General features: G+C 35.7%; 1 long non-coding RNA gene and 3 other non-coding genes across 4 annotated transcripts; all 4 read right to left on the bottom strand.

The window, feature by feature from the left end:
* Nucleotides 1–23,116: 23,116 nt before the first annotated feature.
* On the bottom strand, nt 23,117–29,675 carry LOC114293482 (uncharacterized). The gene is made up of 7 exons (XR_014337582.1): nt 27,877–29,675; nt 27,674–27,783; nt 25,445–25,768; nt 24,482–25,004; nt 24,123–24,351; nt 23,549–23,745; nt 23,117–23,410 (listed from the first exon to the last, which is right to left on the bottom strand). It is a non-coding gene; the product is annotated as an uncharacterized LOC114293482 (long non-coding RNA).
* A 429-nt stretch (nt 29,676–30,104) lies between these two features.
* Nucleotides 30,105–30,195, bottom strand: LOC114293496 (small nucleolar RNA snoR31). Its single transcript, XR_003640078.1, has one exon. It is a non-coding gene; the product is annotated as a small nucleolar RNA snoR31 (small nucleolar RNA).
* Nucleotides 30,196–30,737: 542 nt separating this feature from the next.
* LOC114293493 (small nucleolar RNA R30/Z108) lies at nt 30,738–30,842 on the bottom strand. Its single transcript, XR_003640076.2, has one exon. It is a non-coding gene; the product is annotated as a small nucleolar RNA R30/Z108 (small nucleolar RNA).
* Nucleotides 30,843–30,968: 126 nt separating this feature from the next.
* Nucleotides 30,969–31,072, bottom strand: LOC114293494 (small nucleolar RNA Z107/R87). The gene has a single exon (XR_003640077.2). It is a non-coding gene; the product is annotated as a small nucleolar RNA Z107/R87 (small nucleolar RNA).
* Between the last annotated feature and the right edge of the window lie 41,017 nt (nt 31,073–72,089).

Here is a 72,089-nt window from a genome sequence, read left to right on the forward strand (position 1 = left end):
TTTATACTCCTCTTTTCTTCCCCATTCTTGCATGCAATGGCAGCCTACCATGCTTTTGTTTTTGGCCATTTTACAGTTCTGGAAAAGTTCTTATTTTGGTCCATACTTCATGTTTCATTTAGGTCCTTTCATGGTTTGGGGTCTCCATAGGTCACTTCATGTTATATCTCTCTTTTCTTCCCCATTCTTGCATGCAATGGCAGCCTACCATGCTTTTGTTTTTGGCCATTTTACAGTTCTGGAAAAGTGCTTATTTTGGTCCATTCTACATGTTTTATTAAGGGTCTTTGGCTGTTTGGTGATTATTTTGTATACCTCATGTTATAGCCACTTTTGAGCCTTATTTTGCATCACATTTCTATCATGTTTGTATACTGATTTGAGGTCTGCCATATACTGTAAATATTCATATTTTTTGTCCCTCTTCAATGTTGTAGAAGGAAATTTTTCAGTTTGGGTTTTGCTTATATCACTTGCTTCATTACCCCTCTTTTGGCCCCTATTCTTGCATGCCATTTTTGCCATACCTATGCTTGCTGTTTGGCCATGTTTATAACTGTGAAAGTGCATCTTTTGGGACTGTCTAGCTTCTGTATTTGCATTGCATGTCCATATTGTGCATGTTTGGCATAGCTATAGGCCATTTCGGGTGCCTAAATTCGCATTTCGGGACAATTCCATGCATTTCATGTCATTTCGCCTCATTTCGGGACTGTTTTCCCCCATATTTTAGTGCTGAAATTCCATTAGAATGATTGCTATCCATTCCATGTCATTTCATCGCATTCTGTCACCGCCTCGGTTTGCGTGCCCGTGTGCACGCATTTCGAGGCACTCCATTTTTATCCGCAGGCATCCTATGTGAGTGTGGCAGAGGCTCACTCATGTTGGTATAAGCCCATTTGTCATTTCCATGTCATTTCATTGCATTCTGTCACCGCCTCAGTTTGCGTGCCCGTGTGCACGCATTTCGAGGCACTCCATTTTTATCCGCACGCATCCTACGTGAGTGTGGCTGAGGCTCACTCATGTTGGTATAAGCCCATTTTTCATTTCCATGTCATTTCATTGCATTCTGTCACCGCCTCGGTTTGCGTGCCCGTGTGCACGTATTTCGAGGCACTCCATTTTTATCCGCAGGCATCCTATGTGAGTGTGGCTGAGGCTCACTCATGTTGGTATAAGCCCATTTGTCATTTCCATGTCATTTTATTGCATTCTGTCACTGCCTCAGTTTGCGTGCCCGTGTGCACGCATTTCGGGGCACTCCATTTTTTTCCGCAGGCATCCTATGTGAGTGTGGCTAAGGCTCACTCATGTTGGTATAAGCCCATTTGTCATTTCCATGTCATTTCATTGCATTCCGTCATTGCCTCGGTTTGCGTGCCAGTGTGCACGCATTTCGAGGCACCTCATTTTCACAGCATTTTACAATTGCCTCGGTTTGCGTGCCAGTATGCACGCATTTCGAGACACCCCATTTTCATAGCATTTCGCCATTGCCTCGGTTTGCGTGCCTGTGTGCACGCATTTCTAGGCACCTCATTTTCATAGCATTTCACCATTGCCTCGGTTTGCGTGCCCGTGTGCACGCATTTCGAGACACCTCATTTTCATAAGCATTTTGCCATTGCCTCGGTTTGCGTGCCAGTGTGCACACATTTCGAGGCACCTCATTTTCACAGCATTTTACCATTGCCTCAGTTTGCGTGCCCGTGTGCACGCATTTCGAGGCACCTCATTTTCACAGCATTTTACCATTGCCTCGGTTTGCGTGCCAGTGTGTACGCATTTCGAGACACCTCATTTTCATAGCATTTTGCCATTGCCTCGGTTTGCGTGCCCGTGTGCACGCATTTCGAGGCACCTCATTTTCACAACATTTTACCATCGCCTCGGTTTGCGTGCCCGTGTGCACGCATTTCGAGGCACCTCATTTTCATAACATTGAGTATGTTAGGATTATATCTTAGTTGCATTTCATGCATATCATGTATATTGCATCGTGTCCGGAATAGGAGTTAGCCCGGGCACGGGAAACGAGGTACATTTCGTACTCCGAGTGACGGAATATGTCTCAATTCCCCAGTCGCCGACACTCCGGATTATCCATGATGGAGTTAGGTTTTAGCTGTAGTTTCATGTGCATTCATCCTATATTGAGTTGTGCATTTCGACTCCTCGGCCATCATGCCTCGGTATGCGTGATTGGTGGCACGAGGATCGAGACATGCATATATCTGTGCAAATACATTGCTATGCCCCTTTCCTGCTCTCTGTTGCAGCAAAACAAAGAATCAGCAACCTTTTGGGGCTTGGCACGCATTTCAAGAACAGGTGTAAACAGAGGCTAATTGGGGCATTCCGGTGGATTTCCGCGCAAGACAATCCGGACATGCATCATCCATCAGAAGCGAAGCAGTCCCTGGCTTGCACGCCAGTTTTATTTGCTTTCTTAGTTAATTAATTAATTAGGAATTTGTATATTATTCGGACTGTAATATTTGGACTGTAATATTCTTTTATTCGGGACTGTATATTTATTTGGACCCTTTGCGCGAGGGCACAACTGTAATAAGTGTGCGTGAGTGGGATGTATGTCTTCCAACCTCACGTCTTTCTCCCTTTTATTTATCCGCTTATGATGGTTAGATTAGGGCATATTTAAATTAGCATACAGTATGACAGCATGTTTGCATCATTCATCTGTATCGCATGCACCGGGCTCGGCGCATCATACTAACTGCATTGTACATTCAATTCCAAATTGAATACATGATAGTTGTAGCATTTCATATACCATCTTAAAATAGCCGAGCCTGCTATAGTTGCATTTTGCATGTGTTGCATTAGGTATTTCTGTATATAAAGGATCATGCATGATTTCTAATAAATTCCTATTTTGGCTTGGAGTACTCGGTAAGTTTTATGCTTTAGCATCCTTGCATGCGTGTAAGTGACTGCCATGATAGCATGCTTACCATGAGGCTATGTGCTTATCTGATATAACTGCCTGAATGCCTGTGGGTGAAGGTTGGGTTATCTGAATTGGAATAAATCATCAAATGTTTCAAGCCTACCTGCGGGTAGCAAAACCTCTTTCAAAAATAAACATGAAATGTTTCGTTCCAATTCAGGCGATCCGGTCTATATTTGTATGCTGTGCGCATCACATAGTAACCTAGGCTAATAACCGGAATAAGAACTCACAATATTTTCAAAAATAGATATCATGGTTAGTAGAGGTCGGTCTATGACCCGGCGAGCGGGGGTGCTCACGAAGTGACCTTCCCCAATCGTACCCAAGTTCCCGAGCCGAGGCAACTTTGGTGATGACGGACACGTGGCCTTTTGGCACCGAGTCAGGGTTTCCTAAATTTCCCAAAATAAAATATTTAGGTGGCGACTCTGTATCTGGCAAAGCAGTCCATGTTTGGCACTTCTTTCAAAAAATCAGTTTTCTCAAAACAATTTGCCGGATTTGGACTCTTTGGTTCAGATTAAGAACTGTGACTACAAAATCGAGTCCGAGCTGTAGCGAGGTCCCCCGTGGGCTGGTTACAGGAGTGTTTTTCTAAAGGAGAATGCCACCATAACCAACATCAGAAGTATCAGTCTAAATAATTTTAAATGAATTTTCAGTAGGAATGCCAAGACAAGGCAAGGTCTTGACATATTTTTTGACTTGTTGAACAATAGCAGTATGAATAGAAGACCAAGGAGGAGGATTATCTTTCAACTTATCAAAAAGGGGTTGACAAGTTTTCCTAAGGTCTTTATAAAAATCAGCAATGTAAGTTAAGGAACTTAAAAATCGTTGTAATTGGGTTTTGTCTAAGATTTCATCAGGGAACTTAGAAGCAAACTCAATAGATCGACTGCTAGGAAGAATAGTACTTTGGTGGATATCATAACCTAAGAATCTAACTTTAGTTTGGAATAGCTTAATCTTAGGAGCAGAAATGACTAAACCATTATATTTGATAATATGGAGAAAAGAATAAAGATGTTTCCAATGTTCATCGAGTGACTTAGAGAAAATGAGGATATCATCTATGTAGACAATAGAAAAATGACTAAAGGGATTAAAAATTTCATTCATAATGTTTTGAAATTCACTAGGAGCATTTTTTTAATCCAAAGGGCATGACATTTCATTCGCAATGGCCAAAAGGTGTAATAAAGGCAATTTTATAGCGATCATCAGGATGAATTTGTATTAGCCAAAATCCACTTTTAAGATCAAATTTACTAAAGATGACAGCTTGACTAAGTCTTTTAATGAGATCTTTTTTATTAGGGATTGGATAGCATATCCATTCTAAAACTTTGTTTAACGGTTTATAATGACTAATTGCGGAACACCACGTTTAAGTTCAGTAGTTTTATTAACATAAAAAATAGGGCAAGACCAAGGCGATTTACTATTACTTATGATGTTATTTTTTAATAATTCATTAATCTCTTTATTGTATATTTTCACTAATTCATCATTCATTTGAATAAGTCGAGACTTAGTAGGAATTTGTCTTTCATTAAAATTTTTAATATAAGGGAGTATAACTATATATTTTTTCCTATGCCAGAAAGCACTAAGTAAAGTGAAACAAACGGCACTTTCTAATTGGTTTTTAAATTTATCAATTTTGGATATAAGAATTGGATTAGTCAATTGAGTTTCAATTCTTTTATATTTTACTTCTTCTTTGAGAAATTTGAGTTGTTTAGTTAATCAATTAATAGATTGGGATATATAATATTCTTTTAATTGATTTAATTCTTTGATTTTAGGAGGAGACAAGAATTTAAAAGTCACTGTTTGACCAAGAGCTTGTATGATTATGCCATGGTTAGTAGTGGTAAATGGATATAGTAAAAAGATAAACGGAGTTCCTATGATGACTTTGTCAGTCATATTTCTGACTAGAACAAAAGATGTTTTAAAACAAACATTATTTTGACAAATATGTACTTTGGGTAATTTATATTTAATATGCATTTGACTTCCATTAGCAGAACTTAATTGTTCACTAGTTTTATGATAATATTTTGTGGAGATTAAACCTTCTTGAATACAGTTTAAATCAGCGTCGGTATCAATGAGGGCTATAACTTCTATTTTAAAGTCATTAATAACTAGTTTGACTTTCGAATGTCATTTTTGAATATGAATTCTATTAATAATATTTAAACGATGACTATCATTGTGATTACCACTATTATATTTAGTTGATCGATTATCAAAGATGACGTGGCTAGGATCAGGACTAGAACTAGATTCATCAGAGGAAATATCATTATTAATTTGGAAATCATTAAGGCTGTGTTTGGTTGTATTTTCTAAATATATTTCTACCGCTTTATTTGCGTTTGATGTTTGTTTACGGTTTTCAAAAGTTAATTCCACATTCAATTTTGAAAACTCTGCCCAAGGCGAAAAAAACTTGGGCTTACCGATCGTCCCATCGAACGTCCCACCAGTTGACCAGAACTGTAAATATTTTTTTATTTTTTATTTTTATTTTTTGCATTTGACACATGTTAATTTTTATATATTTAATAAAAAATATTTTTTGAATTTTTAAAAATTTTTATGAGCTTTGAATAGAATTTTGAGTTATGTGTTTGGTTATGAGTTGTAAGTTTTTGTATCAAATATCATATGTCACATCAAAAATTCCCCACTCAATTCAAAACTCTTTTCAAAACTCATTCACCGAACAAATTTTCCACACTCAAATCATAATTCCAAAACTCACAAACTCAAAATACAACTTCTATTCTCAAATCATATTTAGAAAACTCTGCCAACAACCACCTAAGATTTTTATTGATTTTTAATATTGTAATTTTTTCTTCTAATGATTTATCTTTAGCCTTTAACTCTTGAATGGTTAGTTTAATTTGGTTAATCTCATTTTGTAAATCTTGTAAAGTGATTTCTTTATGTTTATTTTTTTGGAATCTTTCTAAAGTAGTTGTGAAGCTAATAATTGGTTTATTATGATGAGGTTTTTTGTCTTTATTTATTAGTAAAGATTTTAACTTATTAGTATATTTTCTTTTTAATTTAGGATTTTCTAATTTACTAATTAATTCTATTAAAGAATCTTTTTTTTGTTGTGATTTACTAAGAACATTAATTTGTTTACAGCAAGTATCATTACATCCTAATTCAATCTCTTCGTCAGTATTTTCACTGGGAGAGTAATAAGTAGAAGTATCACTCAAGGGAGTGGTGTCATCGGATAATGGACTAGAATGAACAGGAGATTGATTTGGGATATTAGTTATTTTAAATATGTCGAATATTTGATTTTGATGTTCTTCAGTAATTTGTAGTTGATTAAATTTATTCTTAAGTTTTTTTTTTTTTTAAGTTTACATTTATTAGAATAATGACCCTTTTCTCCACAATTGTAACAAGTAACATCTTAGGTAGATTTTGACTTCTTTTAAAGTGATTAGTTTGTTTGTGATATTTCTTTTTTGTTGTAGCATAATACTTATCAGGTGATTTGGTAGGTGACTATTTCTTCCTATATTTAGCAGAGTATTTGTGTGAAGATCTCTTGTTATGATGTTTGCGTTGTGATGGTGCAATAGGAAGTAGACCATATTGTTCGCAGAAATTTCCTAATTCATATTTAGCTTTATGTTTATCTTTAGCAGCTTTTTGACTAAGTTTCAAATCTATACACATTTTTAATCCTTATTTTTGAATTGTGCTAATGATTTTACCATAAGTTAGATTATCATATTCTATAATACCAGTAGGTTGACTAAGAATATCTCTAATCTTATGGGCAAAAAGACTCGGTAATCCATTGATAAATTTCTCTTTCCAAAATGACTTAGTGCAATCCTCTCTAAGCATGACACGAGAGGTAAAGACATCTTTATACCAGCGAAAATCACTTAAAGTAGGGCAAGTGAGATTACTAAGTTGATCATGGATGCGAGAATGGATATTAGTAGGTGTTCCAATAAAATGTTTGACTATAGTAAATATTAAAGTATTAATACCATCAGGTTTACTTGATCCTATATCTTCATCAAAGATTGAGAAATCATTTTCATCTAATTGTTGAGCATGTTGAATACTTTCATGTGTATCAGGAGTTAGGTATTTATCCTACCAAGATTTGAGCACACCAGTAAATCCGGAGGTAAGTAGGGAGACTATTTCAGGTTGACTGTAATCATGATAATTACTAAGGTAACTATTTGCAACCATGGACATATGATTTGATTTTTGTAGAATTTGATTTTCACTAAGACCATCAATATTTCATTCATATAATTTTTTAGCAGAAACAGAAAATTGATTACTAATATTAGTTTCTTCAAATTGAAGATCTAGGGCTATAGGTTTAGTATACCAATTTTTGGTGAGACTAGTAGGATTAATTTTAGGATGTGTGATTCGATTAGATATTGTTTTGGAATTGTTGGGCTATTTGATTGATTTCATTGTTAGATGTATCGGAGTCACTACTGAATTGAGCAAGTGGTTGTTATGTTAAGACCGTAAGGCCTTTTCGTTAGAAGTAGTGGATATTTTAGTAAATAATTGTTCAATGACTTCAACAGTGGTAGTATCATGGGTAACTAGGCTTATCCGTTTCCTATTGCTAGGAAGATTAATGAGTGGTTTGTCTAAGGGTTTACTAGTGGAAGTATGACAAGTTGAGTAATCTTCAAAAGTAATTTCAATTTTGTCTAATTGTTTACTAATAGTTTTTAAACATTGATTAGTATAATTATTTTGTTCAATTACTTTTTTGATTTTAGATTCATCATCAGGAAGCTTAAAGGGAGAAGCATGTACTATAGCACCCTTATGTTCAATGAGGATAGTTTCTAAAGGAGGGTGACTGGAAGAAACAGAAGTATTAGAAGAAGTTTTCCATTTAGTTTTAGTAATAGCATTGATTTTTTTATAATAATTTTTTAAATAATCAAAGAAGTAGATTTCAGTGTTGATTTCATTCATAAATTTATACCATTTCTTGGTAATTTTTTATTGTTGGTGTTCATCATAATTGGTTCTATGAGTTTGTCGTTTTAACTTATTTGCTTTAGATTTGAATTCAACATTAAGTTTATTAAGATCTGGAATAAAAGGTTTAGTAAGGGTTAATAATTGTGGATTAATAGGAGGAACAACTTCAAAATCAATTTGAATAGGTGAATCCTGTGAGGTAGTATCTTCTTCAGGAAGATGTGTGTGGGTGGAATAAACTGGTTTACTAATTTGAGAAGTAGAAGAATTATTGATTTCTTTTAATTTAATATTGGTGGTGTTAGAAGTTTGGCAAATATGAATTTTTCTATCTTGTCTAGTAAATAAAGGTGTAGTGAAAATTTCATCATCTTCAGTATCAGTAGCGATACTAGAAGTACTATGGCGAGAAGATTAACTATGGGGTCGATTAAACCTTATATGAACAGAACCATCATTAGATTGTTGAATATCTTGAATATTTTGGCTAGTAGAAGAATGTTGATTTTGAGAATAATTTTCATTAACTGTAACTCAATCATCAGGAAGGGTGATATCTTTCCAACAAATCATTTTTGGGACTAAAATATTGGATTCATTAGTACTACCTTGAATGAGTAATGTTTTATCTTTTGGACTTTTGGTTAAAGCTTGAACATTCAGATTTGTTTTAATGCATTTGTAGTAAATTCTATAAACTAAAGCAATGTTATGGACATTATCCAACATATTAGTAAATGCACCAAATAGTTGAATGTTTAATGTCAAGGATTTTAATATATGAGGATCTCTAAGACTTAAAGTAAAATCTGGAAAATAATTAAAGTGGACAAGTCCTTTATGGAGACCTAATTCCATCATACCTATTAGACTATCATGATAATTAATAAATCGAGCATCTTGTAAACATAAGAGGACAGAAGTATTGCATCTTTGCATGGTTAATGGTTTGATTCCAGCTTGAATTAATCCTAAATGAATAAAATTATGACCATCTTTTAGATGTTGGCGAATTGACTCTTTGGATAATAATTGGCAAATTTCTCTAATTTTAGTTAAAGTATAAGCTTCTTCAATAATTCTAACATGTAAATTAACATTAAAAGTTGACTTTAAAAAACTTGTTCTATAGATTTCTTTAACTGGTACTTTTGGGATATTCCAACTTAAATTAAGTTTAATATCATGAAATTCATGCTCTTCTTCATTTATGACTAAATCTGTATCAGGTATAGGAGCTAAAGTTGTAGTAGATTGAGAGCTTACTGAAGAGTTACTTCTGAATAATCGACTCATTTTTATTTTGTAAATTAATTCAACTTTCTTAAATTCTTATATAACTTATCATATTTTCACATACTATGTGTTCGCACATACTCTATCCGGAAACCCCGATATCTATCACCTGCCTATCTTAAGGACTTACAGTAGATGTTGGACAAAAAATGAGTGGCTACTGGCAAAGCGGAAGACAAAGATAAGTTAGTAGGAAATAAAAAGCTAGAATTAATAAACATAGATGATAATGACAAGAAATTAAGCAGAAATAACGAAACAATAAGCGAATAACACCAACAAACTTGGCTCTGATACCAAAGAGAGGCGGAAGAAAAACAATACAAAAAATGTACTAAATTTTCGTTTTTTTTTTTTTTTGTATTTTTTGGTATATAGTGTATTTTTTTAAATATTTTTTTCACAAATATTTATACTTTTTAAGTGTATTTATGTTAGGTGTGTCTAAAAATTAAAAATATATATATTTAAAATACGAAAAATAAAAAAGTAGAATTTTCTGAAAACTGTTTTCTGAAAATTAGAACCAAACAAGCTATTTATTTATTTTTTTCACAAACATTACATCCAACTACAAAAAAGTCCAATCATCTTTCCAAACACAAAAATTTTAACATACTAAAATGGCCAAAAACTAAAATAATCTACTAAAATAACAAATTTCTTAGGGATACTTTGAGATGTTCTAAATAAATATACTTTTTGATTTTTTATAAAAATAAAAAGAGAGTAAAAAAACAGAGAGAAAATATTGATAGATATTAATTGATGTGACCCAAATAAGTGTATATATATAAAAAAAAAAGTGTACTTTTTTAGTGCATGTCAAACACCTACTAACTTAAACAATATTTTTTTATATATATAACACAAACTAATTTTACATAATATTTTATATATATATATATATATATATATAACTATTAATTTATAATAAATTTCACTTATTAAATCTCTCTCACACTCATTTTTATTTTGATATTTCATTATAAATTAAAAAATATACATGTATGTTAATAGAGCGGAACGATTTTAAAAACGAATTATAAATTTTAAAATTTAAATTGCAATTAACAGATAGAACGGTATAATTTGATACAAATCGATGCGATTATAACAGATCGGACAAAACCTAAAACCCTTCGCTCATTCATTGATACCATGTGACTAGCCTCAAATTGTAATTTCTTCTTATATAAGATGTAGATATCAATTAAAAAGATGAAACAATTATAACATCAGACCCTATCTTCATCTCCATCAAATCCACCACTCCCAAATACGCACAGAAAGCAATTAAAACACCATTCTCACAAGAGTACATTAAAGTTAACAAACCATGCCTCACTAAAATTGCTAAAATTGAATTTGAATTACAGAGGAGCAATTGATAAATCAGCAATTAAGATATGAAGGTTACATGAAGACAATGCAAAGAGTCAAAATAAAAGCTAACACTACTAATATAAAAGAGTGATGTTAAGAACTCTAAATAATCTATTAGGTTGCATTTGGTAGAGTTTTCTAAATATGATTTGAGAATAGAGTTGTATTTTGAGCTTATGAGTATTGGAATTATGATTTGAGTGTAGAAAATTTGTTTGGTTATGAGCTTTGAATAGAGTGTTGAATTGAGTTTTGAAAGTTTGATGTGACATGTGAAATAAGAAAATTTGTTTGATACGAGTTTTTAAAATAGTTTTCAAAACTTAATTCAACCTATAATTAATAATCAAACATACAACTCACAACTCGATTGAAATTTTTGACAACAGTCATAACCAAACAATTTTTTAAATTTAATTAAAAAAATGAATTTTTTTTTCAATTAATGGTTTTTAAATAAATTTTTTTTCAAATAATTTTTTTTTTGAAATAACTTTTATGTCAATTATTTTTTGTCAATTAATTTTTTTGGCCTGAATAAACATTTTGTTCTATACGTTTCTAATATTTTTCAAACATTTTGTTCAAACCAACACGTTTGGATATTACATATTTATAAAAATTAACAAAAACCAATTTATTAAATTTTTTTAAATACAAACCAAAACGTAAACGTTACCAAACATTTTACCAAACATTATCAACATTTTTTCATTTATTAAATTTTATCAATATAATAAAACATACTTTATCTTGTACTGTTTTCCTAGCTTCATTATTGCCTCTCACCTCTGCCTCACCCGTGAATCTCATATTATTGCGGCTATATTTGACTTTAAAATGACTAACTTGCCCCTCTATCATGGAATGTCAAATTGCTACATACGTATAAAATGAAAAGGGTAATATCGCAATTTCATTCATGCAGTACACCCCCTTCTCCTCTACTGGTTGTCAGTTGGTCACTGTTCCATAAAAAAGGAAAAAAAAAAAAAAAAAAAAGAGCCAAAACTCGTTGTCAGTTGGTCACTGTTCCATAAAAGAAAAAAAAAAAAAAAAAAAAAAAGAAGCCAAAACTGAGCCACAGATTGTCAGCGGTCAATAAAGAAAAATAAATAAAAACAGCTAAAAGTCAGTATTCGATGAAAGAAAAGAAAAATAAATAAAAAGAGCAATTATAGGTACAGATTTTTTATTTATTTATTTATTTATTTTGACCATTTCTGGAACTGAGGCTTTATATAAGTTAGCATCATCATTTGTTTAACTACACTATCTTCACCATCTTCTTTCCAACAACTTCAGCAACTTCTTCACCATACAATATCATAAATTCAATGTAGATATTCGTGTAAAAGAAGAGACAAAGAGCCTTCATAACAAGTTAGTTTGAACGAGGGCTTCATACTCTTAATAGCTTCACAATTTCAGAGTTAAGCTGCATTTCAGCAAACAGGTTGAGGCGAAAGACAACCGGCTGGTCAACCGACTTCACTCCGAGCTTCCACCACCCGAGGCTCAGTTTGGCTATCTGTTGCTTACCTTTTGCACCAGCAGCAGAGGCTTAATTTGGCTATCTGTTGCTTTTTTTTTCACACCATTTTTATACATTTTGCTATACATCTTTCATACATTTTTTATACCATTTTATTAACTTTTGCAATCATTTTGCTTACCTTCATAAATCATGCCGAGAAAAAAAAAAAGCCAGACCCGAATATGGTCAAACCTCTAACCCTTTACAACGTCAACAACAGTGTAACTATCCAACTATTGATTTTCTAACAGACAATCACGAACAAGCTTATTCAAATTTTGCCAACCGACTAATTGTTACGAGGAGAAGGGTAAATCTACATTCTCAATATGATCCACTGTTGCTTGGCAGACTGGATATGATGGGATGGTTACCTTTAACTAATTTACCACAAAAGGTATATCCCCGTCTTGTGTATTTATTTTACTATCACTTGAGACCTACTAAGGGAGAAGTGGAACTATGTAGTCTGACCTCTTATGTGAAAAGTAAACTAATCACACTGCAACCCCACACTTTGGCACAAATTGTTGAAATTCAGACACGGGATTTGTAATGTCATTTTCAGATTGAGTCTGAGTTAGCTAATATTGTTGGTGATATAACTGAGGCTTATACCACAATTTGTGAGAACCGATTTACCGGTACTAATTTACAAGCAAGACATTTAAAACCCCACCTTCGTATTCTTCAACGATGGATAGTTGAAAATGTCACTCCCAAAAAATGACATTTTGATGTTGTTCCATGTTTTAATGTTTATTTGTTATATTGTTTTGAAATTGGACAAACATTAGATTTATGCTACATATTACTGAAAGAAATGATAGTTGCAAATCTTGGTACTTTTAGTGGTCGGTCACTACCTTTTGGAGCTTTGTTAACCAAAATTTTCAAAGTGTATCATGTCAACCTTGAAGGTGAAGTAGATGTGAAAATCACTTCACCAATTTCAGAGTATACACTGACCCGAGCCAGTGGTGCTGAAAACCTACTAGGCTCTATTAATTTTGCAAATGAACCAATACCTGATCCGGAAGACCCCAATGACAATACCATGCGACCAAATCAACAACCCCAATATTGGACTGATTATTTGGCGTTGAAACAAGAACGGTACAATCAACGCCTACAATAGGAACAACAAATGGCTAATCATGTCAATATACGGGGTAATTGGCTCGATGAATTTGTCGCCGCTCAAAACTCACTAATTCAACAATTTGGTGAGTTTCGTGTAGATTCTGGGAGACGTGATGAAGTGACAAGTAACCGCATTGATCAGATTGACCATCGAGTCACTCGGGTGTACCATCACTACTTCCCGCCACCTCCTCCACCACCTGACAATGACGCTTAATTTGTTTCGATCTGCGATTAAATGGTTGACACATGCTATGGTTATTTTGTTTTCTTATTTTGTTGTAATATTTTGTATTAACGTTATGAATAGTGAATTTATGGTGTGCACTCTAAAATTAACCAGTGATAATGTTATAACAATTTGTGATTTGTATTATGAAGTGAAGATGCCATATGCAGTTTTTTTAAACGTGCATATTTTAAATCTCCCCTAACTGATGCACTATAGTTAACTCCATTAACAATTACAACTTTCTTCTAGAACATCATAAAAATTAATAGAACAATTAAAATTAATAAAAAAAAACCATTATTTGAATAAAATGAAAAAAAAAAATAAAAACTCAATTATTTCGTATAAAAATGTTTGTTTAAAAAAAATTAATAGAACAATTAAAATTAATAACAAAACCATTATTTGAATAAAATGAAAAAAAATAATAAAAACTCAATTATTTCGTATAAAAATTAATAGAACAATTAAAATTAATAACAATACCATTATTTGAATAAAATGAAAAAAAAAATAATAAAAACTCAATTATTTCGTATAAAAATATTTGTTTAAAAAAATTATTAGAACAATTATAGTTAATAACGAAACCATTATTTGAATAAAATGAAAAAAAAAATTAGTAAAAACTCAGTTATTTCGTATAAAAATTAATAGAACAACTAAAATTAATAACAATACCATTATTTGAATAAAATGAAAAAAAATAATAATAACTCAATTATTTCATAAACTAAACTAAAACACTCTGTATTAAACAGAATGAATATCATAAACTATAATTTCTGCATGCATCATTCAACCATCAACTAAAAAAAGTATTTGCCCCTTCATATTATACATTACATCAACAACATATTAAGTGTCTTCATCCACGTAATTATATTTTGTTGATTGGCCATGTGATGTTGTTTGGGAAAGGAATTTGATTTGTGTTCTCTTTCCTTTAATTGTCATTTAGCCCAATCCTTATCCTCATTGTCAGTTATCTTACAAAAAAAAAAAAGAAAAAAAAAAGTCATTAAATTCACAATTACAAATAAAGTGGAGGAAGTTATGTAACAAAGGTGTCTTAATGACTGAAAGTAGTAAAATAATTATACATTTTGAACCATTTATCACTATGAAATTCATTTGCCTTGTTCACATCACAAATCTAGCCATGGCCAACATGATTTTGTCACATAGCAGTAGCAATTGCATCCCTAAAGTTCAATTAGTACGTCAACCCATGTTGTGACATGTCAACATAGTCAGCTTGGTCTCCAACAAACCCATTTGCTTCCGCTTCTGCTGCCATTTCATTATTAGCTTCCATGAAGAATGGGTCCATATCTATATGCAAACGGATCCAATTGCACAGTACACAACATGCAATCACGAGAGGGCCTTGTCTTGTAGACTTGTAATTTGGCATGGACCGCAATATTGGGAATCGCTTCTTCAGAACACCAAATGTCCTTTCTATAACGAGGAATGTCGATGGTTGAACAATTCCTTGGGCCTAGAATAATGACAGCCATGAAACTCTTGCAAGTGATAGCGTTGGGAACGAAATGGGGCAAGAAATCTAGGCACGTTTGTGAAACCGCATCCACTAAATAATACTTGCCTACATGTAAATAATGTATGCATTGCTCTGTCAAATTGATATACACAAAAAATATTTTCAAAAAATATACAGTGTTATTTTGTGACACTCACCATGGGATGGGTATTGGAACTGTATATTAGCTCTTGTATTAGAGTCAACTAAAATAGCGTTGTTGTGAGTGTTACCTTCCCATAAAAAATTAATAGATGTAAACAACATGTCGAAGTCGCAAGCTGCGAGTACATTTTGCGATACCGTAGATTTACGACCGCGGAATGTATTTTGTCTTGAAGCAGAGACCCATACGTCCACCAATGTGCCATCGATAGCACCGACACAATCCTACTTGAAAGATATTTGTTTGACATTAAAAGCGAAACAAACTTGGATATTACTTTTATAACATAAAAAAAAAATATCGTTCCTTATTGATATTGAAAACTTACAGGACAAACATATAGTCATGCTTTGAACCAGGGGAAAAATTTCCTGTCATTTAAAATTTTTGCCGGTATCTCATCTTGGTTACGTGGTTTGATAACCGTTGATGCAAGCTTGCACAATGCTCGCATAACAATTTTGATGTGCCGACAAATAGTTTCCGTGGAGTATTGAAATCTATCGGCCAGTAGTCGATGGTGGTCATTTTGTGAGAAAGTGTACAAAAAAATTCCAAGCGATTTCTCGACACTAATATGCATATGTTCAGTTTCCATAAAGCCATTTTAAAGTAACGTGTCTTTCAATAAAACGAATGTTTGTGCATCCATTAGCATAATGTCTATCATTATTTCTGGATGCAGTGGTGGAGCCAGAAAATTGAGTTAGATGGGGCACTATTAATTATAATTTTTTATTTAAAAAAAAAAATCATGATGAACATTAAGATAATAATAATTTTATGAGCTAAATTTAAGCATAAAAAATTACATATTCATTATTAATAGGAACAAATTAAAATTCTATAATAGTGTAAAATAGCTCGGTGCGGGATGGTGATATAATCAAAATTCTTAATTTTAGAAAATAAAAACACATCGTTTATAGCACAAATTATTATAAAATCTATTTAATTGTTATTTGATAGAAAAATATTAAAGAGATGACATTGCTTATAAATGATGTGTTTTGAATGAAAATTATTAAACAGTTTTAGAATACCATATAACATTGCCTACATAATGTTCAAAGCATGAGAAATCACAAATCACACTAAGCAGTCTGTCAATTGCTTTAAAATAATGAGTTCATTATATCCAATCTATAAGATTTTTCGCTATATTATTGGTTTAAACTATTACATAAGTAATACCACATAGTGCTTTCAAAATATTAAATAACTACTTGTTCTAAACAATATAATAAATCCTTAACCAAAAAATATGTTAAAAAAAAAATACATTTTATATATGACAAAAAAAAAATCTCAAAACTGAGGGGGGGCATGTGACCCCCCTCGTCCTTCTTTCCCTCTGCCCCTGTCTGGATGGCCATTTAATAAACTGAAAATGTAATCATCACCTTTGAATGAACAAGTGCTCTGCGGTCATCTGCTACTTGACGCATTCATATGGTCATGCATAAAAGCAATCATCAAAAAATTCATAAAATCTTCAATAACCTCATCCTTCTCTGATGAGATCTCCATTACATTATTTTCTGTGTCGGATGACATATTGTTTCGGCTACATCACAGTAAAAACATAATTATAAAATAATGTTTGACAATATGCTAACTGTTATCATTATTGGTGAAACTGAATTAACAAGTGGCTACATTTAGTTGGCCTTAGTCATTTATCAATATCCATTAAAATATACACGCGAAGAAAAAACATATTAATATGTAGTCCTCTTGTCATAAGAAAACGGACATGAAAGAATGCAGAATAATAACACAACATATTGATGTAAAACAGAAACAGTGTAAGAATTCAATAAAAATAAATATATGAAGACGGATAAAAAATAGCATATCATGGGGATGAAAAAAAATGATTAAAAATAATTCAGGAATCATCAAATCATCTTGCACAACGACAAAGAGAATCACTAACTCAATCAAAACACAACTTCTCACTTCACTGCAAAACTAAGATCATAGCTAGGCGCATATAGGTAGGAGTACGCATAAAACACCTCCGTCATTCCTTGTCTTTAAATAGTGTCAGTGCCCTAACATACTGGACCAGCGGTATGTCCCCAAGCTCTAGTAATGCATCTTGACATGCATCAAGGGAATACTCATCACCACCTGCACTTACAGCCTCCGTGTCAGTTGATAGTGCACTTGAATGTTCCGTTTTTGTCTGTACGTAGGTAGTGAAAGCTGTGCAGACATCATCGAACCCACTTGATCGTGACCTTTTAGAACGACCACTGTTAGTCTGGCTGCTTGTAGGGCCCCTCTTGTGATTTTTGCCCTTCGCTGGATCCATGTACTCATCGCCGAATAAGTCAATAGGAATGGCTTCAGCAGCATTACTCCCACCAGCTTCAGGACTCCAAAATTTATTAAGCATTTCATCTTCTTCATTTGAATCAAGGGCTCCTTGTGTGGATGCACAGGATAAGGCCCCTATGGCACAACAATTTTTAACAATTTTCGTCATTTCTTGAAAATACTCAAATCCTTTTGTCCTAAACTTCTTTACATTTTTTGTAGCCTACAGCAATTGAAAATATTGAAAATAAGCATACTGTATATGTGATGAAATGTTACAAAAAAAAAAAAAAATTGAAAATGGTACAAGTTAATGAAAAACCTTATCCCAAAATTCATCGGGTGCAACAATAATTTCTACAATGGGATCCCATCCTAGACCATTCTATGCCTGCAGTCGCTTAAAAGTTTGGTAATTAGCTTTCAATCACTGATATTTTTGTCACACCTGTTTTGATGTATATCGAAATCCATATAGATTTTGCAACTGAGTTGCAAAATGATTTTAATGCTTAATTGTCCACACAGTACTAAGGCCTGTTGTTTGATTTTTTTTTAACCTCTTCTCTCAACATATTTATAAACTTCATTTCAATTCTGGGAGTCCACATTCGTGTATCTTGATTGTCATCTGAATTGTTTTCATCCATCTAAAAACACACAATTTATATTAAACAAATCTGAAGTGGATATAAAAAAAAAAAACAGTGCAAAAATCTAAATACAATTATGTTTATATTTAAACTAATCTGAAGTGGATATAAAAAAATAACAACGCAAAAATCCAAATACAATTATGTCTAAGTACGAATCAAAATTAATCAATTGAACTTGTTAAATAGTGTTAGACAAAGCATATTAATTGAAGGGCAAAACAGATACAACAACAAAAACCAAATAATATTGTCTATAAAAAGGTTGTAAAACAAGTGTACGCAATAAAAAATAACCAGAAATAAGCAGAAGAAGAAGAGTAGAAGAAGAGAAGCATGAAAGGGGTGAGTGGAGCTCGATTGAAAGGACGGTGGTCGACCGACCGGTCAATTAGCCGAATGACCTGGGGGACGACCGGCCAGTTGTCCTGGCAGTTGACCGACTCAGCTTAAACAGTTCGAACAATTCAGGACATATCAGAAACCATTTGAGAACCCATTTCTACATAATAGCAGATGGATTGAAGGATACACGTACCAGATCAGTAGAATAGTTGTCACCGGTGATGGAGTGGTTACAGTGAGTGAATGTCCGCTTCTTTGGTAGTCGTCTAATTCGAGAATAGGTTTGACAAATTTGACCTGTGATAAATAAATTTCAAATAAAATTTTGGATGTTTCAGAAAATCAGTGAGCGGTAAAAATAATTTTGGGAGAAATTTGTGATTTATTTCACCTCGACCTTGTCGTTGTTTGGTTGCCCGGAAAGTGAATCTTCCACAACGCACAAATTGTAACTCACTTGATTTGTGGGAGATGGTATGGGTAGGAAGGGGGTTCCCAGATATAGTTTATAAAATGGTCAGTTCATAGAAACGAACACGACCCGTGACGAATCATTAGCCGTGATCTTTCAAACAGAGGAAGACGAGTAGTTAAGTTCAACTTTAAATTTCTTGTTGCACGCGAACCTTTTTAGAAATGAAGAACATGAAGGCTTTTCAGAAATAAGAAGACTGAAGACACGTTGAAAGCTTTTGACAGTGGAGAAATGAAGAACAAAGGTGCCAAACGAGAAGTCCAAATGTATTTTGAATGATACCGCGGAATTATGATTTCAAAATCGTATCCAAACGTAAAACGCAAATGATATGGTGGAATTGTATTTTGAGAATACAACCAAACAAAGTCTTAGGTTGTGTTTGGTAAAGTTTTGTAAATATGATTTGAGAGTATGAGTTGTATTTTGAGTTTGTGAGTTGTGAAATTATGATTTGAGTGTAAAAAATTTGTTTGGTTATAGTTTTTGAATATAGTGTTGAATTGAGTTTTGAATTGTATGTGGAATTCAGTTTTGAAAGTTTGATGTGACATGTGAAATAAGAAAATTTGTTTGGTGATGAGTTTTCAAAGTAATTTTCAAAACTTAATTCAACCTATAATTGATAATCAAACACACAACTCATATATCGATATCCGTATTTTTAATCAACAGTCATAACCAAACTATTTTTAAATACTCAAATAAAAAAATAAATTTTTTAATTAATTTTTTTAAGTAATTTTTTTGAATAAATTTTTTTTTAAATAATTTCTAAGTCAATTATTTTGTGTCAATTAATTTTTCTAAAATTTATTTTTTAGGCTTGTACAAACATTTTGTGCAATACGTTTTTAATATTTTTCAAAAATTTTGTTGAAGTCAACAACTTTGGAGATTATATATTGGTAAAAATTAACAAAAATCAATGTGTTCAATATTTTTAAATACAAACTAAAACTAAAACGTTATCAAATATTATCAACATTTTTTCATTTATTAAATTATTAATTTAATAAAAAAATCGTATCTTTTTGTAAGTTCATTATTGTCACCTAACTCTCACCCACCCGTGAAGCTCATACAATTGGGGGGCAGAGTGATATTTGTGTACAAAATAACCAATTCACCCATCTTTCATAGAATGGCAGGTTGTTATGTAAGAATAAAATAAAAAGGGTAATAGTGTAATTTCACTCATCCAATATACCCACCCCCTCCTATGCTGGGTGTCAGTTCATCACTGTGCGATAAAGAGAAAAAAAAAAGAAGCCAAAAACCTGCACAGATAGTCGGTAATCAGTATACGGCAGAAATTAAAAATAAGTAAGAAAAAAAAATGATCAGTATACTAAAGAAATGAAAAGCAAATAAGGAAAAAAAAAACCTTCTGGACCTGAGCCTTTATATAAGTCAGTATCTTTGCATTCGTTTAACCATACCATCTTCACCATCTCATTCCAACAACTTCATCAACTCCTTCACCCTACAATATTGGCTACATTCAGTGTAGATATCCGTGTGAAGGAAGAGAGAAAAGGTTAGTTTGAACCACAGTTCATATTCTTGATAGCTTTAGAGCTGAGTTGCAGGAAGGTGAAGAATCCACCATACGGAACAACCGGCCAATCATCCGATTTCAGCCACCAGTTTGCCTTCTGCGCTCAGTTTCGCTATCTGTTAGTTGCCTTTTAGCAGATGCTCAGTTTGCCTATCTGTTCCTTTTTTTTTCACACCAACATCATACATTTTTCTATACATGTTTCATACATTTTTCATCCATTTTTCTTAACTTTTGCAGTCATCATGCCGAGAACAAAAAGGGTGAGACCCGAACGTGGCGAAACCTCTAACCCTATACAACGTCAACCACAGCAACAACATTATCGCTATCCAACTGTTGATTTTCTCACATATAATCACGAACAGGCTTATTCAAATTTTGCTAATCGACCAATTGTTACAGGGACAAAGGTAAATCTACCTTCTCAATATGATCCATTGTTGCTTAGCAGACTGGATACAATGGGATGGTTACCTTTAACTAATTTACAACATAAGGTATATCCCGTCTTATATATTTATTTTACCTTCACTTAAGATCTACTGAGAGAGAAGTGGAACAGTGTAGTCTGACCTCTTATGTGAAAGGGAAAGTAATCACACTCAACCCCCACACTTTCGCACAAATTATTGGAGTTGAAACAAGAGATTTGCAATGCCATTTTCAAACAGAGGCTTAGTTAGCTAACATTGTTGGTGATCTAACTGAGGTTTATACCACAATTTGTGAGAATCGATTTACCGACACTAATTTACAAGCAAGACATTTAAAATCCCACCTTCGTATTCTCCATCGATGGATAGTTGAAAATGTCACTCCCAAAAAAAAGATATTTTAATGTTGTTCCATGTTTTAATGTTTATTTGTTATATTGTTTTGAAATTGGACAAACATTAGATTTATGCTACAAGTTACTGAAAGAAATGATGGTTGCAAATCTTGGTACTCTTAGTGGTCGGTTACTACCTTTCGGAGCTTTGTTAACCAAAATTTTCAAAGCGCATCATGTTAACCTTGAAAGTGAAGTAGATATGAGAATCACTTCACCAATTTCTGAGTACACATTGACCCGAGTTGGTGGTGCTGAAAACTTACTGGGCTCTATTAATTTTGAGAATGAACCAATACCTGATGAGGAAGAACCAAATGACAATGCCATGCCACCAAATGAACAACCTCCATACTGGACTGATTATTTAGCGTTGGAACAAGAACGGTACAATCAACGCCTACAATGGGAACAACAAGTGGCTAATCAAGTCAATACATTGGGTACTCGGTTCGATGAATTTGTCGTCGCTCAGAACTCACTAATTCAACAATTTGGTGAGTTCCTATAGACTTAGGGAGACGTGATGAAGTGACAAGGAACCGCATTGATCAAATTGACTATCGAGTCACTCAGGTGTACCATCACTACTTCCCTCAACCTCCACCACCATCTGACAATGATGCTTAACTTGTTTTGATGAGCATTTAAATGGTTCACACATGATATGGTTACATTTTGTTTTCTTATTTTGTTGTGGTTATTTTGTTTTCTCATTTTGTTGTGATTATTTTATTTTGTTATTTTGTTGTAATCTTTTGTATTTAAGTAATGAATAGTATTTTTTTTTCTGCACTGTAAAATTAACCAGTGACAATATTATAACAATTTGTGAGTTATATTATGAAATTAAAAAAAAATCGTACAAAAATTAATAAAAAGAAATTAAAATTAATAACAAAGCCTTCATTTCAATAAAATGAAAAAATTAAAATTAAAATTAAAAATAAAAAAAAGTCTACGAATTAATAAAAAAATTTAAATTAATAACAAAACCATTTATTTTAATAAAATGAAAAAAACAAATTAAAAAAAAAAATCGGCTCAAATGAAATAAAAAAAAGTTAAAAATTAGTAATTATACATTTTCTTTAATGAAAAGGAAAAAAAATTAATAAAAACTTGTTTAGTATAATATCTGAAAATAACAAAACCATTATGTTAACATGAACAAAAAAAATTAATACCATTATGTTAACATGAACAAAAAAAATTAATAAAAAGAAATTAAAATTAATAACAAAACATTCAAATTGTTTTAAAATGAGAAAAATAAATTAATAAAAATATTTCATCTACAAATTAATACAAAAATTTAAATTAATAACAAAATTATTATTTTAATAAAATGAAAAAAACAAATTAAAAAAAAAAAATCGGCTAAAATGAAATAAAAAAAGTTAAAAATTAATAATTATATATTTTCTTTAATAAAAACGAAAAAAAAAATAATAAAAACTTGTTTGCTATAAAAATTACTAACAAAACCATTATGTTAATAACATGAACAAACAAAAAAAAAAACAATTAATAAAAAGACATTTAAATTAATAACAAAGCCAAAATTTCAATAAAATGAAAAAAATAAAGTAATAAAAAAATGTCGTCTACAAATTAATAAAAAAATTAAAATTAATAACAAATCTATCCATGGCCAACATTTTTTCTTAATAAAAAGTTAATGAACAGCATAAACTGAATGAATATCATAAACTATAATTTTTGCATGCATCATTCAACCATCAAATTCAATAAAGTGTTTGACCCTGCATATTATACATTGCATCAACATATTTAAGTGCCTTCATTAGCGTAATAACATTTTGTTGATTAACCATGTGATGATTTTTGTGTTCCTTTTCCTTTAATTGCCATGTAGTCCAATCGTTGTCCTCATTGTTAATTATCCTACAAAGAAAGAAAAAAAAATCATTAAATTCACAGTTACGTTAAGTGGGTGAAGTTATGTAATAAAGGTGCTATTATATTGAAACTAGTAAAATAATTATACATTTAAAACCATTAGTGACTACGATATTCACTTGCCTTATTCACATCACAAATCTATCCATGGCCAACATGATTTTGCCACATAGCAGAAGCAATTGCATCCCTAAAGTTAGATTGGTACGTCAACCCATGTTGTGACATGTCAACATAGTCAGCTTGGTCTCCAACAAACCCGTCTGCTTCCGCTTCTGCCGCCATTTCATTATCAGCTTCCATGAAGAATGGGTCCATATCTGCATGCAAACGGATTCAATTGTACAATACACAACATGCAATCACGAGAGGCCTTGTCTTGTAGATTTGTAATTTGACATGGGCCGTAATATTGAAAATCGCTTCAGAATACCAAATGTTCTTTCTAAGACATTGCGTAACGACAAATGTCAATGGTTAAACAATTCCTTGAGTCTTGAATAATAACGGTCATAAAACTCTTGCAAGTGATAGCGTTGGGAACGAAATAGGACAAGAAATCCAGGCATGTTCGTGAAACCAGCATCTACTAAATAATATTTGCCTACATGTAAATAATAAATGCACTATTCTATCAAACAGATGTACAAAAACATATTTTCAAAATATGTACCATATGTTATTTTGTGACACTCACCATTGGATGGGTGTGGGAACTATAGAGCAGCTCCTGTAATAGAGTCAACTAAAATAGCATTGTCATAAGCGCTACCTTCCCATCCAAAATTAATAAATGTGAACATGTCGAAGTCGCAAGCTGCGAGTACATTTTGCGATACCATAGATTTGTGACCGCGGAATGTATTTTGTCTTGAAGTAGAGACTCATGCATCCACCAATGTGCCATCAATAGTATCGACACAATCCTAATTGAAAGATATTTGTTTGACATTAAAAGCAAAACAAACTTGAATATTGCTTTTATAACAGGAGGAAAAAAAAAATATCGTCCTTTATTGTTATTAAAAACTTACAAGACAATCATTAAATTTATACCTTGAACCAGGAAAAAAATCTCCTATCATTTAAAATTTTTGCCGGTATCTCATCTTGGTTACGTGGTTTGATAACCATTGATGCAAGCTTCCACAATGCCCGCATAACAATTTTAATGTACCGACAAATTATTTCCGTAGAGTGTTGAAATCTATCTGCCAGTAGTCGATGGCAATAATTTTGTACGAAAGTGTATAAAAAAATTCCGAGCGATTCCTAGATACTGATATGCATATGTTCAGTATCGATAAAGCCATTTTAGAGTAAGGTGTCTTTCAATACAATGAACGTTTGTGCATCCATTCGCATAATGTTCATCATTGTTTGGCCATTTAATAAGCTGAAGATGTAATCATCACCTTTGAATGGACAAGTTCGCTGCGATTGCCGACTACTTGACGCGTTGATATGGTCATGCATAAAAGCAATCATCAAAAAATTCATAAAATCTTCAATAACCTCAACCTCCTCTGATGAGATCTCTATTGCATTGTTTTCTATGTCAAATGACATATTGTTTCATCTACATCACAGTAAAAGCTTAATTATAAAATAATATATTTAACGACATACTAACGCTTACCATTATTGATGAAACTAAATTAAAAAGTGGCTACATGAATAGTCAGCATTAGTCATTTACCAGTATCTACTAAAATATATACAAGAAGAAAATTTGTTTAACATGTAGTCATCTTGTTTATAACACAACATATTGATGTAAAACATCAAATCATCTTGCAAAACGACAATGAGAATTGCTAACTCAATCAAAACACAAATTCTCACTTCATTGCAAAACTAGGATCATAGCTAGGCGCATATGGGTAGGAGTACGCATAAAAAACTTTCGTCATTCCTTGTCTTTAAACAATGTCAGTGCCCTAATGTACTGCACCAGTGGTATGTCCCCATGCTCTAACAATGCATCTTAACATGTATCAAGGGAATACTCATCACTACCTGCACTTACAGTCTCTGTGTCATTTGATCATGCATGTGAATGTTATGTTTTTGCCTTACGTAGAATGTGAAAGCTGCGCACACATCATCAAACTCACTTGACCGTGACTTTTTGGAACGACCACTGTCAATCTGACTGCTTATAAGGCCCTTCTTGTGACTTTTGCCCTTCGTTGGATTCATGTACTCATCGCCGAATAAATCAACAGGAATGACTTCAGCAGCATTACTCTTAGCCGCTTCAGGACTCCAAAATTTATTAAACATTTCATCTTCTTCACCAGAGTCAAGGGTTCCTTGTGTGGATGCACAGGATAAGACCCCCTGTAGCACAACAATTTTCAACAATTTCTGTCATTTTTTTAAAATACTCAAATCATTTTGTCCTAAACTTCTTTACATTTTTTGTAGCCTACAGCAATTGAAAATATTAAAAATAAGCATACTGTATATGTGATGAAATGTTACCAAAAAAAAATTGAAAATAATACAGGTTAATGAAAAATCTTATCCCAAAATTCATCATGTGCAACTAGGGATGGACGCGGATCGATTGCGGCCACTATCCGTCCGCTAGATTGGCGAATTGGAAAAAATCAATCCGCAATCCACTATTCGTCCGCTAGATTGGCGGATTGGAGAAAATCAATCCGCATCCGTCCGCTAGATTGACGGATTGGAGAAAATCAATCCGCATCCGTCCGTCAATCTAGCGGATGTGAATTGAGCGAATTAACAGATTAGCTGATGGATACAAATCGATTTGACGGTTTAAAATTTTATAAACTTGACATAATTCAACTTTTACACTTCTTAAAAAAAAATTACAGTTAAAGACTTAAAAAAATATTACAATCACTGCATGTATCCCTCTGTATTGTTACACCTATATTTGTTTTTAAAAAACAAAAACCAACATATATCATTTTTTTTATTTATTATTTTTAGAGTTAGATTTAAAAATCAAAATATATAGATAAATAATACACTTATTTTTTTCAATAGAATATTTAAATTTTTTTTCAATTGAAAACACAAATAGAATATCTAAACAAATTAAAAATACAAAATTTTACAAATTACTAATGGTGCTCGTAGCTTGGCAGTTCGGTTGCAACTAAAGGAACCTCAAATCCGTCATCCGTCCAAAACTAGGCGGATTGAAAAAAATCAATCTGCAACCATCCGCTCGTCATCACGCATCCATCCAAAATGCAACAGATCAAATTGGTTCAATCGATTTAGGCGGATCAATATATCCGCTGCTCACCCCTAGGTGCAATAACAATTCCTACAATGATATCCCATCCCAGAACAGTCTGTGCCTGCAATCGCTTAAACGTCTGGTAATCAGCTTTCAATCGCTAGTATTTTGTTGCACCTGCTTTGCTGTATACCGAAATCTATACAAATTGTGCAATTGATTTGCAAAATGATTCCAAGCCTAATTGTCTACACAGTAGTACAGCCTGTTATTTGATTTTTTTTAACCTCTTCTCTCAACATGTTTACTAATTTCATTTCAATTCTAGGAGTCCACATTTTTGTATCCTGATTGTCATCTGAATTGTTTCCATCCATCTATAAACATACAATTTATATTTAAACACTCTGGAGTGGATATAAAAAAAATAACAGAGCAAAAACCAATTATAATTATTTATGTACAAAGCAAAATTAATATTTATTTGAACTTGGTAAATAATGTTATAAAAAGCAGATGGTTTGAAGGGCAACATAGAGAAAAATTAAAACCACATAACATTAAAGTTTACTTCAACTTGTTAAATAATGTTAGGAGAAACAGATGATTTGAAGGGCAACATAGAGACAAAATAAAAATCACATAACATTAATGTTTATTACAACTGTAGGAAAGGCAGATGATTTAAAAGCCAAAGACAATAAAAATCACATCACATTGTCTATAAAAAATTTGTGAAGTAAGTTTACACAGTAAAAAAATAACCACAAATAAACAAAAGAAGAAGACCACAAGAAGAAATAAGCAGAAGAAGAAGAAGAGCAGAATAAAAGGATAAACAGGGAGGTCGACCAGGTGGATAACCCGAGGAACGACAGGCCAAATAACCCAAGGGACGACCAGCTTAGCTTCAACCGTTTAAAGAGTTCAAACAGATCAGAAATTATCTCTATACTCTTTTGGACTTCTCAGAAACCATTTCAAAACTCATTTGTACATAACAAATGATTGAAAGATATACGTACCAAATTAGTAAGAGTTGAATAGTTATCACCGGTGATGGAGTGAGTACAGTGACTGAATGTGCAACTCTTTGATAATCGTCTGATTTGACAATAAGTTTGATAAATTTGACCTGAGAAAAAAAAATTGAGAATAAAATTAGGAATGATTCAAAAAATTAGTGACCTGTAAAAAAACATTTAAAATAAATTTGTGATTTATTGACCTCGGTGTCATCGTTGTTTGGTTGCCCGTAGAATAAATCTTCCACAACGCATAAATTGTAACTCACTTGATTTGTGAGAGATGGCATGAATAGGGAGGAGTTCACAAATATAATTTATAATATACTCTAAGTTCTCTAAGAACACTACCCGTGACGAATATTCAGTCCTGATCTTTGAAAGAGAGAAAGACGAATAGATCAGTTCACCTACATATTTTTTTTTGCACGTGAAACTTCTTACATATGACGAACATGAAAGTTTTTCAAAAAGAAAGAGGAAGAAGGCTAAAGATGTTGAAAATAGAAAAATGTAAAACAATGCTGCCAAATGAGTTTTCAAATTATATTTTGAATGATATATAATAGAATTCTATTTTGAAAGTCATCCAGACTTAAAGTGGGAGTGGTAAGATAGAAATATAATTTGAAAACGCATCTAAACAAAACTTTAAATTTTCTATCAAATCTCTCACATAGATATAAAATTCAAACACATGTGAATTTGTATGAATCTCACGTCCATGTAAGAAATTTAATAAAAATTTTCAAAATTTATTTTAAATGAATAACATTTTTCCTAATATAATACAAGTTAAAGTCAAACTACTATCTTTCACACAAACATGTATTAATTATCTCATAAGATAGTCAAATCAATTGCAAATGCAAACAATAATAGTGAACACAAGGATCATATATATATATATATATAGATAAATTACAAATACACCTTCTAAAATTTATTTAAAATATGAATTGTTTCTTATGAATTGAAAAATTACAAATAATTTCTGTCAAAATTTTTTACTTTATAGAATTAATTAAAAAAATAAAATTTCAAACTATTCATCTATACAATAATAAAATTATCTAAACTATTAATTGAAATAAAATTTTAACAATATTAAAAATTATTAATTAATTTGATAATTTACTAATAAAAGAACATATTTATTACAAAATTAAAAATCTTAAAAAATATAATATAATTTCTAAAATTACATAAAATAATTTATAATTTAAATAAATCTCAAAATGTATATTCATAATTTAACCTTTTTTATTTTTTTAAATATATCTTATTTAAATATATCTAAATAATAAAATATTTATAAAAAAAATTTAAAAAATTAATAAATATAAAAAAATATATATATTAAATTTTCATAATTTTTATTTTATTTTTAATATTTAATAAAAAAATTAATAAAATTTTTTTAAAAAAAATTCACAAATATTATATTTTTTAAATATATTTATATTAAATAAGTCTCAATATTAATAAAAAAATTATTTAAAATATTAAAAAATTCATTAAAAACAAAAAAAAAAATTCTGAAAAATATTTTTGAAAACTTTCTTGAAAAACAAAACCAAAACCAAAAAAGTTATATATTAGTGAAGCTCACGTCATCAGAAAAATGGTATTCTCACCCACAACGTCAAAAAGCTGTGTCCAATGGTGTCCTAAGATTTTTCCATTCTTCATCACTTGATTATAGCTTGCTAAGGATATGAAAAAATCGAACTAAGAAATACATATAATACTTCATAAACAAAAGCAACATTTACAAATCAAAGGCAAAGCTTCATGTCAATAATGCCAAAAACTATTTGTCATCCTCATTCACACAACCCACAACATGGACACTACAATGGCATTTTTGCACAAGAATTCAAATGCAAAAGTGCCTACAAGCAACTTAGCAATACAAAATTAAGAAATCCCATCATTCTTTATCCTTGATCACTTGCTTCAAACTGAATTACATCTGTATCTAATTTTTAAAACAACAATGCTAGGTAGCTCAAATTTTTGTGGTTCAAATGGCTCAAATCTGTCAAAACGACGTCGTTTTGACAGATTTTGAGTGTAAAACGACGTCGTTTTGACAGATTTGAGCCATTTGAGCCGCAAAAATTTGAGTTACCAAACATTTTCCTTTTTAAAATGAAGCCATTGCAATTTGTATAAATACTATTTAAAAGGGTTCCACTTCAGGAATTAATTTACAGAATATACTGACAAAACATGGAAAAATTAATTGTAATTACTTATTAACAAAACAATTGCTAATTGCTAAAAGAGACAAATATTCAAGGTAAAGTTCTGTTAACAAATGGGGTAAAATGATGAGAAAATAAAATCATGATAATAATTACTATTATAAAACCCAATCTTCAAAAAAATCTATGAAAAGCATCATGAATTTGAAAAATCCATAAAATAAGATTCAGAAGCAAAGGTTAGCATCACATGACAGATAATGCCTCAGATCAAGTGTTGGATTTATTTCAATGTTGCTTCATCCTGATCCACATTACAATCAGCACAGTAACAAATAAAATTAAGAAAATATGCAATCTTTTGGGGTCAAAGATCAGAATAACCACAAAAAAAAAAAAAAAAAAAAAAAACAATCAGCACATAAACAGAGAAATCAGAATAAACACAATCTTCTTTGGAACAAAACTAATGCAAACTAAGACTCTGTTTGAATGAAAATATTTCAAGTTAAGGAACTATTATAGGTGGATTGAGAAGAGAAAATATAAGTACTTTATTTTTAAAAAATTATCAAACTAGAACCCTAAAGCACAAAACATTTTAAATAACTAACTTTTACATATTTCATGCCCCATAAACAAAGTTCTCAAGATCAAAATTTTAACTATCCAAGTCCTTCCATTTTACAGCCAAATTTCCTTACAAGATCTGAACAAACCCAAAAAACAGAACACACATACACATTACAATCAACACAACAACAAATAAAATTCAGTAAAAATACAATCTTTTTTGGGGACATAAAAGCCTAAGAAGACAAAGAAGAAGCAAAATTTAAACTTGGGAAAAGAGACTACTCAGTGGTGGCATAAGTAAGTTATAGGTTCGATTCTGCCAGCATTTTTCCTCAACTTTCCAGTTCAGAAGAGGGAGCTTATTTATCCTCATCGCAACCTCATCTTCCCAAATCAAACGGAAAAAACAAAATTGACAATCTAATCAGAAATAAAATTCATATATACATAGACACAGCTATAAATTTAAACATATATATATATAGACATATAGAGAGAGAAAGATAGAGAATCGCTCAGTTCAGCGGGGTTGTCGACACGCAAATTTCTCTAGAAAGAGAAACCTGCATTCCGGTCTGTTGAGCTTGAATTTCATGGAGTCATCACTGCGATCTCTATCAAAATTTCAACTTCAAAATACAATAAAAATTATAAGCAAGAAGAGGACGAGGAAGAAGATGAGAAACCCTAGAAAACCTTTGTGATGGAACTTCAAACTGCTTAAACTTGTGGTGAGACTAGATTGAGAGTTGCTATGTATTTATAGGGGCTAAGCTAGGGTTTTTCATCGTGAACCTCCTCCTTTGGGCTTGTTTGGGAAGGGAGTTGTTTGTATCACGGTTAGGTGTAAAAGCTTTTCCTACACCTGATCAAGATGTTATCAAACCTAATTTAGTAGAAAAAGGTGCTATTCACCCGAGTTTGACAAATGGATCGGTTTTTTGGATTTTGTACGCAATTTTTTTTATTTAAAAATCAACTGCTTTATCGATACAATTTTATATTTTATTCTAATTTTGATAATTTAACCCATCTTACGTCTATAATTTATCTGACCCTATCAATTTTCTTCCAAACCTATTTTAACAAAATTGGATTGGAAAAAATACAATTAGATTTGGTAATTTTGCCACTCCTATGTTTAAGTTTTAGATTTGTAACCCATTTTGACCAATTCAACCTGAGTCACTCTATTGGCATCCTAATTTAATGAAAATATTTTATTACTATTATATCTTGAAATTTAATTTTTTTATTAAGTTTAATTTTCAATTTTGTAGCAAAGTTTGACCAATTTAACCTGGATGGCTCTATTTGCATCTCAAAAGATTGGTTGAACATTCTAATTTAATGAAATTTTTTTTATTATTATTATATCTCAATTCAAAATGGTCAAAAACTAATTGATATTAAAAAAAAAAGTGCAATCTATAGTATTTTCAAATTAATCATTCTTTTATTATATTTCCTATTCAAGTCAGCAATGGATAATACAGAGTACGCATCTAAGGCTCTGTTTGGTTGCGTTTTTAAATTACATTTCAACACTATCATTCACGCATCACGTTTGGATACCACTTTCAAAATACAATTCCACCATATAATTCAAATTACAATTTGAAAACCCGTTTGGCAGCCTTGTGATTCATTTCTCCACTTTCAACGTTTCAGCCTCCTTCCTCTTCCTTTCTGAAAGGCTTCCATGTCCATCGTCTCTCTGAAAAGTTTCACGTGAACTGATCTACCCATCTTTCTTTCTCTGCGTCAAAGATCATGACAACCCAATTCGTCATGGGTAGTATTCACAGAGAACTTAGACCATTTTATAAATGATGAATCCTGTGAACCCACTCCCAACTCATACCATCTCTCACAAATCGAGCGACTTACAATTTGTGCGTTGTGGACGATTCCTTCTACGGGCAACCAAACAACGACAAGTGCGAGGTCAAATAACTCAGCAATTTATTTCACATATCTTATCGGTCACTAATTTGAAAAAATCATCCCTAATTTTATTCCAATTATTTATTTCTCTCAGGTCAAATTCATGAAACATATTGTTGAATCAGACGATTAGCAAAAAGTCGCTCATTCAGTCACTGTACGTACTCTATCACCGGCAATAACTATTCAACTCCCACTAATCTAGTAAATATATCCTTCATCTGTTATGTGCAAATGATTTTTGAGAAGTCAAAATCAGTTCTTAAATGATTTCTGAGAAGTCCAAACGAGTATACAAATAGTTTGAGATATGAAAAATGATCTGTTTGAACCGTTTGCACCTTTTGCCAAGCAAAATAGCTGAGTCGGTCGTACCCCGGGTCATCCGGCCGGTCGACCTCCCTCTACCCTTTATTTCTTCTTCTGCTAGTTCTTCTGTGTATTTCTTCCTTCTCTTCTCTTGGCCTTCTTCTTTTACTTAATTTTTAGTTATTTTTTTACTATTTAAATACAGACAATGTTATAACATTTTTAGGATTGTCTCTGTTTGTGCCTTCAAAAAATCAGTTATGTTTCTATAATCAGTTATGTGTTTTTATTTTCTCCCTTTTGCCCTTCAAATCTGTTTCTCCCTTTTGTCTCTGTTTCTCCTAACATTATTTAGCAACTTCAAGGAAACATTAATGCTATGTAGTTTTTTTTTTTTTTTTTTTATCTGTGTTGTCCTTCAAAACATCTGCTTTTGTTAACATTTTTAATAGAGCTGAAAATAAAGATTAGTTTTCATTCCTACATAAATAATTGTTTCTCTATTATTTTTTTATATCCACACCCAGAGTAGTTTGCTCTATTATTCTTTTATATTCACCCCAGAGTAGTTTAAATATAATTTGTATGTTTATAGATGGATGAAAACAATTCTGATGACAATCAAGATACCAAAATGTGGACTCCCATTATTGAAATGAAATTAATAAACATGTTGAGGGAGGAGGTTAAAAAAAATCAAACAACGGGCCGTACTACTTCATGGACAATTAGGCATTGGAATCATTATGCAAATTAGTTGCACAATCTGTATGGATTTCGATATACAGGAAAGCAGGTGCGACAAAAATACCAGCGATTGAAAGCTAATTACCAGACATTTAAGCGACTTCAGGCACAGACTGGTCTGGGATGTGATCCCATTATAGGCACTGTTGTTGTACCCGATGAATTTTGGGATAAGGTTTTTCATTAACCTGTACCATTTTCAATTTTTTCCTTCATATATCTCATGACACATACAGTATGCTTAATTCATTATTTTCAATTGTTGTAGGCTCCAAGAAATGTAAAGAAGTTTAGGACAAAAGGATTTGAGTATTTCCAAGAAATGACAGAAATTGTTGAAAATTGTTGTGCCATAGGGGCCTTGTCTCGTGCATCACACAAGGAGCCCTTGACTTAGATGAAGAAGATGAAATGCTAAATAAATTTTGGAACCCTGGTGTTGGTGGGAGTAATGCTGCTGAGGCCATTCATGTTGACTTATTCGGAGATGAGTACATGGATCCGAAGGGCAAAAGTCACAAGAGGGGCCCTACAAGCAGCCACACTGACAGTGGTCGTTCCAAAAAGTCATGGTCAAGTGGGTTCGATGATGTGTGCGCAGCTTTCACATCCTACGTATATGCAAAAGCAGAACATTCACGTGCACGAGAAAATGAGACAGAGGCCGTAAGTGCAGGTGGTGATGAGTATTCCCTTGATGCATGTCGAGATACATTGCTGGAGCTTGGGGACATACCACCGGTGCAGTATGTTAGGGCACTGACACTGTTTAAGAACAAAGAATAGCGAAGGTTTTTTATGCGTATTCCTACCCATATGCACTTAGCTATGATCTTCGCTTTGCAGTGAAGTGAGAAGTTGTGTTTTCATTGTGTTAGCGAATCTCCTTGCCAGTGTGCAAGATGATTTCATGATTCCTGCTTTGTTTTTTATCATTTTTTTTCATTGAATGAGATGCTCTTCCTTTTCTATTTTCGTATGTTTACTTTTATTGAACTTTTAAGTAGTTTCTGTTTTATTAAAAATATGTTGTCTTATTACAATATGACTACTTAGTAAACAAATTTTGGTGTCGTATGAATTTCAGTGTACGCTGGTAAATGACTAAAACCGACTATTCATGTAGCCACTTTTTAATTCAGTTTCACCAATAATGGTATGTGTTACGATTTGTCAAACATTATTTTATAATTATGCTTTTACTGTGATGTAGGCGAAACCATATGTCATCCAACACAGAAAATAATGCAATAGAGATCTCATCAGAGGAGGATGAGGTTATTGAAGATTTTATGGATTTTTTGATGATTGCTTTCATGCATTGCCATATCAACGTGTCAAGTAGTCGCCGACCGCAGCGAACTTGTCCATTCAAAGGTGATGATTACATTTTTAGCTTGTTGAATAGGCATCCAGAAACAATGATGGACATTATGCGAATGGATGCACAAACATTCATTTTATTGAAAGACACCTTACTTCAAAATGGCTTTATCGATACTGAACATATGCATATCAGTGTGAAGGAATTGCTTGGAATTTTTTTATACACTTTTGCATAAAATGATCGCCATCGACTATTGGCAGATAGATTTCAACACTCCACAGAAACAATTTGTCGGCACATAAAAATTGTTATGCGGGCATTATGCAAGCTTGCATCAACGGTTATCAAACCACGTAACCAAGATGAGATACCGGCAAAAATTTTAAATGACATGAGGTTTTTTCCCTGGTTCAAGGTATGAATTTATTGATTGTCCTGTAAGTTCTACATAACAAAAACGTTCGATATTTTTCTTTCTTCTTGTTATAAAAGTAATATGCAAGTTTGTTTCGCTTTTAATGTCAAACAAATATCTGTCAATTAGGATTGTTTCGGTGCTATCGATGGCACATTGGTGGATGCATGGGTCCCTGCTTCAAGACAAAATACATTCCGCGGTTGCAAATCTACGGTATCGCAAAATATACTCGCAGCTTACGACTTCGACATGTTGTTCACATTTATTAATTCTGGATGGGAAGGTAGCGCTCACGACAGTGCTATTTTAGTTGACTCTATTACAAGAGCTGATCTACAGTTCCCATACCCACCCAATGGTGAGTGTCTCGAAATAACATACGGTACACTTTTCGGAATTCTTTTTTCTACATCTGTTTGATAGAACAGTGTATTCATTATTTATATGTAGGCAAGTATTATTTAGTGGATGCTGGTTTCACGAACATGCCTGGATTTCTTGCCCCATTTCGTTCCCAACGGTATCACTTGCAAGAGTTTCATGGCCATCATTATTCAGGACCTAAGGAATTGTTTAACCATCGACATTTGTCATTACGCAATGTCATAGAAAGAACATTTGGTGTTCTGAAGAAGCGATTCCCAATATTGTTGTCCATGCCAAATTACAAGTCTACAAGACAAGGCCTTCTCGTGATTGCATGTTGTGTCGTGCACAATTGGATCCGTTTACATGCAGATATGGACCCATTGTTTATGGAAGTTGATAATGAAATGGCCACAGAAGCGGAAGCAGACGGGCTTGTCGGAGACCAAGCTAACTATGTTGACAAGTCATAACATGGGTTAACGTACCAATCGAACTTTAGGGATGCAATTGCTACAGCTATGTGGCAAAATCATGTTGGCCATGGATAGATTTGTGATGTCGACAAGGCAAGTGAATATCGTAGTGACTAATGTTTTTAAATGTATAATTATTTTACTAGTTTCAATCATTATCACACCTTTATTACATAACTTCGCCCACTTTATGTAAAAGTGCATTTAATGACTTCTTTTCTCTTTTTGTAGGATAACTAATACTGAGTACAAGGATTGGGCTAAATGGCAATGAAAGGAAAGGGAACACAAAGATCATGACATGGTCAATCAACAAAATGTTATTACGTTTATGAAGACACTTAAATATGTTGTTGTTAATATGTGTAATATGCAATTTTATACACTTTATTGAATTTGATGGTTGAATGATGCATGCAAAAGTTGTAGTTTATGATATTCATTCAGTTTATGATGTTCATTAACTTTTTATTAAAAAAAAATTGTTCGGCATGGATAGATGTGTTATTAATTTTAATAATGTTATTAGACATTCCGCGGTATACGACATTTTTTATTACTTTATTTTTTTCCTTTGTATTGAAATTTTGGCCTTACTATTTAATTTAAATGTCTTTTTATTAATTGTTGTCTTTGTTCATGTTATTAACATAATGGTTTTGTTAATAATTTTTATACCAAACACGTTTTTACTAATTTTTTTTTCCTTTTCATTAAAGAAAATATATAACTACTACTTTTGAACTTCTCTTATTTCACGGTAGCCGAATTTTTTTTATTAATTTGCTTTTTCATTTCAATAAAATAACGGTTTTGTTATCAAAAATTGTAATTTAAACATTAATTTGTAGACCACATATTTTTATTAATTTACTTTTACCATTTTTGAACAATTTGAAGGCTATGGGACAACGTTGGTAGAGTGACATTTTGGGAGATGTGTCCTTACTTTTTCGGGCATTGAATTGGAGGTGCTGTTCGGCCTGTAGGGACCCACCACGGGTACCTTTTGCTAATAAAAAACGTTCAATGTGTAGAACTCGTCGAGTACTATCTTCTTCTAAAAAAGCACGTTCATCGGATATGGATTGCTATCTCATCGGATTAGTTTGTTTTCAACCGTTAATTATAACACCATCCATTTTAGAAATTTTAACTGATTTGATCATATAATTACCGATATTTGATCAAAGTGAACTTTCAACTAAATATAGTATTTGACGATTTGTATACATTAAATAGTTCAGATTATTGAAACGTGACCCGTGATGACTCCCCATGGATCGAACAACACTAACTTACTAGTGCACGTAAATAGAAGCTCGTTTCAAAAAAAAGTGAATTCTGCATGCAATAAGTCAGACTTGTTTGAGAATTTGGTGTGTGCAACATTATTTTTTTAATATTTCTTATTTTTGAATAGTGCCGAATTATGTCACTCGTTTTAACTTTTGTGAGTAGTGATAAAACCATGCCTAATTGTTTTTTTCCTTTTCATTAAACAAAATGTATAATTATTAATTTGCCATTTTTTTATTATTTAATGTTAGGCTGGATTTTTTTTTCTTAACTTGTTTTTTTTCCTTTTTAATATTTCAAACAATTTTAAGGCTTTGTTATTAATTTACAATTGTAGGTTTTGAATTTTTTTTTTTCGTGTTAACATCATGGTTTTGTTATGTTCAGATATTATACCATGTAGGCAAGTTTTTATTAATTTTTATTTCCTTTTTATTAAAAAAAAGTATAATTATTAATTTTTAACTTGTTTTATTTCATTTCAGCCGATTATATTTGTTAATTTGTTTTTTGCAGTTTATTAACATAATGGTTTTGTTATTAATTAATTTTTTTTATTAATTCGTAAACATTTTATAATTTTCATTTTAATTTTCTCATTTTATTGAAATGAAGGATTCGATGGCACATTTATAAAATCATTTTTATTAATTTATGTACGAATTTTTTTTGCAATACATATAACTGAAAGATTGTTATAACATTGTTACTGGTTAATTTTACAATGCATTTTAAAAAATTGACTATTCATTACGTGAATACAAAAGATTACAATAAAATAACAAAATAAAACAACCATAACAAAATGAGAAAACAAAATAACCAAAACAAAATAAGAAAATAAAATGTAATCACAGCATGATATTGGTGTGAACCATTTAAATTGATTTTTCAACAAGTTAAGCATCATTGTCAGGTGGTGATGGAGGTGTAGGAAAATAGTGATGGTATACCTGAGTCACTCGATAGTCAATCTCATCAATGTGGTTCCTTGTCACTTCATCACGTCTCCTTGAGTCTAAACGAAACTCACCAAATTGTTGAATTAGTGAGTTCTGAGCGGTGCCAAATTCATCGAACCGAGTACCCAATTGTAGACACTCCATTTTTGACCGCCCTGAAGACTTGGGCGCTACTGATGGTTTACTTGGTGATGAAAGATATGCAGGGCAAAACTTCAATTTCTTCGACAAAAGGAGAGTCAAACCCGAACCTCACACCCCATTTTGGACCAAAGCTATTTTGAATGGTTTTTAGACTTTAAAACCCTCTCTTTCAAAATATTTTTTTGAAAAGAAGTTTCTACGATGTTCCGAGGCTCGCATTTTGTCAAATGTTGCGCTTTTCGGTAAGCTGAGCAAGGACAAAGTGGAAATGAATGAAAGAGAGTTGAAATCTTTGAAAAATATTTCAAAACACCTTTTTTATGGGTTTGGAGTTGAAGAAAAGAGGAGAAGAGGGAAGAAACCTAGTTGAGGAAGAAGTTGGGCATGAATCGCTAAGAGAGAGTCGAGCGGTCCTCGCTAAATCAGGCCTATCTATCTATACACTTGGATTTAGGATATGAGGCTACCACCGTTGGAAAGAATACTTCTGGGGCTTCATTTTACACTCAAGAATCTCCTAAAGCCAAGTTCGGATGGGGGAGATATGATTGGTTGAAGTTGGGCATCATTCCGGTTGGATCGAAACTGAGCAAGCTTCACTAAAAGAGGGATATCTCTTAGCACACATGGAATTTTGAGGTGAGGCTGCCAAATTTGGAAAGAAGACTTCTGGGGCTACAGTTTAGGCTCAAGAATGACCTGAAAAGAAGTCCAGATGAAGGAATTAGGCTTGCTTCAAGTCAGGGACTAGGACTGATTTTTTCCATCGGCCTCTATGGGACTTCATCGGCCACAATTGGACCTCATCGGCCATAGGTAGGCCAAAAGTGAACCTTATCAGCCAAAAATGATGGCCGGTTGACACCAAAGATAGCCGATCAGCCAAAAGTGTCCAGAAAGCCCAGAATTGGCAAATATTTCTCCTCTAGCTGTTGTGCACTGCATCAGATATTTCCAATTGAGATATTTCGACCAAAAGCTCTTGAATTGCTATATATAAAGCTATATCTCATATATTCAAGGGGTTAGAACATTTGGGGAGTCTCTCTCTGTAAAAACCCTCTCTCTCTACAATTTTGGATAAAAAATCTTTGCCTCTCTCTTGCCTTTTGTGCATGGAAGTAGAGAAATACCTATCTTTTGCCTAGACATCCTTGATGAAAGTGGTCCGTCTATGGGTTAAGGTTGCTTGAAGCTTACTTGGAGCCTTGTTTAAGCTCTAAAATGAGGATTAAAGCTTGGTTTAGTGCCTCTTTTGTGCCTAGTGTGTGCTTTGCTTCAAAGGTATACAACTTACCGCATTTAAGCTTGTCTTGCACTATTGATTTGCCATCTTTCTACACTATTTTTGGCTTGGTTTTGAACTGAAGAACTGTCTGATTTTCGGTTCTAAAAGTGATGGTTCAGGCCTATTTTGTGTTAGGGGGTTGTCTCTCCCTTTTGTTCCTTAGCTTGTATAGCTTTTGAGCCATCTTCTAAGGCCTTTCAAAATAACTTTTCATGGCCCTTTCAGTCATAAAAACCCTATTTTGAGGTCCCAAATGCGTGGGGGTTGTCCCCCCACATCTTCTCTTGTTTACATGCCTTATTGGCCTGTCAAATGAGCATGTGTTTCTACCATTTTGAGGCTTAGTTCAAGCACTTTTTCGTGACTTTTAGGACCTGCCTTAACTCCTTCCATGGCTAGTTTGGTCACCTTATGCATGCTTTATACACTTGTAGTGTAATTCTTACAAACCAGCCTTATATGCCTCGTGAAGTAGCATGTTTGTTAAGCATGTATGGGCTCCATTTCAGCATGTTTTTGGTCATTATTTAGCATGTCATTACTCGGTCTAAAGTTGGTTTGATAGCCTCTTGCATGCTTCATGCACTTGTAATGCAATTCCATTCACTAGCCTAACATGCATCATGCTTTTGACCATCATTCTAGCATGCTTTTGGCTTAACTCCAAGAAGATTTTGTTCATGTTTTACCATTCTTAAGCTCTGTTTTGTGTTTTTTTGGTCATGCATGCATTGCTTTGTATAGCCATGGTTCAATCTTGCTCACTAGCTTTGTGTATTGAGTCTACTAGCATGCATTGCTTGGACTATCTTCATGATTTGGCATCATTTGTTATGTGATTTCAGAGCATATTTCATGGTCATTCACTCACATCTTTCACTCTTTCAATGCATTGAAGAGGTTGTGCTTTATGCCTTAAATATGAGCCTTATATGTATGTCATCATGCCTAAGCTTTTGGGATGCCATCTTAGTGAGTATTTGGTCTTATTTTGTCATAATACAACTCTGATTTTTATTGGCAAAGTCATCTCATGCTTGGTTTTGGTAGGTGTAGTGTAATCCTCCTCATTGGCCTTGTATACGTCATGTTTTGTGCCTTCCATTCTAGCACGAGTTAGCCCCGTTCAAGCATGTTTCTAGCCTTGTTTTAGCCTGCCTTAGGACTGTTTTGAATCACCTTGGCCCTTTGGGTTTGCTTGTTATGGCCATGGTGTAAGTCCCTTGGCTAGCTTTAAGCTTTGAGCCCACTAGCATGCTTTAGTTGTCATATATGCATGATTTAGCATCCTTTGGAATGTAATTTCAGAGTTTATATCTTTGTCATATTCTCATATTTATCACTCTTTAATTGTATTTGAGAGTTGAGCTTTGTGCCTTGCTTGCGAGCTATCATTTGAGCATGCTTTTTCTTGCTAATCATGCTATCATTTCAGTCCATTTTAGCCACTTTTTTGGCATGCATGAGGTCTATTTGGGGTTCGTTTAGCCAATTGAGCATTGCATTGCATGGTCCTAGTGTAAAACTCTTCACTAGTTTCAACATTTAAGTGTTCTAGCATGTTGTGCGTGTGATGTTTACATAGTAGAGTCTTGCATTTCATGCCACTTTAGCACTGAAAATCTGTCATCCTCCTCATTTCTTCACTTTTGATTTGTTTTGAGGATTTGTTAGTCTTGAGTTTGAGTTTAATGGAAGGGATTGAGACTTGTGCTTAAATGGCTTCAACCCTCTTTTGAGGGTTACTCCTAGTCAAAGGCATTGGTCTCTCCCATGCCTTAAATCATTCACTTTGATAGACCTCTCTCTCATTAGAGGACTCTCATAGTTGGACAAGTTGATTAATGAATGGATTGGTAATGTTAAAATGTGTAAACAAAATCAATCAAGTAAAATGTGCCAAGATAAGAATGTTGCATGTGTGCATTGCATTGTGTTCGACCAGACGTTATCTTGAACACAAAGTGAATTGGTCCATTTCATACTTGAAGTGATGAAAATGGGTCAATCCCCTTTGTCTCCATTGCCTTTGATTATCCATGATAAGGTGATGGTCCAAGTGTCTTGTTTGTCATGCATTTTATTGAACTTGTGCAACTTGGCCTCTTTGGCCATCATGTATCGAGATACGTGATTGATGGCTCGAGAGCCGAGCACTACACACCTTTGAGCCTTAGACATGATAAGGCATGTTGTTGCACACACATTTTCTTGTAAATACATTGACATGCCTCTGTTAGTGCTCTGCTGTAGCAAAAAGGAGAATTTGCAGGAAGTGTTGGCCGATCGACCATTAGAACTGCTGACCGGCCATCTTAGTCTGCCGATCGGCTATCAATTTAGCCGATAGCCATAAATTCTGGCCGATGGCCACTCCCCTTGGCCGACCATCTCTCGGCATGTCCATAAGGTGGATCAGAATCATCTTGGAGGTTGGCACAGTTTTCAGAAGTCTAAAATAGTGCAAACAGAGGCAACACGAGGCACGGTAGTGGATTTCCAGGAGGACACGACCGAGCATGCATTATTCATCATTCTGAGGCAGAGCTATGGCAGCCTATTTTAGTTTCTTACTTAGTTGGTTTTGTAATTTAATTAATGTGATTAATTAGTTAAAGTTTTGTAATAATTAGTTTAATTAGCTTAGATTAGCTAGTTAGTTGATTTATTCGGACCCTCCGTCGAGAGGGCGAGTTTTGTAATAAGTGTGCGTGAGTATGTGAATGTCTTCCAACCCTACGTCTTTCTCCCTTTTACTTAATCGTTTATGATGGTTAGTTCTAGGTCATGTTTTGATTAACATTCCTATGCTTGCATGTTTGCATCCATTCATCTATATTGCATGCACCGGGCTCGGCGCATCATACTAACCGCATTGTATTTCAATTCCTTCTTGAATACATGATTATCAAGTTGCATCTCGTATGCCACCCTAGAATAGCCAAGCCTATTTCTAGTTACATTTCGCATGTGTTGCATTAGCCATCTTGACATAAACTAGGATCATGCATTGATTACTAACTAGCTATTGTTTTGGCTCGAAGTACTAGGTAAGCTTTTATGCTTTAGCATTTTGCATATATGTAAGTGTTGCCATGTTAGCATGCTTGCCATGAGGCTAACTGCTTAAGTGTTAAATTGCATGAATGCCTGTGGATGAATGTTGGATTGCTTGAATTGGAACAATTCATCAAAATGCGAGTTTTAAGCCCACTTGAGAGTGGCAAAATCATGTTTTCTAAGCCCACTTGAGGGTGGCAAATCCACGTCTTAGCCTACTTGCAAGTAGCACCTTCAAACTATTTTCAAACAAACAAACATGAAATGTTTTGTTCCAACTCAGGCGATCTAGTCTATACTTGTATGTTGTGCACATCACATAGTAAAGCTAGCTAATAAACCGGAATAAGAACACATGTGTTTTCAAAAACAAAATATCATGTTAGTAAAGGCTGATCTTTGATCAGGCAAGTGAGAGTGCTCATTGCATGACCTTCCCCTCTCGTACCCAAGTTCCCGAGCCGAGGCAACTTTGGTGATGACGGACACGTGGCCTTAGGCACGAGTCAGGGTTTCCTAAATTTCCCAAAACAAAAACATTTAGGTGGCGACTCTGTATCTGGCAAAACAGTCCATGTTTGACACTTCTTTACAAATCAATTTTCCAAAATGATTTGCCAGATTTTGACTCTTTGGTAATTTATCGGTCACGAATTGCACTTTGCGAGATTAGATTCAGAACCGTGACATTGAGTCCGAACTGTAGTAGCTAATGAACAAAACGGATTTCGCATCTTCGCGTGCGGAGCCGGGACGTTCGGGCACGTCTACAGTTTCTGGCGACTCTGCTAGGGGTTTAGAGAACTTGACTCGAACTCATGATATCTTGTTTTGTTTACACTTACGTGTCTCTTTGCATTGCATTTGCATTGGTGCGCCTAGGACATCGTGTTTGTTGTATGCTATTCCTGAACGGTTTGGCCGAGGCTTGCTTTGAGAAGTGTGCCATAAGGCTAACTGGTTGCGGGCTCTGCCACGACGAGAGCACAAACCTCGATTTTTACCGAGGCACCATTTTTGACCATTCGACCTAGTGCATATCGGAAACTGTAATGACCATTCCAAACTAGGACAGGTTGCTTACCCAATTGTAGGTTGTTTGAAACCGCTGCGTGCGTAGTAAAACCCTAGTTCCTGACAAAATAGGACAGGGAAACCCTACTCCACTATAGGGGTGTTTTGGCTCTTACTTGCTTGATATGTGCTGTCAGAGTGTGTCTCCACAAGTTGTATGTATCAGTTGCAAGTCTGAGTATCGGCCTGAGGGTATCAGTTTACAGGCAAAATTTTGGGCAGAATTCTATAAGGAGTACAATCATTCAGCTATGCTCAAATCTGTTCTGGTGAAATTGGACTGAGATGCTGCCTGTTTTCTCTTTTGCTAGGTAGTCTTGGAACCATAGCTTCAAAAGGCTCTAATATCCCCCGAGTACACCGGACTGGTGTTGATAGACTTTGTCAGGTCAGAGATTCAATTCAAGGGCAACCAGTGTTCCTTCGCTGAGGGAAGGCAAAGAAAGGCCAATCAGGGCTCCCCGGCTCATCTGATTCGACAGTCACCAGTCACATCACCTTTGTTCTAACTCAGCAGACTGTGATGGCACAGAGTTCGGAAGAAGTTGTGGCCATGATAGCAACATTAAACCAGGGTATCACCATGCAGGATGAGACTAATGCTGAAATGCAACGCCCATCTAGGGCATCTGCCTCACATTCAGCTTCGGGACCCCAGTTGAACTTTGACCCACTTTCGCCAGCTGAAGATTTACAGGGTCCAGATCCTCGGGAAGGGTTAGCTCAAGCTCGAGTTTTTAGACCCCTAGTGCAGCCTAATGAGAGGCTTTATCCCCTTGATGTTAATGAGCTCGACCCAACCTCATTAAAATTGCTAACCTTAAGAAGCAATTCAAAAAGGCACAGGGCTTTAACTCTATTCCCGACATTGAGGATGGGTACACCGAGTCTGCCGTACAGCTCCCAGACAGATTCAAAATGCCATATATTGACCGTTTTGCCGGGTCTGGAGATCCTATGGTACACATCCAGTTTTTTCTTGGATGTCCTGAAGCCGATGGGTTTGACTAAGCCACAGAAACTCTCTTTGTATGGGAGAATCCTATCGGGTGTAGCAGCCGCTTGGTATGCCAAATTGGAGAATACAGTGAAACAAAACTGGAAAGAATTGGTTGAGGCCTTTGTTGATCAGTATTCTTACAATACCCAAGTTGAAATGACCACTCAAGAGCTAGAAGCTACCCACCAGAATCCTACAGAGTCGTTTGCGAAATTTGTTGCAAGGTGGAGAGCAAATGCAGCACAGATGACAGATCGCCCCTCTGAGAGGGATCAAGTGGGGATAGTGGTGCGAAACCTCGAGCATGATATGTTGCAAAAGTTAATAGTCGCTCCACTATTCACTTTCAAAAGTTTGCATGAACTGGGGTTCAAGTCGAGAATGCGTTCAATAGTGGGATTATTCCCAGAACAAGTGAACCGATAAGGAGGGTTTTTTTAGGGAGTACCAATGCTGGTAGTAGCACTATTACCAAACCCATTGAGATCAATACAGTCGCCACAGCCGACCCTTTTGCCAATCCAAGCCTACAAACAGCTGGCCCGACCCGTGCTCAGGGTAGAACTTTCACCCCTCTCTATATGAGCCTAACCAGCGCACTAAAAGTCCTGATGGAAAGAGGGCATCTCAAACCCCTTGATCCTCAACCTCTGCCTGACCCACTCTCCGCCAGGTATAACCCCTCCAAATACTGCATGTATCATCAGCAGCGCGGTCATGGCACCGACCGTTGTTACCGCCTTCGTCATGAGGTCCAGAATCTCATCGACAACCGGACTATAGCTCCACCTCCAGACCCTAATGACCAAACATCTCCTACCTACCTCAACCTCATCCATATATTGCCATCTGCCTACAACCCGAGCATATACATCACCCCGGCCCATCTACCCAAGCCTGAGGTGTTTATCCCGAAAAGCATGGACTTATGCATTATGGGTGCATCTGAACCCCAATTATCTCAAACCCGTGAACCCACTACTTCTGAGCTGATGAGAATGATCGAAGATCTTCAGAGAACTGTGACAGATCTAGCCTTTGGGATATTGACTCCGTCATCAACCACATCGCATGCCAGAAGTTTCACGTCAAAAGGCTCCCCAATCTTGGGACAGGTTGCAATGCAAGAAGGCCGATCTCTTAGCATAGTGGAGGCCAGTGGTAAGAACAAGGTAGGGGCAGGCATTGGTCTCCATGAACACCTTCAGTGGCCTGTTGAGGCTTTGAAAGCCGAAGGGCTGAACAAACAGCAAGTGATTGCAGTTGTTGCACAGATTGTGGATGACACTTTTGCCACTCAAGATGAGAGCACTCTGAATCAAGGGACAAGCCGAAAAAAGGGATGTTGTACTAGAAACCCCCCTTTCAACTCCAATCTTACACTCAGAAGAGATCATCAAAAGTCAGCACCTGTCGATCCTTTCGCCGGTACATCCAACACAACCTCACAAACCTCAAAGTACTCACCCCGAGGCCGGAGGTTCTTCACCCCGCTTTATATGTCCTTATCCAAAGCCATGGGTGTGTTAATAAAAAAAGGCCATCTGAAGCCCCTGGAGCCGCGGCCATTACCAGACAAACTTCCTCCCTCTCATGATCCGGCCAAGTACTGTGCCTTCCATCAACAAACCAGTTATGGCACTGATAGTTGTTACCGTCTTCGCTACGAAATACAAGATCTGATTGACAATGAGGTCATCGTCGCACCAGGCTTTGCAAAGTCTATCGACACTGGATCAGTGAACTTGGGGGATAATGTGATCATTTGATCGGGGGATGAACCACCTGTGGATGGCGCTTATTTTACTCTAGATATGGTGGATGGCATGCACTGTTTTGAGCAATGTACAAATGCTGTTAATTTTCCTTTTTGACTTGGGTATTGGGTCAGTCTTGTTGTGTTGTTTTGAGTCAATCCTTTTGTACTGAGTTAATTGAGTCTGTCTTGTTGTATCGAGTCAATCATGTTTTGTTAAGAGTCAGGTGATTTCAGGGGTGTTACCTCGGGCATCACTATCTTGTTTTGTATTTGTCTTTTACACCCTTTCTTTTGAGTCTGTTTCTGCCATGGAGCCAGTTACACCAGAAGATCTGAATGAAATAGCGGTGGTTTTCACGTTTTTGTGTTTGTTGCTATCTTGAACCTGTTGTGCCAGCAAGTTTGAATGAAACGGCAGTGCATTTCACTTGTTCTTCTGTACCTTGAAATAATTGCATTGACCTAAGCTTTTTCAAAACTTTTTGAACACTGCGGTGAAAACAAAGAGGAAGGAATTCCTCGGGTTTGTAAAATTTGATCAATTCAGAGAAAGAGAGACGTGCTGAGCCCTTAATGAATGAAATCATGCTTGTTAATGTGAGTACTGAGAAGGATCCTAGCTTGATCCAGATTGGTTCTACATTGTTTTCAGCGCGAACGACTAGTTGCTTTCTTAAAAGATTTCAAAAAAAAAAAATGTTTTGCATGGTCCTACGAAGACCTGTGTGGAATCGCTCTTGAGATTGTGCAGCATAGGATTGCTCTCAGCCTCAAGACTCAACCCATTTTTGCTTTCAAACCTTGAACTTGGATTCAGAATGTTCAACGGTCAACCACAATGTGAGGCCTGTGTGGCCAGATTTGAAGTAGCCCACGAACTAGGGGCAAGAAAGTCAGATCAAGAAAATTAGATGTCATCAACAGAAGCTAGCGAAGCTAGATCAGAAGCACTCTTCGAACTAGGGGCCAAAAAGTGACAAATGTGCTCGAAGAGTCAAAAATCGGGACCTTGCTCAAGCTAATGAAGATCAGCAAGAATGCCAAATCCCAGAAGGGAGGAAAGAAGAAAGTATTGTTGAAGGACAACTGAGTTCCTATCCACAACATTAAGGGCAATTTCAGCCCCCATTGGATGGACTTCTACATCATCAACAACAAACAACAGCCATTCTCATAGATTCAGATGGCTTTGAGATCCTAAAACCATTTGACATGGACTTATTACACTTTTACCCTTGAGAGGCTCGCTAGGTCAAAAACCCAGAAGGGCGACCCAGGCAAAAGTTAGAGCAAGAAAAAAGAAAAAAGAAAAGCGGAAAAGAAAAGAAAATGAAAAAAAAATGCAAAGATGAAAACAAAAGAAAATGAAAAAATGCAAAGAAAAGAACAAAGAAAAGAAAAGAATTGAAAAGAAAAGAAGAACATAGCTCGCAAGGTTGAAAACCCAGAAAGAGCGGCCTTGGCAAAAGTTAGAGCACAAAAGGAGAGATTAAATACCCGAGTGTACCTTAACCCTGAACTACGTCAGGCTTGATTCCCATCTTTGGGATACATAGACAACTTCATTCTGAAGTCCAACCGTAAAAACACTTCAAATTCAACTGTCATGTCCATAAGATTGAACGGGTCATATTTGTTGCTTCTTTATCCAAGAGTTTGGTTATGACCTTCTTTATGAGAGCGGGTTACAGTGTGCTGCGGTGCTATTTAAACAAGGGGCAACTTTCCGTTGCCGTGCGATGTCATTAGACAAGGGGCAATTTTTCATTGTTTTGGATCTGAGGTTGTGCATCTCAAGAGTAGATTCTGTGTTGGTCGAGCAGTGGCCATTTGTAAAAACAAGCTTTGCGAATTTTTAATGAAGTTGACTAATTTTCTCGAAAATTTGCTCCATCTTTTTCCAAAAACTGGACCATTTCTTGGACCCAAAAAAGGAAAATTTTTGGTGCTCACAACCTGACTTGCATGATTTCAAATCAGAAAATTGAACAAGCATGTTAATCTAACTTTCATGTTGGTCAAAATTATTTTAGTAGAAAGCCAAAACAAAAAAAATGGTCAAAATGATGAACTAGAGGCACAGTTGAGTCAGGCTTCCTGTCTTTTCCCCGTTGTCAACGTACTTGCCAGAAAGGACACCTTGTTCGCCAGAAAAGGGCACCACTAAAGCTAACAGCAAAGGGCCGAAAGCTCTCTCATCCTCCCAGCAACGAGGTATCAAGATAAGTGCGAAGCACGAACTGGAACTAGAGCGGGATATTCGGAGCCCTCATTTGGATGATCAAATAAAAAATTAGCGTCTGACCCGGAATGGAGACGTAGAAAACGCAATGTCTGTGAGACCAATCAATTGTATACCTGGCTGGTGGGACAGGTTGTAGCTTATCTCGATCAAGTTAAGCCAGGGGCGTCGTTAACCGATGTCAGTTGCAGATTTGCTACACACCCAGTTGTAACGCAACCCCTTTGTGGGAAAGTTCACTGTTGTGAGCAGCAGAAGAAGAAGAATCTAGCGGAATGCTAGGGGCAAGAGCCCACAACTTCCTGTTTATCCATCAACCACCCGTGGGAGGGATAAAAAATGAGAGATTGAAGAATAGAGAGATGTGCTCTAAGAGAAAAGTAATGAAAAGGGCTTTTCAGTGAAAAAGAGATTGAGTGCCAGAGTGATGTGAGAATCACAAATGAGAAAATGGTGGGAAACAATACCCGAAGAAATTGGCTCCTCGTGAACTGAGAGGTCTCTTGCCATTGGAACACATTTGAGTGTTCTGTGTGTGTGTTTTTGTTTGTCTCGATTCTTGTTTTGAGTCATTTCGGGTGTCTATAGATGTGTTTAGGTTGTTTTACCTTGTCTTTCTCTTTGTTGAGTCATTTTGGCTGTGGTCAGTTGTAGGCTCAATACCCAGTTGAGAACCCTTTTCTCATTTCAATTTCAAAAAAAAAAAAAAAAATCATTTTGTGCTCAGAATGCTGTGCCATTCTCCACATTTGTACAAAACAGAATTTGTTCTTTCATAAACCTGCAGGGTTCAACCCAGGTCATGTGAGAACAGTAAAGCAAGGACCTATTCGAAGCTATTTAGGTTCCGGACTGCAAAGCAAAAGAAAAGAGGGAAAATTTGGAGCATCTTAATGTGTTTCAACTTCGGGAAATCCCGAGGCTACATTCCAGGTGCACTTTCTCAGGCCTTGCCATTTCTCTGGAGTATAAGTGTATCTCGACCCCAAGTGTAAGCCTGCTTCAAGTCAGAATGGTAATTCGAGCAGCACCTGTGGTTTTCTCATGCAGATGTTATCTCTCGCCAATATGAACAGGGTGTCCCCTTTTCGAGCTGAGCGTGTTGCAAAATCCTCTGAGAGGTAAATCGGAGGCACCAATGTGTATATTTGATGCCCCTCTCTTGAATAGAATGTGCATTTTCATATACATTTCTGTTGCATGCACGCCGCGCATCGTTTATCAATCATGCATAGAATATGCTTTCAAGTTTGCATAGAATATGCCTGCCTCATGCATTGAATATGCTTTCAATATTGCATAGAATATGCTTTCAAAGTTGCATAGAATATGCTCTTGTTTCATGCATAGAAAATGCACGTTTCCATACTTGTATAGAAAATGCTCGTATATTTCGCATAGAAAATGCATTCTTCCTTATTTGCATAGAACATGCATTTTATCGCACTTTTTTTGTGCACCTTACTTGCATAGAAGATGCATTTTATCGCACTTCTTTTGTGCACCTTCCTCACACTATCTTGTGCATCTTGTGGTAGTGTTTCACTCGCACTATCTTGTGTATTGCATTACACTCGCACTGTTTAGTGCATTTCAAATCACTCGCGCTGTTTAGCGCATCGCACTGTTTAGTGCATTTCAAATCACTCGCACTGTTTAGCGTATTGCACTGTGTAGTGCATTTCAAATCACTTGCGCTTTCTTGCGCATTGCACTATTTTGTGTAGTTTACACTCACGCTTTCTTGTGCATAGCACTGTTTTGTGCAGTTTACACTCGCGCTTTCTTGCGCATCGCATTGTCATGTGCATTATTTGGTCTAGGAGACCTTAAAATCCTGCGTTTACACTCGCGCTTTCTTGTGCATCGCACTATCTTGTGCATTTCATTACACGCTCTTATCTTGCATAGAAAATGCTTGTATCTTTTACATTGAACTTGCATCGCGCTTTCTTGCTCACCTTACCTACACTTGTTAGTGCATTGCATTGTTCGCGCTTTCGTGTGCACCTTACCTGCACTTGTTAGTGCATTGCATTGTTCGCGCTTTCTTGCGCATCTTATCTACACTTGTTATTGCATTGTATCGCACTGTCTTGTACACCTGCATCACACTGTCTTGTGCACCTGTTTAGCACTGTCTTGTGCATTCACTCTGCTTCGCACTATCTTATGCATTCTCTGGTCTAGGAGACCTTAAATCCTCTAAAGGTGCAATTCCTTTGGTGTTTGTCGTGCCCGAACAACTTCCACCAGTCTGGTATAGCCACCTGCCTGTGTTTGCGGTGAGTTCCTAGGAGACCAACTGAGACGGTGGAAACTAGAGTTCGAATGACTCATGCCTAGAACGCAAAGGTTCGAGATTTTCGAGACTGAAGTCTGGTTTAAATACCCAGGGGTGTATCCTCGGCTTGAAATCTGTATAGAAGCCCCATAGGTTGAGATAGCATGTGTATGCGCGTCAATTCTGGATACTGAACCAACCTAGTCTATCACTCTGTTGGAGAATAAGGAAAGCTGCGACCACAGCCAGGGAGAAAAGTAGTACATGTGGTTCAACCGAGAAAAAAAGGAAGGTCCCCAGCAGCATGAGGTAGGTCATTGCCAATTGCCCCTGTAAGGTACCTTCACTTCCTAACTACTATATCATCTAGTATGTCTATTACATTGTATATAGAATCTATTGCATACATCTACTGCATATCCATTGTATCATTTGCATCCTTTCCATGTTAAGCTTAGTCCGACATGTGCCTATACTTTTCGCGTTAAAGCATGGTTCTGTGATTATGTGTACACGCCTATTCCACTAAGAGAATTGTGGTTTGAGGGTGTCGGCATCTTTTCTGTGTTAGACGTGGTCTGTTTTGTGTCTATGCCTTTTCTAGGCAAAATGTGGTTTCGTCACGCGCCTTATTCATTGCATCCATTACGTCATAGTTTATTTGTTGCATTCAACATGTAGGATCACGATCTTTCCTCAGCAGATCACCCCTCACTTATATCATGCCACCCAATTACTTGTATTCTTTCTACGGAACACATAGTTCTGTCTGTGCATGCACCTATTCCACTAAGAAAATTGTGGTTAGAGCGCTCCAGTACCTTTTCTATGTTACACGTAGTTAGATTTTTGCATCTCCATCCCTTTTATGATATTTGTGCGGTTTTGCACTGCTCGTGGTTTGATCATATTATTGCATTGCATTATATATCATTTACACTGTTTTGTTGCATATCATTTGCATCCTGCCCCTGAACTACACTGGTTTGATTCCTTGCAAAAGGATACGTAGGCAGTCTGTGGGCGCAACCATTTATTTATCTGTATTTTGTTTGTTTGTCCAAGTCTTCGGCCTTGTCAAAAATGGGTTATCTCTGGGCTTTGACATTCACTCACGTCATTTCATGACTTCGAACTCTGTCAAAGAGGGGCAACTATAGACACCCCATTTTTGACCGCCCTGAAGACTTGGGCGCTACTGATGTCTTACTTGGTGATGAAAGATATGCAGGGCAAAGGTTCGATTTCTTCGGCAAGAGGAGAGTCAAATCCTAACCTCACACCCCATTTTGGACCAAAACTATTTTGAATGGTTTTTAGACTTTAAAACTCTCTCTTTCAAAATATTTTTTTGAAAAGAATTTTCTACGATGTTCCGAGGCTCGCATTTTGTCAAATGTTGCGCTTTTCGGTAAACCGAGCAAGGACAAAGTGGAAATGAATGAAAGAGAGTTGAAATCGTTGAAAAATATTTCAAAACACCTTGTTTATGGGTTTGGAGTTGAAGAAAAGAGGAGAAGAGGGAAGAAACCTAGTTGAGGAAGAAGTTGGGCATGAATCGCTAAGAGAGAGTTGAGCGGTCCTCGCTAAATTAGGCCTATCTGTCTATACACTTGGATTTAGGCTATGAGGCCACCACCGTTGGAAATAATACTTCCGGGGCTTCATTTTACACTCAAGAATCTCCTAAAGCCGAGTTCGGATGGGGGAGATATGATTGGTTGAAGTTGGGCATCATTCTGATTGGATAGGAACTGAGCAACCTTCACTAAAAGAGGGATATCTCTTAGCACACATGGAATTTTGAGGTGATGCTTCTAAATTTGGAAAGAAGACTTCCGGGGCTACAGTTTAGGCTCAAGAATGACCTAAAAAGGAGTCTAGATGAAAGAATTAGGCTTGCTTCAAGTCAGGCACCATGACTGAGGCCTCGTTTGGGAACAGGCTAATTTAGTAACTTTTTGGTTATTTGGCTAAAAAGGTAGGTAAAAAAAACTTGTATGTTTGGGATGACTTTTTGGCTAATTACGAAAAGATGTGCAAAAAGTAGAGAGAAAAGAGAATCTTTGACTTTTTGGTATGGGTTATTGGCTTTTTGGCTAATTTAGTAACTTTTTGGCTAATTGGCTAAAATAGCCTCTTGCCAAACGAGGCCTGATTTTTTCCATCGGCCTCTATGGGACTTCATCGGCCACAATTGGACCTCATCGGCCATAGGTCGGCCAAAAGTGACCCTTATCGGCTAAAAATGATGGCCGGTCAGCACCAAAGATGGCCGGTTAGCCAGAAGTGTCCAGAAAGCCCAAAATTGGCAGATATTTCTCCTCCAGCTATTGTGGACTACATCAGATATTTTCAATTGAGATATTTCAACCAAATGCTCTTGAATTGCTATATATAAAGCTATAACTCATATATTCAGGGGGTTAGAACATTTGGGGAGTCTCTCTCTCTAAAAACCCTCTCTCTGTATAATTTTGGATAAAAAATCTTTGCTTCTCTCTTGCCTTTTGTGCATGCAAGTAGAGAAATACCTATCTTTTGCCTAGACATCCTTGATGAAAGTGGTCCATCTATGGGTAAGGTTGCTTGAAGCTTACTTGGAGCCTTGTTTGAGCTCTAAAAAGAGGATTAAAGCTTGGTTTAGTGCCTCTTTTGTGCCTAGTGTGTGCTTTGCTTCAAAGGTATACAACTTATCGCATTTAAGCTTGTCTTGCACTATTGATTTGCCATCTTTCTACACTATTTTTGGCTTTGTTTTGAACTGAAGAAAGGTCTGATTTTCAGTCCTAAAAGTGATGGTTCAGGCCTATTTTGTGTTAGGGGGTTGTCTCTTCCTTTTGTTCCTTAGCTTGTATAGCTTTTGAGCCATCTTCTAAGGCCTTTCAAAACAACTTTTCGTGACCCTTTTAACCACTGAAATCTAGAGGATTTTCAGTCATAAAAACTCTATTTTGAGGTCCCAAATGTGTGGGGGTTGTCCCCCCTCTTCTTCTCTTATTTACATGTCTTATTGGCCTATCAAATGAGCATGTGTTTCTACCATTTTGAGGCTTAGTTCAAGCACTTTTTCATGACTTCTAGGACCTGCCTTAACTCCTTCCATGGCTAGTTTGGTCACCTTATGCATGCTTTATACACTTGTAGTGTAATTCTTACAAACTAGCCTTATATGCCTCGTGAAGTAGCATGTTTGTTAAGCATGTATGGGCTCCATTTCAGCATGTTTTTGGTCATTATTTAGCATGTCATTACTTGCTCTAAAGTTGGTTTGATAGCCTCTTGCATGCTTCATGCACTTGTAGTGCAATTCCATTCACTAGCCTAACATGCATCATTGTTTTAACCATCATTCTAGCATGCTTTTGGCTCAACTCCAAGAAGATTTTGTTCATGTTTTACCATTCTTAAGCTCTGTTTTGTGTTTTTTTGGTCATGCATGCATTGCTTTGTATAGCTATGGTTCAATCTTGCTCACTAGCTTTGTGTATTGAGTCTACTAGCATGCATTGCTTGGACTATCTTCATGATTTGGCATCATTTGTTATGTGATTTCAGAGCATATTTCATGGTCATTCACTCACATCTTTCACTCTTTCAATGCATTGGAGAGCTTGTGCTTTATGCCTTAAATATGAGCCTTATATGTATGCCATCATGCCTAAGCTTTTAGGATGCCATCTCAGTGTGTATTTGGTCTTATTTTGTCGTAATACAACTCTGATTTTTATTGGCAAAGTCATCTCATGCTTGGTTTTGGTAGGTGTAGTGTAATCCTCCTCATTGGCCTTGTATACGTCATGTTTTGTGCCTTCCATTCTAGTATGAGTTAGCCCCGTTCAAGCATGTTTCTAGCCTTGTTTTGGCTTGCTTTGGGACTGTTTTGAATCACCTTGGCCCTTTGGGTTCGCTTGTTATGGCCATGGTGTAAGTCCCTTGGCTAGCTTTAAGCTTTGAGCCCACTAGCATGCTTTAGTTGCCATATATGCATGATTTAGCATCCTTTGGAATGTAATTTTAGAGCTTATATTTTTGTCATATTCTCATATTTATCACTCTTTAATTGTATTTGAGAGTTGAGCTTTGTGCCTTGCTTGCGAGACATCATTTGAGCATGTTTTTTCTTGCTTATCATGCTATCATTTTAGTCCATTTTAGCCACTGTTTTGGCATGCATGAGGTCTATTTGGGGTTCGTTTAGCCAATTGAGCATTGTATTGCATGGTCCTAGTGTAAAACTCTTCACTAGTTTCAACGCTTAAGTGTTCTAGCATGTTGTGCGTGTTATGTTTGCATAGTAGAGTCTGGCATTTCATGCCACTTTAGCACTGAAAATCTGCCATCCTCCTCATTTCTTCACTTTTGATTTGTTTTGAGGATTGGTTAGTCTTGAGTTTGAGTTTAATGGAAGGGATTGAGACTTGTGCTTAAATGGCTTCAACCCTCTTTTGAGGGTTACTCTTACTCAAAGGCATTGGTCTCTCCCATGCCTTAAATCATTCACTTTGATAGACCTCTCTCTCATTAGAGGACTCTCATAGTTGGACAAGTTGATTAATGAATGGATTGGTGTTAAAATGTGTAAACAAAATCAATCAAGTAAAATGTGCCAAGATAAGCATGTTGCATGTGTGCATTGCATTGTGTTCGACCGGACGTTATGTTGAACACAAAGTGAATTGGTCTATTTCATACTTGAAGTAATGAAAATGGGCCAATCCCCTTTTTCTCCATTGCCTTTGATTATCCATGACAAGGTGATGGTCCAAGTGTCTTGTTTGTCATGCATTTTATTGAACTTGTGCAACTCGGCCTCTTTGGCCATCATGCATCAAGATACGTGATTGATGGCACGAGAGCCGAGCACTACACACCTTTGAGCCTTAGACATGATAAGCCATATAGTTGCACACACATTTTCTTATAAATACATTGCCATGCCTCTATTAGTGCTCTGCTGCAGCAAAAAGGAGAATTTGCAGGAAATGTTGGCCGATCGACCATCAAAACTGCCGACTGGCCATCTTAGTCTGCCGATCGGCTATCAATTTGGCCGCTAGCCATAAATTCTGGCCGATGGCCACTCCCCTTGGCCGACCACCTCTCGGCATGTCCATAAGGTGGATCAGAATCATCTTGGAGGTTGACATAGTTTTCAGAAGTCTAAAACAGTGCAAATAGAGGCAACACGAGGCACGACAGTGGATTTCCGGGAGGACGCGACCGAGCATGCATCATTTATCATTCTGAGGCAGAGCTGTGGCAGCCTATTTTAGTTTCTTACTTAGTTGGTTTTGTAATTTAATTAATGTGATTAATTAGTTAAAGTTTTGTAATAATTAATTAGCCAAGTTAGTTAATTAGTTAATTTGTAATAATTAGTTTAATTAGCTTAGATTAGCTAGTTAGTTGATTTATTCGAACCCTCCGTCGAGAGGGCGAATTTTGTAATAAGTGTGCGTGAGTATGTGAATGTCTTCCAACCCCACATCTTTCTCCCTTTTACTTAACCGCTTACGATGGTTAGTTCTAAGTCATGTTTTGATTAGCATTCCAATGCTTGTATGTTTGCATCCATTTATCTATATTGCATGCACCGTGCTCGGCGCATCATACTAACCGCATTGTATTTCAATTCCTACTTGAATACATGATTATTAAGTTGCATCTCATGTGCCACCTTAGAATAGCCGAGCCTATTTCTAGTTACATTTCGCATGTGTTGCATTAGCCATCTTAACATAAACTAGGATCATACATTGATTACTAACTAGTTATTGTTTTGGCTCGGAGTACTAGGTAAGCTTTTATACTTTAGCATCTTGCATATATGTAAGTGTTGCCATGTTAGCATGCTTGCCATGAGGCTAACTGCTTAAGTGTTAAATTGCATGAATGCCTGTGGATGAATGTTGGATTGCTTGAATTGGAACAATTCATCAAAATGCGAGTTTTAAGCCCACTTGAGAGTGGCAAAATCATATTTTCTAAGCCCACTTGAGGGTGGCAAATCCACGTCTTAGCCTACTTGCGAGTAGCACCTTCAAACCATTTTCAAACAAACAAACATGAAATGTTTTGTTCCAACTCAGGCGATCTAGTCTATACTTGTATGTTGTGCGCATCACATAGTAAAGCTAGCTAATAAACCGGAATAAGAACACGTGTTTTCAAAAACAAAATATCATATTAGTAAAGGCCGATCATTGATCAGGCGAGCGGGGGTGCTCATTGCATGACCTTTCCCTCTCGTACCCAAGTTCCCGAGCTGAGGCAACTTTGGTGATGACGGATACGCGGCCTTAGGCACGAGTCTGGGTTTCCTAAATTTCCCAAAACAAAAACATTTAGGTGGCGACTCTGTATCTGGCAAAGCAGTCCATGTTTGGCACTTCTTTACAAATCAGTTTTCCAAAATGATTTGCCGGATTTGGACTCTTTGGTGATTTATCGGTCTCACATTGCACTTTGCGAGATTAGATCCAGAGCCGGGACATTGAGTCCGAACTGTAGTAACTAATGAACAAAACGGATTTCGCTCCTTCGCGCGCGGAAGCCGGGACGTTCGGGCACATCTACGCCAATGTATTCACCTGATTAGCCATTTGTTGTTCCCATTGTAAGCGCTGATTGTACCGTTCTTGTGCCAACGCTAAATAATCAGTCCAGTATTGGGGTTGTTCATTTGGTGGCATGGCATTGTCACTGGGTTCTTCCTCATCAGGTATTGGTTCATTTTCAAAATTAATAGAGCCTAGTAAGTTTTCGGCACCACCAGCTCGAGTCAGTGTGTATTCACAAATTGGTGAAATGAGTCTCACATGTACTTCACCTCATGGTCGACATGATGCGCTTTGAAAATTATGATTAACAAAGCTCCAAAAGGTAGTGACCGGCCACTCAGAGTACCAAGTTTTGCAACTATCATTTCTCTAAGTAATATGAAGCATAAATCTAATTTTTGTCCAATTTCAAAACAATATAACAAATAAACATTAAAAGATGGAACAGCATCAAAATGTCCTTTTTTGGGAGTGACATTTTCAACTATCCATCGATGAAGAATACGAAGATGAGGTTTTAAACGTCTGGCTTGTAAATTAGAGCCGGTGAATCGGCTCTCACAAATTATAGTATAAACCTCAGTTAGATCATCAACAATGGTAGCTAACTGAGCCTCATTTTGAAAATAGCATTGTAAATTTTCTGTTTCAACTCCAATAATTTGTGCGAAAGTGCGGGCGTTGAGTGCGATTACTTTCCCCTTCACATTAGAGGTATATGTATTTAGTTCAAGTTGTTCTGCAGTAGATGTCAAGTGAACATAAAATAAATGTACAAGATGAGGATATACTTTATTTGGTAAATTAGTTAAAGGTAACCATCCCATTGTATCCAATCTGCCAAGCAACAATGGATTATATTGAGAAGGTAAATTTACTTTTCTCCCCGTAACAATTGGGCGATTAGCGAAATTTGAATAAACTTGTTCATGATGATATGTAAGAAAATCAACAGATGGATAGCCATGATGTTGTTGCTGTGGTTCACGTTGTACAGAGTTTGAGGTTTCACCACGCTCGGGTCTCGCTCTTTTTGTTCTCGGCATGATGACTGCAAAAATGAAGAAAAATGTATGAAAATGTATAGTAAAATGTATGAGTTAAGAAAAATGTATGAAAATGTCTACTAAAATGTATGGTGTTGGTGTGAAAAAAAAGGAACAGATAGGCAACAGATAGCGAGACTGAGTGTGGAGGGCGTGTCTTAACCGGATGACCGGCCGGTTGTCCCTGTGGCTGTTCGTCCACTGTAATTCGCCTTCCTGCACTCAGCTCTGAAGCTAAAGTGAATTGTGCTTGAAACTAACCTCTCTCTCTTCCTTCAGATGGATATATATACTGAATGTAATTAATATTATAGTGTGATGGAGCTGCTGAAGGTGTTGAAATGAGATGGTGAAGATGGTGTGTTAAACGGATGCAGACTCAGATCTTTATATAAAGGCTGAGGTTCAGAAGGTGCAAAACGACCATTTTTTTTTGTTTTTTTGTTATTTACTTTTTATTTATTTTCCTTACAATCCGTATACTGATTACTTTGTTTGCAGGTTTTTGGCTTCGTCTTTGCTTTCTTTCATCCCACAGTGTTGAATAGACAGCTAGAATAAGAGTGGTAGGTGTATTGGGTAAGTGAAATTACCGCATTAGCCTTATTCATTTTCTTCTTACAGAAGAACCTGTCATTCAAATCAAGAGGGGTAAATTGGTAATTTCATACACAAATATCACTCCCCCCAATTATATGACCTTCACGGGTGGGTAAGTACAATAATGGATCTGAGGAAGTGATTCTTTTATTAAATTAATAAAATATAATAAATGAAAAAAGATTGATAATGTTTGATAACGTTTACGTTTTGATTTGTATTTAAAAATATTAAGCACACTGATTTATGTTAATTTTTATCAATATGTATTCTCAAAAGTTGTTGACTTCAACAAAATTTAAAAAAAAAATTAAAAACGTATTGTACAAAATATTTGCACAGATCTAAAAAATGAATTGACAGAAAAATTAATTGACACAAAATAAGTTCAAATATAAAATTTATTTAAAAAAAAATTATTCAAAAAAATTACTTAAAACAATTAATTGAAAAAAAAATCAATTTTTAATTTGAGTATTTTAAAAATAGTTTGGTTATGACTGTTGAGAAAAAATACGGATATCGAAATACGAGTTGTGTGTTTGATTATAAATTATAGGTTGAATTAAGTTGTGAAAACTATTTTGAAAACTCATCACCAAACAAATTTTCTTATTTCACATGTCACATCAAACTTTCAAAACTTAATTTCACATACAATTCAAAACACAATTCAACACTCTATTAAAAAACCATAACCAAACAAATTTTCTATACTCAAATCATAATTTCACAACTCACAAACTCAAAATACAACTCATACTCTCAAATCACATTTACAAAACTCTACCAAACGCAACCTAAGTTTTTTTTTTCTTTTTTTTATAGAAAAAAGTACGTTTTTCGTTTATTTTTCTCATTTCTTGTCAATAGGTTTACGGAATTTGTTCAAAAGTACTGAACAAATTACATTTATTCAGAAACTTATTTTCTAAACAAAGTTCACATATTTGACAATGTGTTTCTGAATTATTTGATATTGTTCAGCACTTATATCCGATCAAAATGTCTATATTCGGCTCTTTATTTGCATACAAATAAAAAAATTAAAAAAAAAGCATAAAAACATCTTGCTGCCACAGAAAATCACTATGTTTCTCAATAAAGCACGAATGATGAGTAGACTGTTTGTTTAGTTTCCTAGTGTCATCATATTAGATTGTTAATGGCAAAACTACTTTGTGTCGCAACATATTTCTATGATCAAAGTTTGGGATTAAAAGAAAAGTAAGTAGTGTTTGATAGAGTTTTTTAAATATTATTTGAGAATAAAATTATATTTTGAATTTGTGAGTTTTAAAATTATGATTTGAGTGTGGAAAATTTGTTTGATTATGAGTTTTGAAAAGAGTTTTGAATTAAGTTTTGGAGGGAGTTTTGAATTTTTGAAATTTGAAAAGTTATTTGATTCAAAAATTTACAACTCATAACCAAACACACAACCTAAAATTCTATTCAAAACTCATATAAAAATTTAAAAAATTCTGAAAATATTTTTTATTTACAATATAAAAATAACAAGTGCCAAAAAAAAAAAAAATGAACATTGTTCCAGTCAACTGGCTGGACATCCGGTAGGATGACTGGATTAGCCAAATTTTCTCGCATAGAAAGGAATTTTCAAAAGTAGGTATGGAATTATAATTCAAAAACTCAAAACAAACACCACACTCATAAAAGTTGGTAGAAATGTGTTGTCAAACATAACCAAACGCAGCCTTAAGATTTTTGTGAGAGTTTATGTGGGTTAATGATTTAAATAAACAATGGAATGAAGAGAGAAAAATAAACACATAGTGCGGGATTGAAACTTGCGATTTTTTTGACCAATAATGGGATGGTCGACAATGGGGATGGGCTTTGCCATGAGAGATTGAGTTTAGGTGATTTGAGAGTTTATTTGTGATACTGATGGGCCCACAAGAGAGTCTGGCCCACGACTCAGGATCCAGCCCACGGATTAGATATTAAAGCCCGGTAACCTTGAGAAACCAGTGATGGGCCAGGACCAATAGCATTCAAACACCTATCAGGCAGGGAATGAGCCATGTAGGCAGACAAAGATCCTGTAAAGTTATTGCATCCACACATCAGTCATTAATGAGGCTCTCGTAGCATTAAATATGAAAATCCCTTCACGTCGGAGGATACAGACTCACCGTGAACGATGCGAGCTAGGATATAGACTTTCGGCCAACAAGACAGCCTGGAATGGACAAGAAAATGATGAGTAAAGGATATAAGGAAGCTTCCAAGATGCGTTAAAGGTTGAGTTCTTCATCCCCTTCTTCTCTCTCTACACAATCAATCTACTATATCCTAACTCGATCGTCGGAGTGTCCGCCGGGGGATTACCGCCCTTGGACCTTTTTGCAAGCACGCTCTGTCGACTTCAAGGCCAGCAGACTTGTTAAAAGCATGGATCAGCCCGACCCATCCTTCGTCGGAATCATAGCATTATCAGTTGGCGCCGTCTATAGGAAGACCTAACTCTGGTCAACAGTTGTGTTCATTGTCACCCGGATGGAACCCCGTCCTCACCCCTCTCCTACGTCAGGGTAGATGGTAACGACCAGGTCCATGGCTTTCTAACACAATGCTGGTGACCCTGAAGCTAAGTCCTCTAACCCGAATAACCCACCTCCATATTTCGCAGAACTTACCAACAACATCAACCGTCTGATCGAGCACAAAAAACGCAGAACTTACCAATAACATCAACCGTCTGACCGACCAGCAAGTCCAAGGACAAAAGAAAAAAACCCGAGCACAAGTCCTCACAATATACGCATCGACCCCCACAGTACACAGACTGTCACGACCCAAACCCATCCCTATAGATTTAGCGTCGTAACCGGCCAGTAATCCTTGGATTACCAAAGGCCTCTTAACAAAATAACATATAGTTAGGGGCTGCGGAAGCAAATATATAAAATAAACATAGTCCATTGAGCTGTGAAGACATACATGGGACAGATAATCTTAAACTTTTATAAACTTGCGAGTGACCTCAAAAGATATAGTATTTACACGCCACTCCATGTACATATTAATGGAAATCTTGTCCGAAAATCAAAAAAAAAAAAACAAAGGCTAATGCATTCACAAAACCAATTGCTAAACTTGACCTAATCCGAAACCTCCTTGGGAGGCATAAAAGCTGGCTGACAAAAAGAACTAAAACGCCAGGTCTTCAACTCTGAGCCTAGTCACGTGCCTGATCACCCATATACATAATATAAATAGTGAGGGGGAGCCCAGTGAATAATAACAGAGTAAATGGTTAAATGAATATTGTCCATAATGGTTACAGAAAACAAAATTCAGTATCTATCAGAAATAAATTCATAATCATGTTCAGAAATCATAGTTCATAACAGATACAGATTCAGATTCAGAATCATATTCATAATCAGAATTTGCAGTTAATCATACGTGGTACATTCACTAGCACTGGCAGAAACAGTTAAACCATAAAAGGATGACCATAAAGGCATACAGTTGACTCATAAAGGGAGAGCCATAAAGGCATACAGTTGACTCACGTGCACGGAGACGGTACGGTTGGCTCGTGAGACGTACAGTTGGCCCATAAATGGGACGTATACATAAGGATCGATAACAGTTGGCTCATGAGACGTACAATTGACCCATAATTGGGACGTAACAGAACAGATAATAAATGTCATCTGAAGCTAAGAATGCCATGAATACATTTCAAAAATATTGGACAACCATTCATTTATGTAGAAAATAACAATATTTCAGAAAACAGATCATCTTATATCATTCAGAAAATACTTATAATTGAACATAACTTTACAAAGTTATTACTCAAAATTAACAAATGGCTCCAAGGCAATCGATAGAATGGACAAATCAGACGTCTTGTAGCGCATGACCTACATAGTTTCAGAACGAACATATACTGAATTACACACCCGCAATTATTAACTAAATCCCTTCTTAGCTTGGTGTGTTTCTACTTCTTAACCGCATTATTATGTCTTAAACACGACCTAGGAATGCCTAGGATGTAATGAGGATGCAAAAATGCATTTGAAAACACTTGCTCAAAATGCTGGAAACAGGGGTCCTCGTTCGAGCGCAACTTCCTTCGCTCGAGCGGATATGAAAACATATGAATAGCCGCTCGAGCGGCCTGCAAACTTTGAAAAAGTACTAGTTGTTTGATTTATCCGTCCAATGCTCGCTCGAGCGTGAGACTCATGGCCTCGCTCGAGCGCAACTTTTGCCGCTCGAGCGGTCTGCAAAAACATGAAACTTCTGGGTGCTTGCATTTCACGCTCGAGCGGACCCCTGGTCCCTTGAGTGGAGATGCAGAAACAAAGGTGGTCGCTCGAGGTCAGGATATGTCGCTCGAGCGGGGAGGCCGAATTCTGGAATTTCCAGATTCACCTCCAAGCTTCCAAACTCAACTTCAAAGCTATAAAACTCATCCTTTTGGGCAAAAAACTTGAGGAAACTAAACAAAACACTTGGAAATGGTTTAAACATGATGAATTCAAAATCATTGCACCAAATCAAGGCCTAAAAGCTTGCCAATTGACCGAAATGAAACTCAAATCTTGGAAAATATAACATGCATGCGATGATTGGCTTCAAGGCGTCCAAAATATGATCATTTGGAATAACATAATATAAAACAAGACAAATTCTTAAAACAAAGGTGGAATGAACACATGCAATGACCAACTCTTTGAAATTTCAACTCAAATTATGATGAAAATGAACATGCAAGCACGGTATGATCAATATTTCTTCATTCTAGCTCAACACTCATGTTAATCCACTCAATCCTCTTGAATTCATGAATTTACCAACTCAAAAACAAGACTAAAGGTTTGAATTCTCACCGTAGCTTCTCAATTCTTAAGATTTAGAGGTAATCTTGAGCAATTCTTTAAATCCCCTAGCAATAACCTTCTCTACCTCAAGTTTGCTCTTAAGTGTTTTTTTTTTTATCCTCTCACCCTCTCTTACGTTTTTCCTCTTGGAGTCTCAAAGATGATGAGAAAAAGGTGGCTCAAGTGGTGTGTATGGGCCTTATATAGGCTTGGATTAAAAAATTCTTTAATTAGGCTTAATTAAGCATTAATTACTCTAATTTAATTGTTCTGAATCGAATTTCAATTAGACCTACCATAAAATTTTAAATAACATGTATATCAAGTCAATTTCTGAATCGGACGCCGATAGGGCCTTCAATTTGCAAACCGAAATGGAAACATGAACAAATCTTTCCACGTTAAACAGATATAAACACAAATAACGCAACACACACGTGGAATTTAATTCAGAATTTCTGTTAATTTACTGATTAAGCTTATTTATCCACGAATTAACGTAAGTTAGAGGTCAGGTTGTTATAGTCTTTCCCTCTTAAAGAGTATGGTTGTCCAAACTAGAATTACCTTCGGTTCGCAAGAATATCAGATCTAGAGGGAACAAGTCGGGGTATCTTTTCATCATATCTTCTTCTGTCTCCCAAGTTACATAGGTTCCTCCATGATTCTGCCAATCGACTTCCATTAACGGAATTTCCTTATTTCTCAATCTCTTTATTCAGCAGTTAACGATCTGTATTGGCCTCTCTTCATACGTATAATCATCTTTCAGAAGCACAAGAGTCGGTTCTATCACATGGAACGGATCTCTTAAGTAATCTCGAAGCATTAAGACGTGAAAAACGTTATGCATGTTTTCTATCACCGGAGGTAAGGCTACTTGGTACGTTACTGAATTGATCTTCTTGAGAATTTCATATGGCCCAACATATCTTGGTGCCAACTTGCCTTTCATCCCAAAATGTGTCTGACCTTTCATTGAAGTTACTTTTATGAACACATGATCACCAACTTCATATTCCCTATCTCTTTTTCGGACATCCGCATAACTCTTTTGACAGCTCTAAGCAGTTCTTAGGCATTGTTGAATCAATTTCACTTTCTCAGTTGTTTCTTGCACAAGTTCTGGTCCCAACAATAGTCTGTTGTAGCGATCCCGATTTTGACCCGGTCAACTTCGAGCGACCTTGTTATATTAGTCTGTAAATTAGGGTTTCAGATCACTTTTTGCAGCCCCCCTCTCTCTAAAACTCTCCAAATTTCCAGGTCTAGAGCTTCTCTCTCTAGAAATCATCTTCTCTCTTTGATTTCTCCAAATCCATTGGGATTTAGGCCTAAGCTCTTCACTAAAGTTGGTTATCACCTCGAGGGTTTCATTGTGTGCGGTGGAGATCGAGTTTCGACACCGTAGATTTTGGGGTTTCATCTCAGATTCTCTTCAAAACTTGAGGTAGGGATTTTCTACACTCTAATATGGTTTTTAGCTTAGTTATTTGCTATTGTGTATAGATGATGAGATTTAGTTGTGGTTTGGACAAATCTAGGATTTGGGAGTGAAATGAAAAGAGGGGTTTTAATGAATATGAGGTAAACGAGTATGAGGCTTGAATATAAGATCATGTTGTGCCAAAATAGTTGATTTTGGTGTTTGGGTTGATATCTGGTGAAAGGGGGATTCTGTCCTAATTTTGATTAAATTATTATTTTGCATAAATAATTGGGATTAACATTGAAAACGTGAAATTGGAAGGTTATGATTATAAATGGTGATATTGGATATGTATTATCTCACCTATGGAAGTTTTGAATAAACTATTTATTTTGATATTGAACATCTCTTTAGAAATAACTGCATTGGGCTATCGGTGGAGGATAGCTATGATTGTTGTAGAAATTACATGAAGATTAGGTGATTTAATGCTAATCCATTGTTGGTGTCATTGAATATGACCATGTTATAGATACATTGTACATATATGTTTATTGGGAGGAGAAAGGGGATGTACTCCATATGTGATTATGTTTATAAATACATTGCATATGTATATTTGTTTGGGAGGAGAAAGGGGATAGACTCTATCTAAAGCAAGTTGGTCGGAGTGTCCTGGGTGAAAGACCCTAAATTTTATATATAAATAGGCGCCGATTCCTTCAGATGAAATATCCGTAAAATGGCAGGTTTGAAGTGTTTATGTAAGTTTTGCATAATTGGAAAATCATTAAGTTGTAGTCTCATTTTAATTGTAGAAAGATAACGAATTTAACTCATCAATTGAGTAGCATATATGAATTGGAAATGAAATTAAAGGAAAATGGAATAAGGTTGGTCTTAGTGGCATATGGATATGCAGGTCTTGTGGATGTTTCAGGATCGGTATTGTTTATGTACGTGGTATTTATACCTTTGTTAAACCTCATAAATTGTGTTAGATTATTTCCACTGGACTATTGGCTCACCCTATATGGGAATACCATTTTCAAGTACAGGTGAGATGCTTCCTCCAAGGCAATAGCGTGGATAAAGTTTTGGGAAGCAAGAGCATCTTAATTATGCCTTATGTGTGTATGTTTGTTATTTGTAAAGCCAAGGGCTTAAGATGTAATGAGCGAGACTCAATTTGTGTAACCAAACAATGACTTGGAAACATGTAAGCCTACATGGCATTTAACTAGTTGTTAAACAGTAAACTTTGATATATGAAAGTATGTTGTTTCTCATATTTATTCCGCATATGAGTTATCTTTATTGTATTATTTTGAGGGCGTGACAATCACCTACTTCAGCCCAACAGATCGAAGATCATCATTTCCTACCATACAATGCTTCGTAAGGAGCCATATCGATACTTGAATGGTAGCTATTATTATATACAAACTTGGCTAACGGTAAGTGGGCTTCCCAACTGCCTTGAAAGTCTAGAGCACACATCCGTAACAAGTCTTCCAACGTTTGAATGGTCAGTTCAGATTGACCATTGTTTAGCCTCAATTCAGTTCCTAGAGCTTGCTATAGACTCTGCTAGAATCATGAAGTGAACTTGGGATCTCTATCAGATACAATAGATACTGGCACACCATGTAATCTCACAATCTCATTAACATACAAGTTAGCCAACTTATCCGCATTATACAACGATTTAACTGATAAGAAATGTGATGATTTAGTTAAATGATAAAAAATTACCCAGATAGAATCCATACCTTGAGGAGAGCAAGGTAATCCCACAATGAAGTCCATTGTGATATGTTCCCACTTCCATTCCGGTATTGGAAGCGGTTGAAGTAATCCAGCGGGTCGTTGATGTTCAGCTTTAACGTGTTGGCATTGTAAGTATCTAGCCACAAAGTCTACAATACACTTCTTCATTCCAGGCCACTAGAAATTATATTTCAAGTCATGATACATCTTTGTATTTCCTAGATGCATGGCAAATTTGGAGTTGTGGGCTTCGGTCATCAGGCGTTTCCTCAAGTCAAAACAGTCTAGCACACAAAGGTAACTCTGAAATTTCAACTCATTGTTCTCAAGTACAAACCCGGGCCGTGGTTTTGAGTCAATTTCATTCACAATCTTTTCAAAAATGGATCTTGTAGTTGCTTGTCTCCTATCTTTTCAGTAATTACGGGTTGGGTAGATATAGCAGCTAGAATTCCACCATGTTCCCGCAAAACCACTTCAATTTCATTCCGTTCCATTTCACATAGCAATTCTTTCCGACCAGTGAGTAAACATGACAAATTTCCAATTGACTTTTGGCTTAAAGTATCTTCCACAGTATTGGCTTTCCCCAGATGATACAAGATCTGCAAATCATAGTCTTTGATCAGCTCTAACCATCTCCTCTGTCTCATGTTCAATTCTTTCTGAGTAAAGAAATATTTTAAGCTTTTATGGTCAGTATACACTTCACAAGTTACTCCGTATAGATAATGGCGCCAAATTTTCAAAGCAAACACCACGACTGCCAATTCAAGATCATGAGTCGGGTAGTTCTTTTCATGAGAACGGAGTTGCAGAAAGGCATAGGCAATTACCTTCCCATTTTGTATCAACACACTTCCCAAACCTTTGTAGAAGGCATCACTGTAAATCTAAAACCCATCAGTACCATTAGGTAAAGTCAAAATTGGTGCAGTTAATAACCTGGTTTTTAACTCTTGGAAAGTAGCTTCTCTTTGATCAGTCCAATCAAATGGTGTAGCTTTCCGCGTCAATTAAGTGAGTGGCAAAGCGAGTTTGGAAAAATCATGCACAAATCTGTGATAATAGCCTGCAAGTCCCAGAAAACTTCGAACTTCTAATACATTTGTCGGCCTAGGCTAGTCCATAATAGCTTCAATTTTCTGTGAGTCAACGGAGATACCATCCTCGTTGATTACATGCTCCAAAAATGCCACACTGTCAAGCCGAAATTCACATTTGGAAAACTTTGTATATAACTTCTTTTCCCTTAGGGTCTGTAAAGCAATTCTTAGATGATTTCCATGTTCTTCCCTACTTTTAGAATAAATCAATATATCATCGATGAACACAACAATAAACTCATCAATGAATTATTTGAACACTCTATTCATTAAGTCCATGAACGTTGTAGGTGCATTAGTTACCCCAAATGGCATGACTAAGAATTCATAATGCCCATATCTAATTCTGAATACTGTTTTCTCTACATCTTCTTCCTTGACCTTTAATTGGTGATACCCAGACCTAAGATCTATTTTGGAGAACACTTGTGCTCCCTATAGTTGGTCAAATAGGTCATCTATTCAGGGTAAAAGGTATTTGTTCTTCACGGTTACTTTGTTCAACTCGTGGTAGTCAATACACAACCTCAAAGACCCGTCTTTCTTTTTGACAAAAAATACTGGGGCTTTCCAAGGTGAGGTGCTCGAATGGATGAATTTCTTATTTATGAGCTCTTGGAGTTGAATTTTTAACTCTTTCAATTCAGAAGTTGACATTCTATAAGGGGTTTTAGAAATTGGTTGTATCTCGGGCACTACATCAATGGTGAATTCAACTTCCTTATCAATTAGCTCCCTAGGCAGGTCATTAGGAAACACATCAAGAAATTCATAGACCACAGGAATGGTTTCCACATTAGTACCATTGATAGGTGCAGTCAAAACACAACACAAATAGCCCCGACAATCTTTGCTCAACAATTTCTTGGCTTTCATACATGAAATCAAGTATGGCGGAGGAACTACCCCATTCCCAGTAAAAACAAATTCAGGCATACCAGGTGGTCTAAACACAATAGATTTACTCACACAATCAATGGTGGCACAATATTTCGTCAACCAATCCATTCCCAGAATACAATCAAAATAATCAATACCTAAAGGTAGCAAATCAACATACAATGTCATATCACCAATCGTCACATCACATGTCGGATATACATAAGCATTTATCATGGAATCTCCTGGTGGTGTAGACACAGATAATAAACAGTTCATAGGTTCTAATGGTCTAGTTAATTTTTGAGAAAAAACATACGACACAAAGGAATGCGTGGAACTAGAATCTATCAACACATAGGCATTCTGAGCACAGATAGAAATTATACCTAACACCACGGATTCGGTATTTGTACATCGCCAGGCACAAGTGCAAAAACTTTACCCTGTCACAAGGGTTCTTTTCCCGTATTAGTTCTAGTATTTGTTCTTGATCCAGAAGCAGATCCTATTGAACTTGCTACAGGATGGTTGGCATTCTCTGACTCGATTGGACAATCTCTTATCATGTGGCCCATCTTGTCACACCGGAAGCAAGCACCAGATACTCGATGGCAAACTCCTCTATGTCTCCTCTCACATTGGGCACAAACAGGCGTAGACCAACTGCTTTGACTTGAGCTGCTAGAAGTCCCCGTATTTTGTTTCTTATTCACAACAGATGAACGGCCCCTCTTGAAATTGAATCTAGATCTTTTTCCCTTCCATTCAGGTGTTGGGGCTGGAGCTTGTCTCTTCGCTGCTAGAATGGCTTCTGCCATCAATGCTCTATCAAGCACATTCACATACGTAGGTAGTTTAAGGACACCTACCCATCAAAGATATCTAAATCCAATCCCCCTTCAAATTTTCAAGCTTTCTTGTAGTCCGTGTCCACCATATAAGATGCAAATCTGGCTAACTCAGTGAACTTAGCCTCGTACTCAGCTACGAACATCTTTCCTTGCTTAAGTTCCTGAAACTCTAAAACCTTTCAATCCCGAAAGCACTGGGGAAAGTACTTGTCATAGAAGATCACATTAAATTGAGCCCATGTCATGTTCTTATTGCCATTTCGGATCAACAACCACCATTTCCGGGCTTCATCCTTCAGAGTGTAGGTGGCTAATAGAACTTTCTGAATCTCAGAATAGGGAAACATTTCGAATAATTTCTCCATTTCCAACAACCATGTTTCAGCCTTTAGTGGTTCAATAACTCCAAGGAAGGTTGGCGGTTTCATCTTCATAAACTTCTGCGTCAGGTTGATCATATCATTGTTATTTGGCTCGTGTTGCGCTGGTGGGTGTGGAGGGGGCAAAGGTTGTTGTCTTTGTTGTTGTGTTAGTGTTTCAGTCAAGGCTACGAGCATTTGTTCCATGCGGCTTATTGGAGCCTTAGATGATTCAACTGTTCTATCACTTATTGTATTTTCCATTGCTATAGATAAATAGAACATTATAAACATAGGCAAATAGTCCCCTCCCCCCCCCCCTTTTTTTACAACATTCAGATCATTTATTTCCATATCATGTGATCATAATCAGATGTAGTTTTCACTTTCAATGAACACACACACTTACACATGCAGGTGGAATGGCCCTACTTATTATTAGGACATCCTAAGCTCATATGGACTCGTGTGTTGTAATGACCCGAACCCGACCCTAAAAGTTTGGGTCATAACCGGCCAGTAATCCATGGGTTACCGAAGGCCTCAAACAAACATACGAAATATTTATGTTAATGGGGCCATAACGGAAGCACATAATGAGAAGGAGTCCATTGAGCTGTGCATACATGCCATGATCAGAAACATACATATTATATCTCAAATCACATTTTATAACATATGCCATAACGTTTGCACACATACATTATATATGCATAACCCAAAAGCAAAACTTATAACATCATAGGCTATACAAAACCCAAGCTTCTCAAGCTTGGCCAAAACACCACTAGAGCCCCGATGTAGAGGTGCAACTTGGGTGGCTTTATAAAAGGCTGACTCCGATGTGGTCTCTAAGGTGGAACTCCCTGATGCTCACCTACATACATACAAATAAACAGAGTGAGCTGGAAGCCCAATGAGTAATCTCCATATAAGGGGTTAAATGGATGAGCCTTACGTTTCATTTAATCAATATAAAGATCTTGGCATATTTAAAGATCGTTTTGAAAGCACATAGTATCAAATACCATTCATTGATCCTTCTATAGCTTACCAAATAGCGAAGTTCATACTTTTCTTTTAATCACATTTACGGAATGGCCTTAGGCCCAACATATACAAAATGACCTCGGGTCCAATATATCAAAACGGCCTCAGGCCCAATCATTGATCAAAATGGCCTCATGCCCAACATATAACAAAATGACCTCGGGCCCAATCACATATCAAAACGACCTCAGGCCCAACATATAACAAAACGACCTCAGGTCCAATATATCAAAACGGCCTTAGGCCCAATCATATATCAAAATGGCCTCGGGCCCAATCATAGATCAAAACGGCCGCAGGCCTAACATAAAACAAAACGACATCGGGTCCAATATATCAAAACGGCCTCGGGCCCAATCATATAACAAAACGGCCTCATGCCCAACATCTAACAAAATGACCTT

Source organism: Camellia sinensis, chromosome 8, assembly GCF_055761805.1.
Source record: "Camellia sinensis isolate YWXY chromosome 8, ASM5576180v1, whole genome shotgun sequence".
Classification (NCBI taxonomy): Eukaryota; Viridiplantae; Streptophyta; class Magnoliopsida; order Ericales; family Theaceae; genus Camellia; species Camellia sinensis.